Raw genomic sequence first — 72,089 nt, forward strand, 5'->3', positions numbered from 1 at the left:
TAAGTATCGGTGTCATGACCTATTGGTAGTGATGTTGGACTAAGAAGTTGGTGATGTGAAGTCACAAAGTTAGAAGTTAGAGTGAGGGTGACATTTGTGTAAATAAATATTTTAGTTGAATAACCAATGTTTGAGGATGATCTACCCCTTTATAGTGATAGACTAATGTGGTAGCTAGTAGCATGTGTGGATTGTATGGTAGTCTGTGGGGAGAGTGTTTGACTCAGATTTTTTATTCATATAGAGTAAGATATGTATTCTTAGATCATTGATTATTGTGTGTCAAGTTTCTATCTCTTGAAATCTTGTTATTATTATGTTGTTGAAACTCAAAGTCTAGTGAAGCCGTGTGGGGCTCTTTCAATTCACTAGCATAGTTGCCTTGTCATTTATCTCATTTTCTTGTTCAAAACACAAAAGGATCAAAGTCTAGTGAAGCCGTGTGAGGCCTTTAGCAATTCACTTAAAACTTGTTGTTCTTGTGTTGGTTGAATATATGTATAGCCAAATTTTTTTTGCATGATATTGAGTTGGTAATAAAGTAATAGTCCTTGTGTGTTAGTTTAGTAGAAGGTAGAGGAGGAGTTATTAGTTAAGGTGAATTGTTGTTTGCTTGAAGTATGAAAATGGCTAGATGAGCCAGTAAGTTATAATTATAGACTCATGGTTGTTGTGGAATCTGAAGGTAGTCTAAATGTACGCTTGGGTCAGTAAGTATAATGTGAGAAAGCCGTATAGGTAGATAATATTGTATGGGGTTATGATATGAGATTAAGGTTGACTATGTATATTACGTGACCCCCCTTGACCTTCTTTTCGTTGGTAGTTGTAAACTTGTACTACTTGTGAGAAGGTATGTAGTAGATTTTTTGAGGCATTCGAATAGAATGTCCCAATTTGATGGACTAAAATATTATGTTGCATTCTTCATTGGTGGTAAATGGTTGATATTAGACTATAGGCTTGAATTTAATGTAGAATGTGGACGTAAGAATAGTGGCTTAAGATTAATAATGAATGTTTATGAGTATTGCGTGTCAGGTTGGGTTGTAAATCATGTTTAGCACTAGACATTAAGTTTGAACAGTTGGTGTCCATGAAGGTAGATGTGATGATTTCTTGATTAATGATACTAGTTTTGTGGAAGTGATCTAATAGGCTTGAACGGTGTATACAATAGATTAAGTTTATTTGATTCATAATGAAGTATGATATTGTATGTATAAGGTAAAAAGTATGCCCAAGGTGATATGAGGTTTTGGTATTTTCTCTAAGGCTATTACATGTTGTATGTGGCTAGTGGTACCGTTGAGTTGCTAGGTGGAGAAAGACTAGTTAGATGGTACATGGTGTTCTAAATGGCCAAGTTAAGGAGTTTTGACTGATAGTGTGGAGCCTTTTAATATAATCTTGATCCTTATAGTAGAGAGATATAAGTTTGGGGTCGCGATATTGGTAGGCTATGACGGAATTAGCATGGTTCATCAAAGGCTTGGTGATGTCCATGTTAAGTGTTGGAATCTAAGTTTGAGTTTTGAGGATTGAACTAATGGAAATAAGAGTAGAAGCACTAGAGGATGCGCACTTCAACTATGGGGATATTTATGAAGATTCGAAGTTAGTAAGTGTTCAAGGACTATATGATGACTATTGATGGCTATAGAAAGATAGAGTGTACCTTAGAAGGTAGTATTAACAGTGGGTTTTCCACTTTTAGGTGTAGTCATTCGGGCTAAGTTCTATGATGTGTGTGTATGGTCATTTTCCAGACCCTAGATTGTAGTAAGTGTAGTTCAGTTTAAAGTCTAGAAAGAGATCTCTCAAACTTAAGATGATGACTTGAAGCTAAGGGGGAGATGATAGGGCGAATAACCAAGTCAGGCTCTCAGATTCTAGTAGTGATGCCAGTATGATATAGAACATAAAAAAATGAAGGTGAGGGTCAACCTATTCTCATCTCAGTATTTTTTAGTTATCCCAATACCTACCCATGCCTTACATTTCAGTTCCATAATCATGGTTCATGTTTATGCATATGATAGAAAATCATGTACTCTTTCAGTCCCAAAATGAGGAGTTCTAGTTCATTTAATAGTCAGAATCACATTCCATATGTTATGAACTCTAAATTGAGGTCATGCAGCTCATGACTCATGTACTTACGCTTTATAGTATGCTCAGTTCCCATAACACGCCAAATGATTGGCGAGATTCAGCTTATAGCCAGGTATGCCCTCAATTCAGATCACTCTGATGAATCCCTGATGTTGATTCGTTGTTTCTCAAGCCTCATTTAAGTGTCGAGTTTCATATAATATCCTTCCATACTTCAAAGTCTTATGTTCTAACCTTTTAGTGACTTCTCTTTATGTAATGATAGTGGTGATGAGAGAATTTTTTCTTGTTGATGGAAAATCATTGTATGCTTGTTTTAGATAAGGCCATAAGTGTGAAGTAAGGTCTGGGGCCAAGTCTTCAATACATGTGATGGTTAGCGGAAATTGGAGTGTGTATGTTCTTGGGGTAGCGCGTGGGAGTTATATTGATAGTAGTTTAGAGAATATGTGAAGTATGTCTTTATGGGTATTTATCTTGAAGTTCATATGTGGTTATAAAGATAGGCTTGAATGGCCTATTGGGATTTAAGTGGAGGAATACAATAAGCGCTAGTGAATCCATAGTAAGAGATCAGAGTTAGTCATTGAAGTGGTAAGGCATGATATGCGTTGAGTGAACTTTAAAAGGATATAGAAGGTTGAATCATATGGTTTGGGCTAGTATCGTAGGGTGGCATGTTGTAGTTTGTGAATTGGAGTTAGGGTTGATCACGGTGAGAGGATTTAAGCTACTATAGACATTAGTAGAAAGATTTATAAATGCCCATATGTCTTGTGTAAATCATGCCTATGATTCTTTGCTCCCTAATGCTACTGGAACTTCTTTAGAAAGAGTGTTGAACATATAATCTATTCCATCAATGTAAATTGCGAATCCAGTTTAGTCCAAGCATCATGTTGCAGATTCAGCTATTTAGTCATGACTCAGTTCATAAGAGTTCGGCGCATAATCTCAAATTTTTTCCAAGTATTTTAGCTCAAACAGTGTAATACCCTAGTACAGTCTAAGTTTTGTTGCCTCATGATTCGTACTTGCACAAGTTATCACTTCTCAATTCAATATATATGATTAGATTATGAACATTTCAAGGGAATCCTAAACTTTCAGCATGAATCAGCTCCTTAAAGCAAGTAAAGTCAAGTCAACTCAGAATTCAGTTTCATGATAGAAGTTTAAATATTTTGGTTCGGCTATATCCCTTCTTATAAGACATATCATGTCTACGTTATTCCATACCTTTAAGACTTCAACATTCCTACTAATTATTTGGGGATGAATGATCCCAAGGGGGAGATAATGTAACACCCCGCATTTCGGGCTAGAACAAAAACTATCATTTCTATGCGTAGATGATCCAAAAGCCATAAATCCTATGAAAATTTGGTATGTTAATCAATTATGTAGTGCGGGAACCTATTTGAGAATGAATTGAGATCATAGAGGTCCCCTAACTCAAGGACGAGTTCAAAGTTTTCCTATCATTCGAGTTTGAGTGAGTGCGAAACTTGGGTCAAATTCAATTGACCATAACTCTTTGTATATAATGAATTATGAGGCCTACTATATATCAAATGAAATTTCTTTGAGTCCTCTTTCCAACGCCATTGGTTTTGCTTTAATCCGATATCGGAGTAGAAAGTTATGCTCATTTTACTTTGAAGTATTTGTCTACCAAAACGTGACGACAAGGCTAGCGAATTATCATTTGTATGACGGTCCGTTAGACCTGGTCGTCAGCCTAAGGCCATGAATGGTGAAAACCATCCCAAAAGTGACGATCTGGGTGATGACTTATCACCTGAGTGACGACCCGTCAAGCTTGGTCATCAACTGATGCAATTATGCAATTTCTTTGGGTTCCTTGGGGGTATTTTGGTCTTTCCCTCACTTCAAAAACCTTTCACATGAATTAAATCACTCCTTAAATGTTATTAATCAATCATTATCAATTTTAGAACATCAAAACTTCCTCTTCACTCTCAAAATAAGATCAATTAGGGTTTTCTCCAAGAACAAGAAATTCAAGAAAATCAAGCCTTAAGTTCAAGATCTCCAAGAAACAAATCAAGATCCGGGTTTCATCTATCAAGATCTAGGTTTCATCTTTCAGATCTTATAATTTAAGGTACATGGGGTTTATCTTAAAAACTACATGGGCTTGGAAACACTAGAACATAATTTAAAGATTTTCAAGCATGATTTTAGAAAGGTATTTTGAAATACATGATTTTATTATGCAATATAAATGTTCAAATGCATTATTGATTTGGCCCTTAGGCCTTTCCCCTTAAATTGATTTACATGTATATGTATTTGTATGAAAAATTTAGATTTGAAGATTGTTTGAGAGAATAAATTATGAAATCTCTCTCTTATGATGACTTTAAATTTGTGATCTTATTGTGAATGATTTGATATGCATGATTTATGGCTTAAAAATAGTTTACTCAAATACTATAGTATTTTGAGCATGATTTAGAGATTTTGATAGGGAGTTTCTTGATATAAATGTGTTTTGTTAAAGAGAGAAAGATTTGCATAAGATTAAGAATTTTGACATGACCACCTTGTATCATTTGAAATGTTATCAAAGAGAGTTGCATACATGTGTTTACATGAGTATTTAAGGAAAGGGTGCTTCAAACTAATTTATTGATATGGTGGTCCCAAATTTATGTTTTGAAAATAGAGATTCTAATATGCTAATAATGGCTTAGAGATGTGACGTGCAAGTCAATGTTATGACGATACCATAAGTATGTATGCCATAACAGAGTATGTCTTTAGAGAATGTTTTCAGAATATGTTTTCAGAGAATGCATGTTTTAAAGAGTTAAAAATGGGCATAAAGAGGGTTAGGTGGTTACCCGAAGAAGGCTTGAGTTCAAGTAACTCTTAGCCTAAAGCTGTATTTGCCAATATGGGTAAATTATTATTGTACGCTGGCGACGGCCGTGTGGCATAGTAGATTCAGAGAATCCGACCCTTGCGGCATACTTGGGTTGGGGGCTAGGCTGCCTAGTTAATGACAGATTCTATATAGCCCATGGAATTATAGAATTGTAGGGTATACCACCTAGCACAGAAGTAAATAAAAGAGTGTCACAGAGTTTAGATGATTTTACAGAGTCTTTCGAAAATACCCATGAGATTTCTTACTATATGATATGTTTATGAACTGTTTTAAATTGCTCTCATATATGTTGAATACAAATTATTATTTTAGATTTGCTATGCATACCAGTATAGTTGTATTGATCCCCTACCTCCCAGGGTCTAAAGTTCAGTTTAGAGGTCCTGCTAAGCTATAGAGTTTTTAGACAGCAGTGATGCGTGCATTTGGTGAGCCTTTATTATTTTAGAAGGCCTATGTCTTTCAGATTATGTTACTTATTATGGTTTTGGTCTACTGGGAGCCTTGTCCTAGTTTTCAGATAGTTGTTATCTTAAGATGTAGTAGAGATTTAGCAGACTGGTTCAGATGTTGTTTTGCTGATATTGGGGTTTTATCCTTCAATGTTAAATTAAATTTAGAGTATGACCATGTTTCCGTATTCAATTATATTTTTGCATTTTCTTTTATTATATGAATGTTGTGCATGATTATCAGATAGAGAAGGGCGTTTCAAGCTTTTATGGTTCGGGATGTCTGTCACGGCCAGGCCCCAGTTCAGGTCGTGACAATTCTCTTGGATATTCTCTCAACTCCCTCTCTAGATAGGCCTTTTGTAAGTGGATCTGATACATTATCCTTTGACTTCACATAGTCAACAATGATAATTCCATTAGAGAGAAGTTCTCTAACGGTATTATGTCTTCATCTTATATGACGAGATTTACCGTTGTCTATCATGCTCCTTTCCTACCTATCACCGCTTGGCTATCACAGTGTATACATACTTGTGCCACTGGTTTGGGCCAATAAGGAATATCTTCCAAGAAATTCCAAAGGCATTTTGCTTTTTCACCGACTTTGTCTAATGCGTAAACTCAGATTCCATTATGGAGCGAGTAAAACATGTCTGTTTGGACAATTTCCAAGAGAATTCTTCTCCACCTATAGTAAATACATATTCACTCGTGGATTTTACTTCATTTGATACGGTGATCTAATTTGCATCACTATATCCTTCAATTACCGCAGATATTTATTATAATGCAAAGCATAGTCTTGAGTGTATTTAAGATACCCAAAAACTCTTTTCATTGTCATCCAATAAATTTTAATGGGATTACTTGTGTACCAACTCAACTTACAAATAGCACAACTATATCTACCTTGATACCTCAAGATACCAGCACTGCTGATATCAAAATCTATTACCTTCTACTGGCCCACGTCATCCTTAATCTGCATCAAGATAGGGTCCAAAACCTGCTTCTCTTTTACCTCAGCACCAAAAGATGACTTCACCACTTCTTGAACAACCACACCTCCATCATCAGAGTCCAAGAAATGAATTCCATGATTAGCCAACCTGTGAATGTCTTTTATTAATCCCCGTTTCTCCTTATCTACATAAGATAAGATTCCCACAGATAACCTACTAAGAGCCTAAACAACTACAATAGCTTTACCTGGTTGATAATTTATGTCATAGTCTTGAAGCAACTCAAGCCATCTCATTTGACTGAGATTTAACTCCTTCTGGGTAAACAAATATTGTAAGATCTTATGATCAGAAAAAATATCAACATAAAACCTATACAAATAATGATGCCAGGTCTTCAAAGCATAGACCATAGCCAATAATTCTAAGTCATGTGTCAAGTGATTCTTCTCATAAACTTTCAATTATATAGAAGCGTAGGCCACAACCTTGTCATGCTGTATCAACATACAACCCAGTCCTACACGAGATGCATCGCAATAACCAACAAAACTATCAGTGCCCTCAGGTAGTGTCAAGACCAGAGTAGAAGTCAACTTGCCTTTCAATTTCTCAAAACTACCCTCACAAGCATCAGACCATAGAAACTTCACCTTTTTCTGAGTCACCTTAGTCAATGGGGAAACAACAGAAGAGACCCAAAAACTTTCTATAATATCCAACAAAACCCAAGAAGCTCCGAAGATCGATTGGAGTCGTGGTTCAGGCCATTTCTTAAGCAACTCAACTTTCTGTGCATCCACCATGATCCCTGCACTAGTAACAACATAATATAGAAAAGTAATACCATTCAACCAAAAATCACACTTTAAGAATTTAGCATACAACCACTGATCTTTTAAAGTCTGTAACACTATATGGAGGTGTTCGACATGATCCTCCTTACTCTTGGAATATACCAGAATATCTTTAATAAACACAAACACAAATGAATCCAAGAACTGATGGAATATTCATTTCATAAGATCCATGAATGCCTCATGAGCATTAGTCAACCTGAAAGACATCACCAAAAACTCAAAATGACCATACCGGGTTCGAAAAGCAGTCTCAGGTATCCACTTCCTTAATGTTCAACTGGTGATAAACTAAATAGAAATCAATCTTAGAAAAGTAGTTAGAACCCTAAAACTTGTCAAAGAGGTCATCAATCCAAGGAAAAGGGTACTTATTCTTCATCGTCACCCTATTCAATTGGCAGTATTCTATACATATACGAAGGGATCCATTCTTCTTTCGTACAAATGGCACAAGAACACCCCATTGAGACATACTAGGGCAGATAAAACCCTTATCAAGAAGATTTTTTAACTGCTCCTTAAGTTCTTTCAACTCAGCCAAAGCTATTTTATAAGAAGGAATAGATATAGGATGGGTATCCAAGAGAAAATCAATCCTAAAGTCTATTTCCCTATCGGGATAAACACTAGAAAGGTCATCAAGAAGGACCTTAATAAATTCTTTAACCACGAGAATGGATTATAAAGAAGGACTTTCCGAGTTAAAATCTCTAACCCAGATCAAATGATAAAGAAACCCCTTGGAAATCAACTTTTGAGCTCTAAAATATAAAATAAACCTTTCCTTAGGCACTAGGAACTTCCTTCCCATTCTATAACTGGCTCATTGGAAAATTTTAAAATGACCTTACGGTCCGACAATCTAAGGAGGCATAACACGAATGGAGCAAGTACATTCCCAAGATAATGTCAAAATCAATCATATCCTACTCTATCAAGTCTACTAAAGTTTCCTTACAATAGATAGATACCACACAACCCCTATAGATTCTTCTAGTAACCATAGAATTACCGATCAGGATAGACACAAAAAAGGGATCTGAAATGTACTCAGGACTGAAACCAAAATAAATAGCCACATATGGGTCACATAAGAAAGAGAACACCCCAAATTAAGTAGGCAATATAGAAGACATCAGGAGATGCCTCAGATTCCTGGAGAATGGCTAGAGTTTATAGAAACGGCTTGGGCAATGGTCCATCGCATATTTGATGGTCCGTAAACCTATCCATCATACCTTATCTAGAAGTTTAATTCAATACCTTGGCTACGACGGTCTAGACGATGGTCCGTCACTAGATCGATGGTCCGTCAACCTGGCCGTCGTACCTGGGTGATTCTGACAGCTCTGAGTAAAACATCCATAACTTTTTACTCCGATATTGGATTTTTACGAAATTGGTATTATTAGAAAGATAATTTAATTTCCCACATGAAAAAGTGAAAATATTAAAAATTTCACATGTACAAAAATGGATTCATATTTCAAAGTAAGTTTCTAACATTCTTAGGACGATTTCAAGCTAGGTAGAAGTACAGGGTATTGCACTCGTCCTGCCCAGTGACTTGGATTCAAGGATACTTATTGTGGTAGACTAAAGTGTTGAGATTCCATACCCTGAAAGACACTATTTCATGCTATGGATAGATTTTCAAACTTTTATTTATTTCTTGGATTTTGGTTTTGGCTATGGTTTGGTGGATGTCCCGACTGGATGTTCTTTATTTTCAGATAGAGGCTTTGTGTGACTACTTTGGGCATGGGTATTAGTGTTAGCCTTGGCTTTTGTATTGGTATTGGGGATAACACCGGTTGGATATTTAGTTGGATGGTTGGTTGGTTATGGTTATGTACTTTATTATTGTCTTTAATTATTTATGGTTCTATTTTGTTATATATTTGGAATTCTTTTGATATAGGGTGTAGGTTAGTTATGGTTGGGCATGGGGGTGGTCTCTAGTTCAGGTTGGGCTTGAGGCACCCGACATGACTAGGCCCTAGTTTGGGTCATGTTAAATTGGTATCAGTTCCCTAGGTTCATGTTCACTTTGGAGTCTACAAAGCCATGTTGAGTAGATTTGCTCAAGTGTGTGTAGCACGCAACACTTATAAGAGAGAGGCTATGAGGCATTTGGGAATGTTTCTCTTTCTTATGTTCTGTTTTTAAGCCATAGGGTCTAAGCCCTGAATTCTCCTTTAATTCCCATTTGTTTGCTTTTCAGATTATTCCTCGATGATCTGAAGTTCATGGAAACTCCTCTATCCCAACTGAGGCTAATATTGATGGGACACGCTTTACTCATGAGATCTATAACCGGTCTAGGGGTCCAGTTTTGGATTGTTCTAAAGTTTCATCAGTTTTCTTTAGTCCTTCTCTATCTTCTCAGACTGATTGATGAATGCTGAGTTTATTAATCTATTCATATATTGGCATAGTTGGTGGCTTCTCATTTTGATTATGGTGTTCCTATTACTCCATCTTTTGAAGCCACAATAGTGTGCCAATTTATGAGGTTGAACCCTTCGATCTTTACTGGTGTTAAGGTAAAGGAGGATCCTTAAGGTTTTCTAGGTGAAATGGAAAATATCTTCCGTGTTATGCATACCACTAATGTGGAAGGCTTGGAGTCCGCCTCTTACCAACTGAAGGATGTGGATTACCAATAGTACGAGAAATGGGGTCAGTCAAGGGGCGACAGTGATAAGTTATCTCTATAGGAGGATTTCTCTAATTCTTTCTTAGACCTCATCTTTCTTTAGGAGTTGAGGGAAGCAAAGATGGAAGAGTTTGTTAATCTAAAGCAAGGAAAGATGTTAGTCAACGAGTATGCCTTGAAGTTCCACTAGCTATCTCGGTATGTTACAAAGAAAGTTTCTAGCATAAGGAAGTTTACTTTTGGGTTATCCAGAGATTTGATATTAGAGAGTAAGGCGACCTTATTGATCAAGGACATGGATATCTCCAGGTTGGTTGTGTACATACAACAGGTAGAGAATGAGAAAAAGAATTAGGCTGAGATAGAAAAGAGATGGCGTAAGAAGTTTAGGTCCTTTGAGAAGGGTGGTGGCTAACAGCAGAGTGGTAGAGATGGTGGTAAGTGGTCCAATAAAAAGTTGGAAAACTCTAGGTCTTACTTGATGAATAGTTCTCCCTACCTAAAGTCGTTGGGTGACAGGCATTTCTATTATGGTGACAACTTCAGGGCATAGGGTGCCCACTCTCTAGATAGTAGGGCCCAGTCAGCTCCATCATATCCTTCCTATAGGTTTAATGGTAGATTGCATTGGGGTTTCTTTGATGAGGAGAGGTACAGGTGCTTTGACTATGGTGATCAAGGGCATATACTTAGAAACTGTTTGGTTGGTAAGGTTGCTTCGGGAGTGAACAAGGTTCTAGTTGCTTCATCATCAACTCAGGAACCAAAGGGTGCACCATCTAGTTCCAACACTGGTCAGAACTATCTTTATGCTCTCGCTACCCGATAGGAGTCCATGGCATTATCTGATGTCGTGACTAGTATATTTAAACTCTTTTCCTGTGATGTGTATTGTTTTCATAATTTGGGGTCCTCTCTCTCTTATATGACCTCATTTGTGGATGTGTATTTTGGTTTTGGTTCAGAGTATATTTTAGACCCTTTTTCTATTTCTACCCTAGTAGGTGACTTTGTGATTGCTAAAAGAGTTTATAGGGTATGTGTGGTATTTATTGGTAGTAAATAAACTTAAATGGGTCTCTTTAAATTGGATATGGTGGATTTTGATGTCATATTGGGAATGGATTGTTTGCACTCATCCTATTCTTCTCTAGACTGTGGTCTTTAAATTCCTTAATGGGCTAGTTATTGAGTGAGAGGGTGGTTTCCTATATCCTAAGGGGAAGTTCATATCTTATCTTAAAGATTAGATATTAATCTCTAAGGAGTGTCTCTATCACCTAGTACGGGTTAAAGATTCTAACTTGGATGGTCCTTTTTTGCATTCTATTTTGGTGGTGAATGAATTTCCTAAGGTCTTTCCTGATGAACTTCCTGGTGCTCCTCATGGTAGGGATATTGATTTTAGGATTGATCTTGTTCCAGACACTCGTCCAATCTCTATTCCCCCCATATAGAATAGCTCCAGCTAAGTTGAAGGAGCTTAAGGAGAAATTCAAGGATCTTTTAAATAAGGGTTTCATCTGTCCTAGTGTGTCCCTATGGGGTGCACCGGTGTTATTCGTTCATAAGAAGGATGGTTCAGTTTGGATATGTATTGATTATTAGTAGTTGAACAAGGTAACAATAACGAATAAGTATCCTCTTCCGAAGATAGATTATTTGTTTCATAAGTTGCAAGGTGCTAAGTTTTTCTCCAAAATTGGTCTTTGATCAGGGTATCACTAGTTAAAGATTAGAGATGTGGACATCTCTAAGACTGCCTTCTATACCCAATATGGGCACTTTGAATTATTGGTTATGTCTTTTGGATTGACCAACGCCCTTATGACACTATGGATTTGATGAATAGGGTTTTCTATTAGTTTCTGGATCTATTTGTTATTGTGTTCATAAATGATATTCTACTGTACTCAAAGCGTAAGGTGGATCATGATAATCACCTTTGCATTGTGTTGTAGACATTGAAAGAGAAATAATTATATGCCAAATTTTTGAAATGTAAATTTTGGTTGAACGGTATAACTTTTATAGGTTATATTATTTCAAGTGAAGGGATCATGGTGGATCCATAGAAAGTTACAGTGGTGAAGAAGTGCCCTAGACCCACTACCCCAATCGATATTCAGAGCTTCTTGGGTTTAGTGGGTTACTATAGGAGATTTATAGAGAGTTTTTTTTACTATAGCTGCCCACTAACTAAGTTAACTCAGAAGAAGGTAAAGTTCTTGTAGTCTGATGCTTGTGAGAGGATTTTCAATAAGTTGAAGGATAAGCTAACTTTTGATCGAATTTTGACTTTGCTTGAAGGCATTAATGGGTTTGTGGTCTTTTATGATGCATCCCGTATGGGACTTGGTTGCATCTTGATGCAGTGTGATAAGGTGATAGCTTATGCCTCTAGGCAGTAGAAGGTGCATAAGAGGAATTATTGGACTCATGATTTGGAACTGTTAGTTGTGGTATTCCCGTTGAAAATCTAGCATCACTATTTGTATGAGGTTCATGGGATATCTTTTCTGATCATAAGAGCTTGCAGTATGTGTTTACTTGGAAAGAGCTTAACCTCAAGCAAATGAGATGGATTGAGCTGCTCAAGGATTATGACATGAGTCTTTACTACCATCTAGGTAAAGCTAATGTGGTCGTTGATTCTCTTAGCAGGTTATCCATGGTGAGTCTATCTCATGTGGATAAGAAGAAGAGGGAGTTGGTGAAAGCTATTCACTGTTTGGCTAACCTTAAAGTTCATCTCTTGGACTTTGAAAATAGTGCTGTGTTGGTATAGAAGATGGCACAGTGGTATCTCAGTGCTGAAATAAAGGAGAAACAGATGTTACATCCTGTCTTAATGAGGATCAAGGATGATGTAGGTAGGAAGAAAGTTATGGCCTTTGAGGTTAGCAGTGATTGTACTTTACGGTACTAAGTGAGGTTATGTGTTCCCAACGTTGATGGTTTGCGAGCGAGGATCTTGGGTTAGGTGCATAAGTCGCGCTATGTTTTTCATCCTGGCTCAATTAAGATGTATCCTTACCTTAATGAGATATATTAGTGGAATAATATGAAAAGAGGTATGGCTAATTTTATGGCTAAGTGCATAGTGTGTCAACAAATGAAAGTTGAGCGCATGAGGCCTGAAGAATTATATCAAGAAATTGAGTTGTCGGTGTGGAAGCGGGAAGTGATTAATATGGATTTCATTACCAGTCTTCCTCAATCTCGAAACTAATTTGATTTGGTTTGGATCATCGTGCATAGGATGACAAAGTCTTCTCATTTCTTACCAGTAAAGGTGAACTTCTCAACTGAGGATTATGTGAGGTTGTATCTTTAAGAGATTGTGAAGTTGCATGGTTAGCCAGTTTCTATCTTCTCAGACTGCGGTACATAATTGTCATCTCACTTTTGGTGGTCATTTCAGAAAGGTTTGGGGACAAGGTGAGTCATAAAACTACTTTTCACCCATAGTCGGATGGGCCAGAAGAAAGAACTATTCAGACATTCACCAGGTATTCCATATCTCTATGTTGAGGAAATGTATTGGTGATCCGTCGCAAATTGTGCCTTTCAAGGATATTGGTATTTTGGATTCCCTATGTTATGAAGATATCTCTATTGAGATCTTGGATCATTAAGTTCGTCGATTGTGGACCAAGGATTTGCCTCAGTATAGGTTCTATGGAGAAACCACAAGGTGGAAGAGGCTTTATGGGAAGATGAAGAGGACATGAAGTCCAAGTATCCATTTTTGTTTTCTGCTCCAGAAATTCGTATGAAAGGTATATGTTCTTAATAAAGCCTTTGTTTTCAAACTTTGTTAAAGGAAAGATAAATTCGATGGTGTTTTGTTTTTTGTCATAAAAGTTAGAGTAGAGACGTATGAGGGGTTTAATAGTGCTTGTACTACCTTGTCCCATTATTTGAGGATGAATGATACAAGTGGGTGAGAATTAAAACACCCTGAGTTCTGGTCCTTGTAAATTTCTTGAGTCTTGAGCTTTTTGGTCAACATATGACTCATCATACTAGTCGTATTGTGTGGTTACAAGTCAGGTGACCCAACTCGTAGGATGTATAGTATTTGGTGGTCAACTTTCTATTATGATTATGGTTTGGTGGTACGGGTCGTATGGTTTGGTGATGGGCTATTTGGTTGATACTTTACTTATTCTAAAACTTGTTGACTTAACTTGGCTTTGAGTATGAGTGGCTCACTATGGGTCGTGAGGATAGGGTACAAATGGTATAGTGATGTCACACGTTGTCCAGTATCCAACCCCTTTGATTCTGTCTTGGGTACGATTTATGGGTACTAATCATATATTATGGGTATAATGGAGGCAAGGATCATTGTATGGTGAATACTGTGTGGATGTCCAACCTTTTGTTCTGGGTACGACTGGATGGTACCACTCGTATGATATAGGTACGAGTGGAGGGGTCCAAACCATACCCATCTGCAGGAATTTAAACAGTTTAAGTTACGGGTATGCTGGACATTTCCCCTCATAACCTCTTTTGACCCCACGACTTAAAACACTCTTGGGACTTCATTAACCTACTATTCCCAAATCAAACACTCTAAAATCTTTCTCCAAGGTCTTAGTTCAAGAAAAGGCTAGGGTTTCTTAAAGGTGGTCAATTAAGGCTTTCAAGGGTGGTTTCTTTCTGTCTTCCTTGTTATCTAAGTCATGTTACTCCTCCCTTATTGTAAGTTCAAACTGAAAGCATGTTATACTTAATGGTTTTCATGGCGTTATTGTGGATTTGTGTTGGTTTGGAAATATGTGTTAGTTTTTTTTTTTTTTTTCTAATAGGTGGATGATAATTTCCCATGTTTTATTTATGGTTTTCGATGTTATAATGTTGGTTTGAACATGTGGTTGCATGGGAGTGGTTAATTGGTTTTTGGTTTTGGTTTTGGAAACTATATTCCCTAACATGTTTGTTAAAATGCCAATGAGAATGTTTTTGTCGCATGGTGTAACTTTTATTGAAAACCTTGCATTTTATAATATGATAATGGAACCGTAAATGGTTTGATAGAATTAAATGATTTGGATGGGACTTGGTGGCCATCGTTTTGATTGATTGGAAATCCTAAGAGGTACATGGGACCTCCCCAAGTATTGGATAATGACATTGCTTGCAAACTATAGTCGGTATGATGATACCATTTCATAATGCATTGGTAGCTAACTTTTGGAATTGGTGGTTTGGTTATATGCTAAAGGTTTTAATTGGGCAATAATGGCAGGTTATGATAGCTAACCCTGAGGTGTGAGTCCAATGGACGAATACGGGAAACTCATGTTTGCATACATGAGGGTTCGTCATGGTGACCATATAATTGTAGGGTACATAGGAATCCCCTAAGTTTATACTTATATATATGTATCATGGAGGGAGAAGGGTACAGAGAATCCATGGCCCCTATTAAATCTTTGATTTGTGCGGTTACACGCACTGAGGCCCATTTAGGGGTAACACTGGACCCATATATCTCGTGGGTAGTTTTAGTATGGCCAAGCTACACATCCTATGTTAAAGGTTTTAAATGCATGTTAAACCTGGTCCCCTTCTTTAACATGTTATATATATGTATGTATGTGTTGCACATGGTTATTTACTCTGGTTTTGAATAATGACATTATTTTATCCTTACTCCTGAGTATATGCTTGCATTTTCCTACTAACCATCTTTGGTCACTGTATCCCCACTCGATGCAGGAATAGACCATACTACTCCTCCTGCTCAGTGACTTAGATTCGGGGATAGCCATTGTGTCAAACTAAAGTGGTGAGCTTCCATACTCTGAATGACTCCATTTCATGCTATGGATATCTTTTCATACTTTTATTTATTTCTTGGACTTTGGTTTTTGCAATGTTTAGGGGCATTTCTCAACCGTATGTGCTTTGTTTTTGGATAGAGGCTTTGTCTGACTACTTTGGGTATGAGCGGTGTCGGTTGGTGTCATCCTTGGCATTGTTATTAATATTGGGGCTGACACTGGTTAGATATTTTGTTGGATGGTTGGTTGGTTATGGATTTTATTATTGTCTTTGATTTTTTATGGTTCTATCTTGTCATATGTTCAGAATTCATCTGAAATAGGGTGCAGGGAGGTTATGGTTGGGCATTAGGAGTAGTCTCTGGTCCAGGTTGGGCTTGAGCCACCCGTCACGACTAGGCCCTGATTTTGCTTGGGTCAAGGAAAGATAAAAACGACAGGGAAACCTCAGGAAAAAGAAACTCTTTCTAAATAATGAGCTTAAGATTTTTAAATATATTAGCACACAATTCGTACAATGAACTAATCAAGTAGTGATAAAAAATGAGCATTGTTTTATAACAAAGAAAAGTTTTTTCCACAAGTTTCTGGACAAATGAAACATAATCCACCTTTGCTAGAAAAATACAAAATCTATATATAAATTTCAAACTTTATTCGTAAGTAAATACTCCTAGAATCATGAATACTCAAAATTCTGGAACGTCACAAACCACCACTTGCTTCTCACACAACTAAGATTGTTAATACATAGCCAATAACTATATTAAACTTCGTACAATGACCAAAATATTATTCTGCTATGGAACTTAAAGGGAAATAAACATTCACTTGAGAAAGAACAACTAAATTGTCTCCCTAAACATACGATTCAAGAACCTTTCATGGCACTGTAAACCAGAAAGATTCCAGAATAATACTCGAGAAGCACAACTTGTTGAGCCAATCGACTGTTTTGATTATTTTGCCAGTCGACATATATAAAAACATGATCTTGGTTAAGATTATGACATGAGCAAGAATTATTGTAGTAAAAGTCTGGTAGACCTAATACTAAAAATGTATAATGACCATATTAAAACAACAAAAGAAAGATTCGTGCAATTTTGCATTAAGGAAATATTCAGACTATGACTTCCAAAAAACTTATGCGCAGATAGAGCATCCAGCCAAGAATCAACCAACAAAAATTATATCTAAATAAGATCAATAGAGCCTGTACGTGTTCTTCTTACTATCAAACATAACACAATAAACGAAAAACATAACCTATACATAGATTATACTCAAACAGATTAGACTGAATTTGAGCAGGAATCGAACACAATAATAAAACAACTAGGTGGGTAGAGAGAATATCACAATAATACAACTATTTCTATTTTATCATATCAAAACCTACAGCCTTTGAGGCGTTCTATAGTAAATAATCCCAGCATAAAATGCCAGCAAAAGAGTAAAACACTACTATAACTATAGAACAATGACCATAAGAAGAAAGAAAAAGAAAAAAAATACGAAAAATGAAAAGAGATGAAGTGTCACCTATTCAAAACAGAAAAATGGGAATTTGAGCCTTTGACGGAGTTTCCTCGCCATTACTATAACCTAGAAATAAAAAAAAACTAAGAGAAATCTCGATTAAAATTTTACTTGCTTGAAATTTCCTTTTTTAAGAGATTTCAAGACTTTTTGCTCAAGGACTTCTTGTCTCAATTAAGACTTGGCCAATTTAGATCAAGAATGAGCTTTATATAAAGGAATTTTGGGTTCAATTTTGAACTTCCATTAATGTGCAAAAAAGGGAAATTTGAGGGTAATTTTAGGAATTTTTGAAAGGGAAATTCAAATCCGAACTTGAGGATAAGGTTGATTTAGCTGAAATTATACTATTTGCTAAGTTGGATTGTTGAAATCTATTATTGTATTATCGTTATTGGAGCTGGTTTGGGTTGGTTTTGTCATTGTGGGGTTTTGTCAAGTTGAAATTAGACGTTATATGTCGGATATTGTTGTTCGCTGTTGATATGTTGCTGGTATGGCTGAAGCTGTTGCTGAGGTTAAAATTGTTATTACTGTTGGTGTTTATTGGGTTAAAGAAAGAAGAGAGTGGTGGGCTAGGTTAAGGGGTTATGGTTGCTGGGCTTGGGCAGAGAGTATGGGTAATAAGAAGGGTAGGCATGTTAGGGCGGTGATGGAGTTATGTTGGGCTGGTTGGATGAAATTTTGAAATTGGATAGAAATTAGGAGGATTTTGGAATTATTTAAAAAATAATCCTAATTCGATTAGGATTTAGCCATCTTATTTAATTTTTGGCCAAATTGAAAATCAATTGGACAATTACATTTCAAATGTGGCCAATTTAATTTCAATCATGACCTAAATTTTATAAGTTGGCTAAATTAAATTGTAATTTGACATGAATAAATACCCAATTTAATTTCAAATTTTTAGGTTAAATAAAATCAAACAAATATTTTCCAAATAAATCATTTTTTAGACAAATTATTTTTCAATCAGGATTTTACCCATTTGAATTAATTTTCAAGATAATCCTTAATTTAAATTCAATTTTTTTATAAAATAATTATTTAGGTAACAAAATTATACGATCTCGTATATACGTATAAAAAACATATAATCGCTACTAATAGTGACAAAATTACCTAGATAAATTTTTCTTTTCTGGATAGAATAAATCTTGTAGTTTTATTCAGCATAAAAGAAACTTATGATTCAATTTAGTTGTGGAGAATAAAAAATTAGCTGCCAACACTTGTTAGTGCATGTTGTTTGGTGTAGTCAGTCCAATAAACCTATCTTATTGTTTGTTTTGACCTACCTTATAGTGAAATTAGGAATGTTTTGGTATTTGAACATTTTCTTGGCTTATTAGTGGAATAAGGTTGGTAGACACTTGTGTCTGAGGTTTTGGTACATGAATGGAATTTGTCCCCTACAAGTCATGACTATATGCTGGTTATGATATCTATATAGTGTACGTGTAAGGTTCATGTTAGTTTGATGATTCAATGAGTGATTCGGGGAATATATTTTATATGTTTGTTAAATGCTTGACTTGTTTTGACTTGCTTTAATTGGTTCTAAATATCTTGACTTGTTGCTTGAAATCTTAATTTTCTTAATTTATACTTGTCATGCTAGGTGTAGGTTCGAATGAGCATAGATTAACTTCTTGTACAATGTTTTGATTGAATGTTCATGTTCTCATCTTTGTTTGGACAAATTACCCTACCAGTACATTATTTTTCTTGTGTGCTAATACTATTTCTACTCTTACTTTTATTGACTGTAGACATATTCCTGCAGCTTCTGCAAGACCTCACTTGTGACTTAGTGTGTCATCCAGATTTTAGGGGTAAGTAGCTTACTCAGGCTACCATGGAATCTTTTTTTTATGACATTGTCGTATGTTTTGACATTATGTACTTTTCTTTGGTTTGTGGTGTTGCATCCGCTTCTTGATATTCTTGTTATATTTTGGTACACTAACTTTTGGATTCTAGAGGTGTTTCTAGTTTGGTACTTATTTCCAAATTTTCTTAAGTTGTTTGAATGGATTATCCTTAAACTAGTAATGGGCTAGTTTTCTTAATTTTCTATGTGTTGGTTAATGCTTCTGGGGTTACTGGTTCTTCCACAAAAAAAATAGGATGAGCACCACTTATATCCAATTGGGTCATGAAAAAGTTATTATTAAAGCCTTGGTTTATCGATCTCGTTGTACCAGAACGAGTCCAATAAAGTCTTGCAAAATAGTACGGAGATATCTACACTCTTTGGGAGGTTATAGGACTTAAGAAAAATTGTCGTTCTTGCTTTCTTCATATTATAACATGATTCCAATTGGTATCTAATTCTATTCATTCATTTGTTCACATGTGGTGACTACTACGTCAAGCGGCACTCTAGAAGTAACCCTCATACCGACTGCTCATGCCACTTTAGCTGTGGAGCTAATCATAAGGAAAAGAGGATGAGTGAGAAAAAAATGTAGGGGAAGAAAGGGATGAGCCACACCCACCATAGTAAGAGATCAAATAGCTGTTGGCTCATGAATATTTAGTATTACCTTGAAACACCCCAAGTGTTGGTCTTCAAGAAATATATGAGCTTGGAGCTCATTGCCCAACTTGCGACTCTCTTTATGAGTTGTAAAGTCCTTATATGAGTTGTATAGACCCAAATCGTAGGCCATCTAATGTATGGTTCAAACTCTCTTCCTTGATCATCACTAGACTCAATGAGTTGTAGTGACTCCATAGGAGTCGTAATGTGCTTTCCATAAGGTAACAAATGTAGAGCCTTGGTGGTTCTGTCTTAACTGTGACTTGGACCCTACAAGTCGTAGGGTCATGATACGGGTCTTATGGTCCTTCTTATAACCAGATCAGTATGGATGCCAAAGGGGTACTGTCCAGACTATGATTGGACTAAATGAGTCGTACCCTACGAGTTGCAAGGTCACTTGTAGTGACTAGGCGATAATTTTATGCTTTTATTTGAGGGGCACTTTGGTCATTTTCCTTTTTCCCAAATTAAAACCCATGTCTATAAAACACATTTAGGACCCTATTTTCAGCCTTAAACACAATCAAAAAGCTCTTTCTTCTTTCTCAAGTCTCTCAAGAAAGAACACTAGGGTTTTCTCAAAATTGATTGTCTAAGGCTTTCAAGAGAAATTTCCCTCCATAATTGTGATCCTTTCAGGCATGCTACTCTTTCCCAAAGCTTATTTTATAGAAAGAATTTAAATAAATTCTTATTTATGTGATTTAATTATGGTTTATGAATATGGGTTGGAGGGTTTTGGAATAAAATGTTCTTAAGTTTGATTCCCATGGTTTTATGTGTAATGTTTATTTGTTATCAATGGTTTTTGAATAAATTAGGTGCATAGGTATAGGGATTGAAATGAGGTTCGTGCTATTCCCCAAAATTGATATTTTTAACTTGTAATTGGCATTGATAATTGTGTTCCCTCAACCCACTTTTGAAATTGGTTTTGAACTATGATTTGTCACTTAGTCTGACTTACTCACCTATACTACTGCGTGGTATAAAAGGTTAAACAATAAACCTGGGTTTTGAAGGCCTTGTTTGCTATTTTTTGATTTAATAAACAAACGGGGTCGAGGCATTCACCCAATTTGATTTGAAAAACTAAAGGAGGTCTAGGCATTCCTCTAATTTCATTTAATGAATAAAGGAGGTCTAGGCATTCCCCTAAGTTAATATGATTGTTTTGGCATAGAGATAAGCATACAAGTGTAAGGGTATAACGATACCCACGGCGTGCCTTAATGATAAATTATTTGGTTAAAGAATAGGTTATGTGAAACTATTTTAAATTGTGCTTAATGAGGGTTATGTAGCTAAGGAGGAAAGGTGTAGGTCTTAGGTGACTTATACTAGAGACTCATGTTTGACGACGTGAGGTTTGATCTTAATAACTGTGTGCATGGTTCACACTATTGATATATTTGTATCTTTGATTGACATGAGGTCGGGGTACTCCCTGGTCTTCCTTAGTACCTCTAGTTCGTGCGGCTAACACACACTGGGGCCTTTTTTAGTCGCGGGAGCTACACCCAAATAGCTTATGGGTTCCTATTTATGACTGTTGAGCTACATAGTCCAAGAAAATGCTTTACTTCATGCTAAGCCTAGTTCTCTATCCTGACATATTATTTATATATGCATATGAAAATGTGTGCATGGTATTGAATTAGATTTGATTTGACATTATTTTGTCCCCTATCCTATAGTTACATGCTAGTGTTTACTCCACAAACCGTCTTTAGATGTTGTATATCCATGTGATGTAGGGTCTAAAGGCAAGTCTACTTTTCCTGCACTGAGTTAGGTGGATCGGCTCGGTTCGTCAATTAATTATGGTAAAGTGGTGATCTTCCATTGTCTGAAAGACTTGATCATTCCACTAGTTTCTTTCCATTTAGTAGAATTAAAGGCTTCGTATATTATTTTTAACATTATCATTGTCATTGTCACTGTTAGAGTCAGGGGCACGTCCCGACTTAGTTTATTTTTGGATTAGTAGAGGCTTTGTGGATATTACTGTGGATTAGGTATGGATGTTGGCCATCTTAGATGTCTTTGAATTATTATTTTTCTATCTTGTTATATGTTTGAAATTCTACAACTGTTGGGTATTGTGTGGTGTTTGGCTAGGCAAAGTGAGTGTCTTTGGTCCTCGGTGGACATGAGATACCCGTCATGGCCAGGCCCTAGTTTGAGTTATGACAAAAATGGTATCAGAGCTAGGTTTGGTGTCACTGGATGTCCATAAAGCCATTTTAAGTAGAGTCTCTTTTATGGGTGTGTAGCGCACCATACTTATAAGGGATAGACTTTGAGACAATTAGGAATGTTTTCCATTCTTGTGATCTATTTTTGAGCTATAGAGTCTAACATCTTAAATCTCTTCTAATATCCATTTATTCGAATTTTAGATTATGCCTCCTCAAAGATCTGATGCTCAGGGAAATTCCTCTGTCCTACTTGAGGACAATATCGATGGAACCCACACTACTTATAGAGTTTAGACCTAGTCTAGGGCCTATGCTCCTGATGGGTCTCATGGGGTTCCCCCAAATTCTACTATTCCTTATCGAGATCCTCAGGGTGATGTGACTAATGATGAGCTTCTTCATTTGATCTATTTGCTTACTTAGTTAGTGGCCTCTTAGTCTCGCTTGTCTGAGTGTAAGAGTGATGTTGCTCCTTCTTCTGAGGCTACTAGAGTTAGCCAGTTCATGAGGCTCAAACCTCTGATTTTTACTTGTTCTAAGGTTGAGAAAGATTCTCAAAGGTTCATTGATGAGATGGAGAAGATTTTCTCTGTGATGCATGCTTCTAAATCTGAGGGTGTGGAATTTGTAGCATATCAGCTAAAAAATATGGCATATCAATGGTATGGTGAGTGGGATCAGTCGAGGGGTGATGATGTGAAGTTGGTATTATGGGAAGACTTCTCTTGTCCCTTTCTTTATCTTTTCTTTCCTCAAGAGTTGAGGAAGGCTAAAGATGAGGTATTTGTGAATTTTAAATAGGGTAAAATATCTGTGAAAGAGTATGCCCTGAAATTTCACCAGTTGTGCTATTATGCTTAAGAGTTAGTGTCCTCTATGAGGGCTCAGATGAGGGAATTTTCTTTTGGGTTGTCCCATGATTTGGTGTTGGAATGTAAGGATGCCTTGTTGAACAAACATATGGATATTTCTAGGTTAGTGGTGTATATGTAGCAGGTTGAGGATGAAAAGAAGAAACAAGTTTAAATAGGGGAGAGGTAAAGTAAGAGAATCAAGTATTTTAAGCAGGGTGGAGGTCAGCAAAGTGGTGGTAAAGATGGTAGGGAGTGGGGCAAGAAAAAGGCATGGGGAAATTTTGGTTCCTATTCAATGGCTAGTGCCCCATATCTAAAGCCGTCAAGTGATCGTAGCTTTCACAGCAACAGTGGGTTTAAGGCATAAGGTGCCCAATCTCAGGCCAGTGAGGCCGAGCCAGCTCCATCACATCCTTCTTGTAGATTTTATGGATAGTTGTATAAGGGGAGGAATATATAGTTTTAAGTGTGTCCAACCTGACCATATTCAGAAGAACTATCCTTCAGGCGATATTGCTACTGGGGGTAATAATGTTCCAGCTGGTTCTTCTTCAGATCCTACACCTAAGGGTGCTAATTCTGACTCCAGAACTGGTCGAAACTATCTATATGCTCTTGCCACCCATCGGGACTCTAAGGTGTCCCCTGATGTTGTTACTGGTATGCTCAGTTTTTTCTCTTATAATGTGTATCGTCTACATGATCCTGGGTCTACTTTTTCTTATGTGACCCCTTATATGGCTATTTATTTTGGTTTTGGTCCTGAATTCATTTTGGATCCTTTTTTGTGTCTACCTTGGTGGGTAATTCTATGGTTGCTAGAAGATTCTATAGGGGGTTGTGTGGTATTTTTCTTTGGTAGAAGGACTTTAGTGGATTTGATAGAATTGGATATGTTTGATTTTATCTTAGGGTGGATTGGTTGTCTTCATGCTATTCCTCTCTCGATTGTCAGACCCATAAGGTCATTTTAAAATTTCCTAATAAGCCAGTTATAGAATGGGAATGGAGTTCCCTATTTCCAAAGGGAAGGTTTATGTCTTATCTTAGAGCCCAGAAATTTATTTCCAAGGGATGTCTATACCATTTAGTACATGTTAATGATTTTAGTTCGACGGTCCTTCTTTCTAATTTGTTCTTGTGGTTTGTGAATTTACTAAATTATTTCCCGATGATTTTCCCAGTATTTCTCCTGATAGAAAAATAGATTTTGGGATTAATCTTCTATTGGATACCCGCTTTATCTCTTTCCCTTCTTATAGAATAGCTCCAGCTAAGCTGAAAGAACTTAAAGTGTAGTTGAAATATCTTTTTAATTTATTTGCCCTAGTGTTTCTCTGTGGTGCACTTTCGTACTCTTCGTGCGTAAGAAGGATGGGTCCCTTCAGATATGTATAAATTACCAACAATTGAATAAGGTGATCGTAAAGAATAAGTTTCCTCTTCCTAGAATTGATGACTTGTTTGACCAACTTCAGGGAGATAAGTACTTTTCCAAGATTGATCTTCGATCGGGTTACCATCAGTTGAAGATTAGGGAGGTGGATATCCCTAAGACTGTTGTCCACAGTTGGTATGGCCATTATGAGTTCTTGGTCATGTATTTTTGTTTGACTAATGCCCCGACTATAATTATAGATCTTATGAATCAAGTATTTTATCAGTTCTTAGATTTGTTCGTAATTGTGTTTATTGATGATATTTTGATGTATTCCAAGAGTGAGGTGGATCAGACCAATCACCTCCGTATTGTGTTGCACACCCTTAAGGAACAACGATTATATGCTAAATTTTATAAGTTTGTATACTAGTTGAATGCTGTGAGTTATTTAGGTCATGTTTAATCTAATAAGGGGATCATGGTAGATCCACAGAAAGTTGAGGTGGTTAAGAAGTAGTCTAGACCTACGACTCCAATCAATATTTGGAGCTTCTTCGGATTAGATAGGTTTTATAGGAGGTTGGTAGAGAGCTTCTAATCTATAGCTATTCCAGTTGACTAAAAAAAAGTAAAGTTCTTATATTTGGATGCTTGTAAGGGTAGTTTTGAGAAGAAAAAGGATAAGTTGAATTTGGCTCCGATTTTGACCCTACTTGAGGGTACTGATAGTTTTGTTGTCTATTGTGATGCATCCCATATGGGACTAGGTTGTCTGTTGATGCAACATAGAAAGGTGGTTGCATATGCTTCTAGGCAGTTAAAGGTGCATGAGAAGAGCTATCTAACTCATGATTTGGAGTTGTTAGCTGTGGTTTTCACTCTAATAATTTGGCATTATTACTTGTATGGGGTTCATGTTGACATCTTCTTAGACCATAAGAGTTTTCTGTATGTGTTTAACTAGAAGGAGTTAAATCTTAAGCAAAGAAGATGGCTTAAGTAGCTCAAGGATTATGACATGAGTCTCCATTATCATCTAGCTAAAGCTAACATGGTTGTTGGAGCTCTTAGTAGGTTTTCCATGGGAAACTTATCTCATGTTGATAAGGATAAGTAAGGTTTGATGAAGGATATTCACTAGTTGGCTAATCTTGGAGTTCGTCTCTTGGATTTTGAGGATGATGGTGTGAATGTTCAAGAGGTGGCAAAGTAATTTTTAAGTGCTAAGGAGAAAGAGAAATAGTTATTAGACCCTATTTTGATGCAGGTAAAGGATGATATGGGTCACTAGAAGGTGATGGATTTTGAGATTGGCGATGATGGTATCTTGCGATATCAAGGGAGATTGTGTGTTTTCAATATTGATGGACTGCAAGAAAGAATCTTGGCTGAAGCTCATGAGTCAAGGTATACTATTCATCTAAGTTGGATAAAGATGTACCATGACTTGAAGGAGATTTATTGGTGGAATAACATGAAGGGGATGTAGCTAATTTTGTAGCTAAGTGCATGGTTTGATAGGAAGTGAACATTAAGCACCTGAGGCTTGGTGGGTTGTTTCAAGAAATTAAGTTGCCTGTGTGGGATTGGGAGGTTATTTTATATGGATTTCGTTGCCTATCAACCAAGGTATTGTGGTTAGTTTGATTAAATCAAGGTTATCATGGATAGAATAACTAAGTCTACTCAACCCTTACCTATGAGGACTAATTTCTCTGCTGAGGATTACACAAAGTTGGTCATTGAAGAGATAGTTAAGTTGCATGGTGCTCTAGTTTCAACTATTTTTGATCAAGGTACGTAGTTCTCATCCTATTTTTGGCATTCATTTTAGTGAGGTTTGGGGACAACATTGATCCTTAGCACTTCTTTTTACCCTCAAGTAGAGGGACAAGAGAAAAGGACCATTCAGACATTAGAGGATATGCTAAGGTCCTATGTGATCGACTTTGGTAGTAGTTAGATTGATCATTTGCCTCTTTTAGAGCTTGCGTATAACAATAGTTATCACTATAGCATTGGGATGACTCTATTTGAGGTTATGTATGGTAAGAGGTATAGGTCTCCTATTGGGCTGTTTGAAGTTGGTGAGACTAGATTGTTTTGGTCAGACTTGGATCACCAGGCCATGTAAAAGGAGAAGGTGATTCAGTATAGGTTGAAGACCTCCCAAAGTCTCCATAAGTCCTATGCGGACATGAGGCAAAGAGAGTTAGAGTTTGATGTTAGTGATTAGGTGTTCTTGGAGATGTCTCACATGAAAGGCGTGACGTGGCTTGAAAAGAAGGAAAAGCTCAGTCCCCATTATATGGGCCCATAGTTGATCTCAAAAAGAGTGGCCAATGTGTCATATGAGTTGGAATTGCCATTAAGTTTGTGTTCTATTCATCCGTTCCTCCATGTTTCTACGTTGAGGAAGTGTGTGGATGATCTTTCTTTGATTGTTCTCTTGGAGAGTGTAGGCATTTTGAATTTCTTATCGTATGAGAAAGTTTTGGTTGAAATTTTAGATAGGCATGTCCGCCGATTAAGGACTAAGGATGTGGCTTCAGTGATGGTTCTTTGGAGGAACCGAAAGAGTGATGAAGCTACTTGGGAAGCCGAAGAGGAATTGAAGTCCAAGTATCCCTTCTTGTTCCTCATTCCATATAATCATACTTAAGGTATGTACTTTTCGCAACAACTTTGTTTTTTGACTTTGTAAAAGAAAAGCGTGCTTGTGGTCTATGTTAAATTATTCTAATGGATGCCATGACCCATCATTCGAGGATTAATGATCCTGGGGCGGGGGGAGAATAAAATACCCTAGGTGTTGGTCTTCGAGAAATCCATGATCTTTAAGCTTACGGCCCAGCTTGTGACTCTTCTTATGAGTTGTAAAATCAAAATATGAGTCGTACAGACCGAAATCATAGGCCAACCAGTTTATGGGTCGAACTCTCTACCTTGATCATGACTAGACTCAATGAGTCATAGTGACTCCATATGAGCCGTAATATGCTTTCCGTAAGGTAACCGGTGTAGAGCCTTGGTGGTTCTATCTTGACTTCGACTTAGACCCTACGAGTCGTAGGGTCACGATACAAGTCATATGATCCTTCTCGTAACTAGATCGATGTGGATACCCAAGGGGTACTATCCAGACTATGACTAGACTAAACGATTCGTAGGGTGACCTTACAAGTTGCAAGGTCACCCGTAGCAATTAGGCAATAATTTTTAGCTTTTATTTAAGGGGCACTTTGGTCATTTCCCTTCTTCCCAATTAAAACCCATGCCCATAAAAGACATTAAGGACTTGATAGTCAGTCTTAAACAAAATCAAAACACTCTTTCTTCTCTCTCAAGACTCTCAAGAAAGAGCACTAGGGTTTTGTCAAGATTGATTGTCTAGGGCTTTTAATGGCAAATTCCTTCCATAACTGTGATCCTTTCAGTCATGCTACCCTTCCTCAAAGCTTATTTTATTGAAATCATGTATTTAAATTTTTATTCATGAGATTTAATATTGGTTTATGAATATGAGTTTAAGGGTTTTGGAATAAATGTTCTTAAGTAGGATTCCCATGGTTTTATGTGCAATATTTATGCTTTATCAGTGGTTTTTGAATGAATTGGGTGCATGAGTATGATTGAAATGGGGGTCGAGGTATTCCCCCAAATTGATGTTTTTGACTTAAAATTGGTCTTGATAATTATGTTCCCTCAACCCACTTATGAAATTGGTTTTAACTTTGATTTGTCACTTGGTTTGACTTACTTACCTATACTACTGCATGGCATAAAAGGTTAAATAATAAACATTGGTTTTGAAGGACTTGTTGGCTATATTTTGATTTAATGAACAAGAGGGGTCGAGGTATTCCCCCAATTTGATTTAATAAACTAAAGGAGGTCGAGGCATTCCTCCAATTTGATTTAATGAACAAAGGGAGTCAAGGCATTTCCCTAAGTTAATGTGATTATTATTGCAAAGAAATAAGCTTTAAAGTGTAAGGGTATGATGATACCCATGGTGTACCTTAATGGTATATTCTTTGGTTATTGAATATGTTATGTGAAACTATTTTAAATTGGGCTTAATAGGGGGCTATGTAGCTAAGCTGTGAAGGTGTGGGTCTTGGATGAATTATACTAGAAACTCATGTTTGCCAATGTGGGGTTTGGTCTTAATGACAGGTGTGCATGGTTCACATTATTGATATATTTGTATCTTGGATTGACATGGTGTCGGGGCATTCGCTAGTTTCCCTTAATACCTCTGGTTCATGCAACTAATACACATTGGGTATCTTTCAATAGGGGCAGCTGAATCCATATAGTCCGCGGGTGCCTGTTTATGACAGTTGAGCTATATAGTTCAAGATAATAATGCTTTACTTCGTGCTAAGAATGGTTCCCTTTCCTGATATGTTATTTATATATATACATAATGATGTGTGCATGATATTGAATTGTATTTGATTTGACATTATTTTGTCCCCTATCCTTGAGTTATATGCTAGTGTTCACTCCACTAACTATTTTCAGACTCTATATCTCCATGCGATGCTGGGTCTGTAGGCAAGCCTACTTTTCCTGCAAAGAGTTAGGTGGATTTCTTGGTTCATTTGTCATTTATGGTGAAGTGGTGAGCTTTCATTCTCTAGAAGAGTTGACCATTCCACCAATTTCTTTCCCTTTAGTAGAATTAAAAACTTCACATTATTATTAACATTATCATCGTCATTTTCACTATTATAGTTGAGGGAATGTCTTGACTTAGGTTATTTTAAGATTAGTAGAGGCTTTATGGATATTACTGTGGATTGGTACTAGATGTTGGCACTCTTAGATGTCTTTGAATTATTATTTTTCTATCTTGTTATATGCTTGGAATTCAGCCGTTGTTGGGTATTGTGTGGTTTTTGGCTAGGCAAAGAGGGTGGTATTTGGTCCTTGGTATCTCAGGATTATTTAGAGGAGATGGAGGAAGTAAAAGAGCAGGTAGTGGAGCTTGATGTAGAGGTACCTACTGGTGTTTTAGCCTTACCTCCTATGTCTGTTGAGGTTGTTCAATAGGTGTTATCTTTTCTAAGTGGTTTGCCTAGTACTAGAGCCACTCCTACTGTTCTTTTTATTCAAGCTCTATGTGTTTATCCTATGGTTGCTATGGATCCTAGGATTGATGAAGCTTTTGGGACTGATGCTTTTCATCATCCTATTTTGGGTGTTATGATGACTAGTACTGAACATGATCTGTTGATTGAATTTATGAAGATGAAGCCTCCAACATTCTAGGGTATTGATTTTGAGGATGATTTTGAGTTTAACATTGACTTTTATGAGAGTTTACACAAGATGTGTATTGTGCAATAACATGGAGTTGAGTTCGTGATTTTTATATTGTAGCAGGATTTTATGTAATGATGGAAGGTATATGTTAAATGTCAGTCACTAGTTTTACCTTCATTGACTTAGGAGCAATTTTATGCTTGTTCTTAGAGAAGTGAATGCCTTGGGCCCTCTGTGATTGTAAGAAGCATGAGTTTTTGGCATTGGAATGGGTTGATATGTCAATTTCTTCTTTTGTGGCTAAGTTTCATGCATTGTCTTGCTATGCTACTCAAATATTATTTACTTAGAGGGAGAGGATTCGATGCTTTATCTAGAGTTTGAATTATAATCTTTAGGTTTTGGCTGTGAATATGAATTCTCTTAGGAAGGATTCAATAAGGTATAAAATTATGTGAAAAAGTTAGAGGGGGTAACAAAAAATGGTTAGGCTAATATTTTAACTAAGAAGTCCTACAATGTTGTGAATTTTCGTGGATTTTACTCCAAGGGACATGGTCTGCAGGTCTACATACCTCACCCTATTCAGTCAGAATTGCTAGCTTCTATTATGGGTTCACTAAGGTCTCTTCTCAATTATAGGTTATTATGAGCCAAGGGGCTTCTTAATCTTCTACTAGTTGGCTATCTCTTGAGAAGGGATGTTACAATTGTGGTGTTATTGGTCACTTTAAGAGTGAGTGTTCTTCGATATAGGTGAATGGCGAGGTGCAGCGCAGAATTAGGCTGTAGTTCTAGCAAGAAGAAGATGAGAAGATAATGGTAGGGATCATCTTGGATAGCAAAATTAGACAAATAGTTGGGGTGGTCAAGGAAAGTACGATTCAAGGGTAGGAGAGCAGCGAGGGAAAGAGTTAGCTAAAATTGATAACTGGTCTCACTATTATGTCTTTCCAGGAAAGACTGATGTCGAGGATTTTGATGTAATGATCATAGGTACCATTTCAATTTATGACTTAATGGCTTCAATTTTATTTGATCTAGGGTCAACTTATTCTTATGTTTCTATCTAATTTACGATGGGTCTGCATTTGGGTTGTGATGTTCTTGACTATCCTGTTTATATGTCTACTATGGTTGGTGAGTTTGTGGTATAACCCATGTTTACAATTCTTGTTTTGTTTTATTTATGGGTTTTTAAACTTGTGTAGATTTGGTCATTCTGTATATGTTTTCACTTTAATGAAATTTTGGGTATGACCTGGTTATGTTCATATCACATTGTCTAAAATTATAATGCTAAGATAGTGACTCTAGCTATGACTGGGATGGATAAACTGGACTGGGAAGGAGTGTACAAGGCCAAATTGGTCAAATTATATAATTTTTAGGGTAGAAAGGTAATGGGGAAGGGGGTTTACTATTTTTAGCTCACCTCCAAGATGTGATTGTGGGGTCCTCTTCTATAGAGTAAGTTTTAAGGTTTCCAAATTCCAAAATGTGTTTCTTTAAGATTTGTTAGGTATGCCTCTATATAGAGATATTTATTTATGTATTACTCAGAGCCGAGTACCCTTTTATCTATTCCTACCTATTTAATGGATCCAATAGAGTTGAGGAACCCAAAACTCAATTGCAAAAAATACTTGACAATGGATTTATTCATCCAGGTGCTTTATCTTGTGGTGCTTTGGTCTTATTTGTTAAGATAAAGGATGACTGTATGAGGATGTGTATTGGTTATACACAGCTAAATAAGGTTACCATCAGAAATAAATATCCCTTGCGTCGCATATATGATTTATTTGACCAATTATAGTGCATGATGGTATTTTCAAAAATTGACTTGAAAATTGGTTATCATCAGTTGAAAATTAGACCAGAGGATATACCAAATATAACTTTCAGAATTCTTATGGCCCTTAAGAGTTTCAGGTGATGTCCTTTGGGTAAACTAATGCGCCTGCAACCTTTATGAGCTGTAATCTTTAAGTCATTCTTAGATTGTTTTGTTATTGTATTTATTGATGACATTTTAGTTTACTCCATGAGTAAAAATAAATATGCAGGTCATCTTTGAATCATGTTGGAAATTCTAAGGGAGAAGCGGTTATTTGCCAAATTCTTGAAGTGTGAGTTTTGGCTGGCTTTAGTTGCCTTTTTGGAGTACCTTGTTTCCAAAATGGGGGTGGTGGTAGATCCCAAAAGATTGAGGTCATTATGAATTGGATACTACCTAGTTTACTGACTGAGGTAAGGAGCTTTTTGGGTCTCACTAGTTATTACTGGATGTTTGTCAAGAACTTTGCATCCATTACAATGTACTTGACAAGGCTGATTCAGAAGAAAGCACCATTTATTTGGTCAGATCAATGTGAGGATATCCTCAAAAAGCACAACACAATTCAAACTCAATGTAAGGACTTTAATGTGTTTTTTTATGTTTCACTTTTGGTCTGGGGTGTTGTGTCAATGTAGGATAGAAATTTCATTGCGTATGCTTCAAGGCAGTTGAAGACTCATGAGAAGGACTACCTAACCGATGACTTAGAATTGCCAGCGATGGTGTTTGCTTTAAAGATTTAGAGACACTATCTTTATGGTGTCAATTGAGTGGTCTTCACAGATCACCATAGCCCACAATATGTTTTTACTCAGAGGGACTTTGTAATATCCTGTACTTTTACCTAGCTTGAATTCGTCCCAAAAATGTTAAATACTTGTTGTAAAGATGAATTCACTTTTATATGTATGGTATTTTATAGATTTTCACTTTCCATCATGTGGAAAATTGAATTATCTTTCCAATGATACTAATTTTGTCCAAATATGGTATCAAAGTAAAAAAATATGGACGTTTTACAAACAACAGTAAAAACTGCCAAGGTGCAATGATGAGGGCCAATGGATTGTCGAGCTAGCAATGGACCATCGTCCAAACCGTCACAGCGGAGATAGTGAGACCACCTTCTTTTAAAGAGTGGTAGTTCAGCCTGACGGACCGTCGAGCTAGCGATGGACCATCGCCCAAGCCGTCTGTAATGCCCCAAAAAATGGGTCCTGGAGTGTCACACAGTGCTTGAGGCTACGAATATCCCCAAGCTAACACTTTGAGCCATTTTCATTCAGTTCAACACAAATCAACGGGGTTTCCATAAATAACCCTCAAATATCAACAGAGTAATCATTATCCAAGAATAGATGAATTTTAGAAAGATAACAAAATACGACTTATTAGTCAACTCCCAACATCTATACTAGTCTGACAAGCCTCTAAGAAAATCAATAAAACCAGCGAGCCATTGAGACATGCCCCAACTAACTCATACTCAGTTATCAAATGTAAACAATTGTGTGGAACCAACATCAGACATCACATCCTCGGAACATGAGGACTCACCACAACGGAGGATATAGAACGGCGTGCTCGAAGAATCACTGTCGAACCTGGAACTGAGCACCTGAACCTACATTCCGAGAAAATACAGCCCACATCCGAAGATGTGGGTCAGTACCATGGAAAAGAACTGAGTATATGGGGGTGTATGCAGTGGTATAAACATCATCATCATAAATATTTATAAGAAATATGCCGGATGTATGAAATACTCACACAGCCTGAAGAAAATCATCATAATCATGAGAGGATGAAATAAGTACAATAACACATGTGAGTCATCATATAATTTGTCAATCACTTTCAGTTCATCAAGAATATCAATTCTCATAATGTAAATATCATTTAAATCTTCCAAAAGAATAACTTTCACATTTCCACTTTCAAATCACTTCACCATTCACCATAGACACAAGGAAACACACACACACTGGGAGATCCTATAACCGACATAAACCATGTGAGCTTCATGAAGTCTAACGTACAACCCATGTTGGGGAGAGCAGTCCTATCCTTGCCATCAGAGTAGGACTATTGATATCAAATCCACATAAACTAGTGATCACTATATAAATAAGCCTCAGGCTCACTCCTACGGGGGTACGTAGTTCTAAGGAAGTAAAGTCGCTTTATACCTCCAACTCGGTGCTAAAGATTTCTTCCGGACTTAGCTCAGATCATTTCAAAGACAATCCACACCAAAACAATTTCAGTAATATATAAATATACATCGGGAGCCATCATGCTTCCCATCTATCAAAATCAACCACGTTCTGGATTTCTTTCAAACTCGAGTTCAAAACAACTCCATTAAGATCAAAAGGTCAAATCATTCAAAATATCTCAAATATTCAACATCAACGTTCTTATAACACACACTATCTCAAAAAAACACAATTTCCAATGGGGATTCACGACCCAACTATCAAAATCATGATAAATATTGATCAAGATTTATGCTTTATGTCTCCACACATGTATATTCATCTTTCAAAATCATAAACATCAAGATTTCATAATAATTATCATAAGATATGGGTTCATGCTTCAAATTTGTCAAAATAAAATAAAAATCATGCCTTTGTAAATAAAATTACTTTTGGGCACAAGAACGAAATAGAGTTCTTGTTAAAATATCCCACATACCTTGAATGATGAACTTTAGATTGATACTCATTTTTGAGATGTTAATCGTGTCTTTGAATGATGGTTCTTGGAGTTCTTGAACTAGGAACTTGGAATCTTGAATAAATTTGTAGAATTAATGGTGAACTTTGGAGGTTCTTGAAGTTCTTGAACTAGAAACTTGGAATCTTGAATAAATTTGCAGAATTAATGGTGAACTTTGGAGGTACTTGAAGTTGGATGTAGGAGCTTAGGGTTTTCTTTTTGAGGGATTTTGATGAAATATAACATATAATTCTTCTAATAGGCTTTAATATAGGGTTTGGACGGATTTTGGGTGAGGGGAAATGACCAAAACGACCCTAAAAGTTAAATAATTTTCGATTCTATCCTTTGGTGGACTATTTTGATAGTCTGAAGTAGATCAACCATAACATTTTACTCCGATATCCAAATTGGATGAAACTAATTTCATTAGAAAGAAAACTCTCATATATTTCCGTTGATATATAGTATCTCACCCAGATCATTGTGTACGAGGAGTTATGATCATTTGAAGTTGACCCAAAAATTCGCTTTGATAGGCTGAAGTAGATCTACCATAACTTTTTGGTCCGATATACAAATTGGATGAAACCAATTTCATTGGAAAGAGAACTCATAGATATTTTTGTTGATATATAGTAGATCACCTAGATCATTATTTACAAGGAGTTATGATTATTTAAATTTGGAGCAAAATACGCCAGGCCTCAGTACTTTTTCCTGCACGTTTTACTGTTCACTACTATTCACGGTTTGATCGGAATGTTCTTAACTCGTCGCTCGGGTGTCCGGTTTGGATGATGCACATATCGTTGGAAATATTATTTGATACTCTACGCAATGGTGGGTCATAATCTAAGTTATTCCACATGAAAAATTTATAATTCATTCTAGAAGATAGAACCTAACACGTTTAAGCACACATTTTTGACAAAAAATTTCTCGGGGTATTACACCATCGTAGGAGAGGCAGTGAACCCCTATTCTGCCCAGGAGCGACGATCAGAACCGACGGACCATCGACCCAATGATGGACCTTTGCATACTTTTTTCAGTTATTTTAAGTCATTTTTAAAAGGGGCTTTTTGGTCTTTTACCACCCTTTCTAATACCTAATAATATCAGACATACACTCATAAGTTCATTATCCATCTACAACATCGACTTAGGGTTTTCTCTCTAAGATCAATCCCCAAGAACAAGATCCATATCCTTTTTCAAGAAACTAAGAAATTCAAGTTCTTTAAGTCCAAGAACTTTAAGAAACTCACAACCCAGGTATGTTATGCGTTGATTCATTGGTACCTTTCACCCATGATGCTCAAGAGTCTCTTTTCAAAATCTACGATTAGTGTATTTATGAATGTTTATGATCTAAATTGAATTGAAATTCATTTTCATGATGTTGTGGGGTTTTGATTCATGTTTTAAATTACATATTCCAATGATTGCCCTAGTATATGATGATTTGCATAATAATCATGATAAACCCTTCAAATTTGCAAATTTATTCATGCAACCATGACAATTAGATACATTGATTATGGTATAACTGAAGTATGCTCCTCATGTGTTTGATTAAATGCCTATGTGATGGAAAAGTGCCATATTAGTATGATAATATGAAATCCCCATTTATGTACAAGTTCATGCATGTCAAGTGTTTGATGAAATGTCTTAGTCAATGAATTATGGATATATGTGTAGCCATTATGGTGCTTTAGAGTTTGTACTTTATGAAATCCCCAATTTATTATATTATAGATTGTTGATGTTGGTCATGTATTCAAGAATATCATGCCTTGTCAGTTTCCTTGTATCGAGTCCTGGGGGTACTTGTACCCAAAAATATAGTTGTGTGCCTAGAGCCAGTGTCATGTGTTCATGACATCCTTAGTCAAGCCATGATCTATAAAACTCAGTCAGTTATGTGACTCAGGAAAGCTCAGTAATTTAGTAATCTCAGTAGCATTCCGTTAGTCAGCGGAACTCTATGAATTCAGTTTAGTCCAGTTCGGGTAATCATGATCATTGTCTATTCAGATGGGAGTAGAAATTAGCACCGAGTGAACCCATGGATGGGAACACACACTGTCAGGTGAGGGTGTGATTCTTAGAAAAAATCCTTGCATTCCAGAACTATGTAGCCCGCATAGGTTGAGACATCAACACTGTTATATAAGGTTTGATGAGGTGGATAATCATTGCCAGATGAGCGCCCCACCGTTCTCTTTTGGGGATACTCTCAGATGAGGGTTACCCATAGCTTGTCCTTACGAGTGGCGTGGTATTGACACCCTTCCAATTGGGGTTACAGATTGGACCCCAACTCAGCTATAATGTATTATTTGGGGCATGTTAGTTAGATGACTACTTCCCACAGCTACAGTTTCAGTCTCAGTCTTAGTAATAGTACTCAGATAGTTCTATAGAATTCAGGACTGTCAGATACAATCAACTCAAAATAGTATGAAACTCAGCTAGTTCCATCAGAACCTAGATTACCAGATACGGTTACTCAGTATAATTTATCAATACTCATGTTATCAGTATTCAGACTCAGTAGTTATTATCATAAAAAATTCAGTTACAGTCGTTTATTCATACATGTATTTTCATGTTCATGTTATACAGTCGATTAACATAGTTCATGCATATAAACCCTTGCATTCAACCTACCTCACTTGCATACTAGTATATTTAATTGTACTGACACTTTTTTGCTATGGTGTTTTATACCATAGGTTCAGAAGCACAAGCTCCAGAGCATCAGTAACATTCCAGTCTCAGCTGTCAGAGTTAGCAGTGAGTCCTTATACTTTGAGGAAATGATCATTACTTTATTATATTATTACTTAGTTTATTTCAGTAGTTGGAGTTAGTTAGGGACATATCCCATCAACTTCTTATTCAGATAGTTCAACTTTAGAGGCTTTCAGACTATAGTATGTTCAGACAGTTTATTTAAGTTGTTTTGGGTATTTCATACCCCATCCAAATGTTCTGTTTTATCAGTTATGTTACAGTTTTGAACCTTATGGCTTTTTCGCCTTTATTTCTATATTTATACAGAATATTATGCAGTATACAGGTACAAATATCAATCATGGGTTAGCTTATGGTCCTTCGGGGTCATGAGCATTGTGTAGCCTTTCGGGTACTAGATTTGGGGTGTTACAGACTTGAATCTAAGGAAGTAGAGTTAGATGGAGTTATTGAAGGATTATGAAGTGACTATTCATTGCAGGTAATGCCTATATGGTAGCAGACGCATTGAGCCAAAAAGCAGTAAGCATGGGTAGTTTGTCATTCTTGAGGCTGTCCAGGCAGCCTTTAGCTAGAGAGTTTAAAACTCTAGAATCTTAGAACAAGCAGTTTGGGGGTTCAGAAAATATTTTGTGTTGGCTAGTATTGTGGTGAAGTCAATATTTCTTGATTAAATTAAGGACAAGCAATTAAGGATGAGACGTTGAATGCACTTTAGAATAAAATGGTGCATAGGGAGGTAGAGGATGCCACTTGTGATGCATGTGGAGTGTTGTGGTTTAAGGGAAGGCTATGTATTCCTTGAGTTGGTGATTTGATTCATGATGTACTTTTAGAAGCCCATAGTTTCCATTATTCTATTTATTTGGGTACAACCAAAATGTACCATGACTTGAGATAGGTTTATTGGTGGCATGGAATGAAGAGGCACATAGTGTATTATATGTTCAAGTATCATAATCATCAGTAGGTAAATGTCACGACCTAAATCGAGGCCCTGTCCATGACAGGAACCCCAGCCTACCAAGGAATGAGTGACCCCTTTTTGCCTTTCTTCATGAGCATAAAGAAATGAGAAACATGTGGATGACAACTGTAATATAAGGAGTTTGATAAACCATAAGATGATATTTGAAAATCAAAGCCAAATCTGGAAAACAACAACCCAATACTGTCTACAAAGCCTCTATCCTTAAACATCCACTAAGTTAGGACATGACCTTGACTATGACAAAAGAAAGGATATGATAAAGTTACTGGAAAGTAACAAGGCCTTTCAAATAATGGATGGATCACCACTTCTCACCAGTTATCCAATAGGATAGAAAACTATTTAATGCTACATGTTGTCACATGAAAAGGCCTCCGAACCTACATTATGAAATAATTTAGCATACGAGGATGATCAGTATAGTGAGTACAGTCATATAACCCAAGGAAAGGGATAAAATATATATGTACCAAAATCAGTCAAAAAACACATGATCATACTCTATAATAATGATAATAAATTAAGGGAAGGAGAATAAGAAATATAAAGATATGACTATTAAAAATTTAATCTTGACTATATAGCTTGTACCTATAACACCGCGAGACTACCCCCTGGACGTCATATGTTGCTTAGAACCATAAGTGATCCTAAGATAACCCATGATATTGGCATAATTTGTGAGAAACTAAATAAATACATAAAATGAAAATAATACGCGAAAGAGATGTCATTAGCTGAACTGGTTCAATACAATACTATTTAAAAAGATTTACAACACTGATTATGTAGAAGAAAATTGAAACTAAATGCATCAACTATGACTGACTATCTATGAATTCTCTACTAATAATGACTATAGGTAGCCGGGACATGATCCCCAACTATCCCTAATAAATACAATTGAATAAAACATATAATATTGTAACTATAGTTGACTCGAGTCCTCAAATAAAAAAAACTCATCACCTGCAGACTGGAAACTCCAAACTGTCTGACCCTGATTTGTGGACTACAAATGGTACCTACATTATGAAATAATGTAGCCATACATACATATGGTCAGTGCTGCTGGAATATATTGAGTAAGTGGGGGTGAATGTATAAGTAAGATTAAATCAATGTATAATCTTAAAACATGCATGCTAAGTGATAACACTCAACTAACACGTCAATTTAGTGCAAGGCGGTTGTCATCAACATATTTACCCAACTTTGGAGTCAGGTTAAAATCCACAGGGAAAAATGTGAGTGGCGATTAAACTAATTTGAAGTAATAGCTATAATTTGAATTCAAACAGATGGTACAGAAAGCTAAAATAGGGGTTTCAGAGATTAGCAAATAATTGTTGGTCACTTTCGTTTAAGTGTTTGTAATCAAGAGTTTATGGAAAACCAAAATTATGTTCACTATGGGTTTTGGTACTTGACAGATGCTAGTAGTGATTCAAGATTCTCACGGTAGGTAGGAACAACTAATTATCTTTATCGAAGTTATGCCTTAATGTCTCTCGACCTATTTAAGAATTTAATTACCTAATTCTCTCGGACTTAGGGAATTTATATTCGCTGACCAGATTCACCTCAGGTTAATTAACCTTGTTACAACATCAATTATTAAACGGAAGGTTAGTAGCTTCCAAGTCCCTGTCAATAATTCACTTCCTACTATAGTTGATTTCTTATCTCAAGCAAATCAAAGCAGGTGCTATCTACTGTTTCCAACCAATAGACAATAATTAAAACCTCAGAATTGTCAAGGAGTCCTATTACCCTTAGAATTTTTAACACTTAGCAACTTACCAAGACCTAACACATAGATTCCATAATTCAGGTTAAAGAGATTTAGCCAATCATAATGTAATAATTGATACAACAAGTTGAATTCATAATTTGAAAGATGAACTAATAGGAAGATGAATAGCAACGAGTGTTTGTCAGATTAGATCAAAGTAGAAATCCCAAAATATTGATGATAATCTCTTCTAAGTTAATTGTAAACTTATATAAAGAACTAAAGAGCAAACACGTGAAGTTCAAGTCCAGAATATCGAGTACCAGCCGATATGCTCAGCCTCCTGATATGTTCAGCTTCCTTATATAATTAGAAAACCCTAACATGTACTTTAAATACTTTATCCTCATTATGGAAACAAAATCACAGAGTTCAGTAATTTCTCAGATAGGTGGCAATATTTTGTGACACCTTATTAGGAGTATGACGACTTATCACAAATGTCGTCAACTTCTCTTCTTTTTTGACATTCGCTGCCTTAGGCTGACAATGAAGCATAATGGCTTATCAGATCTTTAATGACTTATCATAGATGTCATTGATGATTTACTTCAGCTCTCATGTTCTGCCTTAGGCTAACAGCGATCTTGACGGATTATCAAAACTGTGATGACATATTAGACAATGTCGTCACTTCTTCACCTTAGCTCCCATGTTCTGTCTAAGGATGATGGCGACTCTGATGGCTTATCACAAGGCTGACGGCTTATCACATGTCGTGTCACTTCTTCCAACTGAATCCCATTCTTTGTTTAAGGCTGACAATGAAGTTGATAACCTATCAGAGGGCGGACGACTTATCACAAAATGTCGTCAGCCATACTTCTCTTATATTTTCTTCAGATTTCAACTCTTTCACTTCTATCATTGTTGGTTCTCTTGACTCTTGACTTCAACTGCAAAATCAAAGAAAAAACAATAAAAAATGATAAAATTTCTTAAGACTTTGCAATTATTCTCAGTTAAAAGCCTCAAATGTGTTAGCATCTGCTCACACATCAACACACTCAACTTAAAACAATTCTTGTCCATAAGCAACTAAAACACAACCAAGAGGATACCAAGTACATTCGGTATTCAACCATCCATATTATCTCAAAATATCTTCACCATCTCCAAGGTCAATTAATTTAAAAACAACTATGTATTTTATTGAAAAACAACAATGAGACACACAGGAATGAAGATATGGCATCAATTAAGCAACAACAAACATTTATGTACCAAGATTACACTATCTAAAAAAGTTAACAACTAGCAACGTAACCAGTGTGCCCTCCCTACAAAGTAGTCCCACTTCACTTTTATCAAACATTACATATGTAACCATGGGGACAATCAAAAGACGCTCACTCTTAGAATGAAGTTCCAATTAATGTATGCCAAATACCATAGGCTTGCCCTTTTTTTTATTACCAAGATTTTCAGACAGGTCAGCTAGGATAACTATAGGTCTTCTCTTTGTCTTGTAATGTAGGCTAGGGGCTGGTATGATACTCGATGATATTTAAAGTGACTAAGCCTCCTTGACACTACACTAGCTTATGGGGTCTCACTTTAACCTTTTTCTATTATTCTATTTTCTTGATCACACATATTCAAGTGGGTGCGGTCTTTTTGACAATCATTTCTTTTTTTCCACAACTTTTCTTTTCTTATTCTTTTTCACCACACCCAACTTTTTATTTTTTTCTTTTATTCTACTTTTATTCATACTCATTTTACATCACGCACCCCTATGGTAGCCACCCTCAACTTAGGCTATTTACCTAAGTCAAAGTGCACAATGTCCAAGAAGGACCAGGGCCAAAACAGGTTCATTGTGATACAAATGGGAAGGTGATAGGTATAATAAAAAGAATAGGCATTCAAGATCAAATTAGGATCAAGGTATATTATTTACACATGGAAGGTCATTTAGGCTAAAAGTGGACTAATATCAACAACGACCTATGATCATTTCCTAACCACTATCTTACAACCAAGGCAAGACACTTCGGGCAAGTTCTGGATTTAACACACAATGGGAACTAGGTAGTTCTCACACATACATGGCACAAAAGTACATCACAAGCTACTACCCATTCGGTTCATCTAATTTCTTAACAATGGTTATCATGTCACTAGTACTAATGCCATAACAAGATGTACAGTGGCCACACATAAATGCATATAACATAGTTATAAAATAGACCATTGGAGAGGTGTTCAAAAATCAATAAAAATATGTTAACTGCCTAAGGTAATTGTATTTCTCCTAGTCAACTACAATATTTTACAACAGATCACACTACGCCTAAACATGCCGGCTCTACTAGGAACAAGACTCCGGGGAAAATAGGAACCGCAACAAAAACCCCAAGAGGACATCAACACCCACAAGTAGCCCCACCCTCAACTTAAAATCATGCAACGTTTCCAATGCATCAAACCAAAACAAGAGAGTTAGAAACATACCTGTCGCACCATAGGTGTGAAGATCTGATGTCAATTATATAATACGAATACAAAAAGCAAAATACCTTGGGTTGCCTCCCAAGCAACACCTGATTTAATATTGCGGCACAACCCAACTCAACTTTTTCCTCTACCTTGAGGATATGAATTTCACGTCCAACTTAGAGTCCATCTTCTTGCCTCGATCATAGAGGGTGGTACAAAAATAAAGAAGTTGAGTTATGATTGAGTGTGGTAAATCACTCGGCCTTAAAGTGAGGTGTGTTTTTATGTTGCTTATCAAGTGTAAAATAAAGAATATATAGCATTCTTGTACCTCATCTTCACACTCTTTTACTATTTTAGATGATTCCACAGACAAGATATCATCTAAACATAATGTGGAAAAATATTTCGAGTGAGGACCAACTAATTCTACCTCAAAATTTACACTATCTGCTACACACTCAGTTTTGTTCACCTTCTTAATGTCAGTCTCAAGATCAAGATGACAATCGAATGATTACGATTATTGAATTTTCTCCTAAAATTGGCTAATGTCCTCCTCATATTTTTCTTTGTTTAGCCATTGTAAACATGGTGGGAGTGGTAACTCATTTAGCTTTTCCCACAACTATTCTTGATTCTCTAAAATTCGTTTTGTCAATTTGATCGCTTGAATCGTGACAACACCCATATCTTCAGTATGATCACTTTGACCACAAGTCAAACACCAAGTTATAGTAAGTAGGACAATATCCGCATCATATTGTGAAGGTCCAGTCCATGCACTTCCATTTAAATCTAGACAGCAATCCTCAAAATATGGCCCCCCACAATAATAACAAGAATCATCACAAGAATCTTCATCACTCAAAATACCATCTATCCAGACTGTCATCTCAAGAAAGGTATGATAAAAATAAAAGAAAATAAAAAATAAACTAAATAAATATTTACAAGTTTGAATTCAAGAAAGTAAGCTAAAATTTCAAACCAACTCAATATGCCAAATTGTTCCCCAACAACGGCGCCATTTTTGATAGCGCTTAACTTACACGTCAATTTAGTGCAAAGCGGTCGTCGTCAATATATTTACCCAACTTTGGAGTTGGGGTTGAATCCACAGTGAATAATGTGAGTGGCGATTAAACTAATTTGAACCTATAGCTACAAGTTGAATTCAAACAGATGATACGAAATGATAAAATGGGGGGTTTTGGAGATTAGCAAATAACTGTTGGTCACTTTAGTTTTAGTGTATGTAATCAAGAGTTTATGGAAAACTAGAATTATGTTCACTATGGGTTTTGGTACTTGACAGATGCTAATAGTGATTCAAGATTCTCACGGTAGGTAGGAACAACCAATTGTCTTTATCGAAGTTATGCCTAAATGTCTCTCGACCTACTTAAGCATTTAATTACCTAATCCTCTCAGACTTAGGGAATTTATATTCACTGACCAGACTTTACCTCAGGTTAATTAACCTTGTTACAACATCAATTATTAAACAAAAGGTTGGTAGCTTCCAAGTCACTATAAATAATTCACTTTATACTATAGTTGATTTCTTATCTTAAGCAAATCAAAGCAGTTGCTATCTATCATTTGCAACTAATAGACAATAATTAAAACCTCAGAATTATCAAGGAGTCCTATTACCTTTAGAATCTTGAACATTTAGCAACTTACCAAGACCTAACCAATAGATCCCATAATTTGGGTTAAAGGGATTTAGCTACTCAAATATAATAATCGATACAACAAGTTGAATTCATAATTTGAAAGATAAACTTACAGTAAGATGAATAGCAATGAGTGTTTCGCAGATTAGATCAAAGTAGAAATCCCAAAATATTGATGATAATCTCTTCAAAGTTAATTGTAAATTTGTATCAAAAACTAGAGGGAAAACACGTGAAGTTCAAGTCAAGAATGTCGAGTACCAGCCAGTATGTTCTGTCTCCCAATTGTTCAGCCTCCAGATAAGTTCAGGCTTCTTTTATAATTAGAAAACTCTAACATTTGCTTTAAATACTTCATCCTAATTATGGAAACAAAATCACAGAGTTCAGTAATTTCTCGGACAGGTGACGACATTTGCTGATGCCTTATCAGGAGTCTGACGACTTATCATAGATGTCGTCAGCTCCTCTTCGCTTTTGACATTCACTGCCTTAGCTGAGGATGAAGCATGATGGTTTATCAGTTCTTTGATGACTTATCACAAATGTCGTCGATGATTTACTTCAGCGCTCATGTTCCACCTTAGGCTAACGACGATCTTGATGTTTTATCAAAATTATGATGACATATTAGATAATGTCATCAGTTCTTCACCTCAACTCCCATGTTCTATGTAAGGCTGACGTCGACTCTGACAGCTTATCACAAGGCTGACAGATTATCACATGTCGTCATCACTTCTTTCAATTGAATCCCATTCTCTGTTTAAGGTTGACGATGAAGCTGATAACCTATCAGAGTGTTGACGACTTATCACAAAATGTCGTCAACCATACTTCTCTTCCATTTCCTTTAGATTTCAACTCTTTTACTTCCATCATTGTTGTTTCTCTTGCCTTTTAACTTCCACTGCAAAATCAAAGATAAAACAATCAAAAATGACAAAAGTTTCTTAACAATTTGCAATTATTCTCTGTTAAAAGTCTCAAATGTGTTAGCATCTGCTCACACATCACTAAGTGCAAATAGATTCACCAAGAGACTGAAATAAATTGAAAGTTGAAATGTCATAAAACACGAGTAACAAACATAATATGATAAGTTGGGTGAGTCACTACACTTAGTTTCGAAAACTGTCTTCTCTATGTGATAAGTAAAACTAAAGTTGAATATACTTTCAAATCATGCATGCTAAGTGAATAAGCACTTACCTTGATCATACGTAATCAAAAAGTTGAAATCTCATGGATAATAACTCATGAAAAAAATACTTGAATAAAAATGTGAGTCTTTACACTTAGTGTCTAAAATACTATTTTCTTGTGGGAGGTTCTTATAACCGACATAAACCATGTGAGCCATCAAGGATTCAAACGTATTACCTACACTGAGAAGAGCTGTTCTACCCTTTCCATTAGAATATAACCTTAACATAGTGTGATCACTAAACTTCATAGATATTGACGTAGTTTATGGAGAATAGGATGCCCTAGACCTATACTCCCTTCTCGGTGCTAAATACTACTCCCAAAATATATACTAATATGCTCATACTTATGAAATCCACCTTAAAATAACATATGGATTTATAAACTAAAAACCAACGATGCTTAGTTTTAATAAATCATAATCATGAGGAAACTTTTGGATTTCATGCCTTATCTGAGATCATAAAATCAAAAGTGAACTTTAATCATGTTGTAAAACTTATAACTTGCATTTATAATCTTGAGCTTCTTGTAAATTTAGTAAATTATGCTTAAACTTGCAATCATTCATCATCTCATAGAAACTTCATATAAAAATATCAAACTCAATGCTTACGATCATTTTTAGGGATAAAAACATAAGTAAACATGAAATCATATGCAAAATAATGTTCAATTAATGAGAAAGCAACAAAATCTCAAAGCATTAAGAAAAGTGGGTATAAACTCTAGTAAATCACTTTATTCAAAATTAATTAAAAATCAAACTTTGGGCACAAAGATGGAAGAGTATCCTTTTTCGAACCCCATATACTTGAATTTAGTGATTTTCTAGAAGGAAGATTGAATTGGAGCCTTGGGAGTTGAACTTTGGAAAGAAACCCTAATTTCTATTCTCTTGAGGGTGGAGAGGAGAATGAGCATTGAAAAATTAATATTTGATGAATACATAACGTTATAGGGTTATTTAAGTCCTTGGGGGTAGGGTTTGAAGTGAGGAAATGATAAAAATACCACAAAGGAAACAAAAATAAGTCGCAGGAAATTTTCAGTTGACGACTTGGGTTGATGACTGTCAGTTTGGTGATGTATCATCACACTATCCATTACTTTCAAGATGGATTTTTCCATTTTGAGGTTACGGTTGACGACTTGAGGTGTTGGCTAGTCACCTAGTTGACGGCTCCTTAGTTTGATCGTCATCTTCAGGTAGACAGACACTTCCCAGTAAAATAAGTATAACTTTCTACTCAGATATTGAATTAAGGTTAAATTGGGATGAATTGGAAAGAAGACTCAATGATATTTTATTATATATATAGTATAACACCTAAATTATTATACTTTAGGAGTAATGGTCGTTGAAATTTGACCCAAGTTGAAGCATCCACTAAAACTCAATCTGTAGAAAAGTTCTCAACTCATCTTTGAGTTAGGAGATTTTTATGATATCAATTCATTTCTAAAGATGTTCCCACACTATCGAATTAATAAACACAATGATATTGACATAGAATTATTAGGTTCGGTTCTATACACATAGGATCGACGGTTTAAATTCTAATCCAAAAATGTGGGGTGTTATATTATCTCCTCCTTGTGATCATTCATCCTCCAATGAAGGATGATATTTGGATGAAAATAATGTAATTACTATCTTGAAATTGATTTTCTAAAATTGATCATGCCTTATAACTGGAATCACCTCTTGACAGGGTACCGACTTAGCTGATACATATGGAACATGAACACATACTTAGAAATCATATGGAATAATGTAGATATGACATGTCTGCTCATGAAGGATATAACTGAGCTTAAATGATAAAACTTCAATCATGAAGTTGATTTTTGAGCTAACTTGATTGATTATAAGGAACGGATTCATGCTTAGAGTTTAGAACTCAATTAAAACATTCATGACCCGATCATGCATATAGAATCGTGAAGTGATAGCTGATGCACTAATTTTCAAGAGTTACTAAGAATGGAATATGATTTTCCTCAAACTCTCATTATCATGACTTCTAAAAAGAATTTTGGGAATTATACGAGCATAGGATTTGAATAAGGAATCACAACATGGCTACAACTCTATAACATATGGTATAGGGATATAAAACCGAAGATAGAATAGGATTACTACACCTTAGGTGATGCAACTGCTAACTTTGTAGTTTATCCACACTCTTAAAATAATCTCTCAACTATACTTAGGCTCTTAAATATTACAATTCAATTCCTGCAACTTATAATTCTCACATGGATACATATAACTACCCTAGTGAAAGTCTAACTTAAACTACATACTCTCATCATGTTCTAGCCTAACTCAAAATCAAAAGGTACTACACATAACACCATAATACTAGTCTAAATGACATGATTCAATATTCTATGTACTTTCAAAGCTCTCATCTTAAGCATAACATGCCTTACCACTTCAATGAATAACTTTGAACCTTTACTATGAATTCATAAGCACATATTGCATTATTCTACTTATATACCAACATAGCATTCAAGCCTATTGTTATAACCACATATGAACTTCTAGGAAACAAACCCACCCAGAGATTTTACCATACTCCATAATACCTCTATCAATAACCACTTTCATGCACTATCCTTAAGAAGACACATGTAGAATTCTAAATTAACTATGACATATACCAATGCCTTGCCTCAATCTTCCTTCATATTTAGTCTTAGATCAAACTATTATACGACAATCTTCCCTAATGAGGTTCATTTACTCTCTCTCATCTAAACAATTTCTCCTTCATTTTTATCACCACTATATTAACATAAGAAGAGGGTCACTGAAGGGTTAGAACATGGGGATTTGAAGCATTAAAGGATATTATGCATTACTTTGACACTTAACTAAGGCCTGGGGAATAGAGTATTAAAAAAATAGATTCATTAAAGAGATCTAAATACAGAACATACATGATATAATGTGAATTACATTGTTCATTGAGGGTGTATCATAAGTTTTGAGAACTGATCATACTCTAAAACATGAGTTCATACTTATCATAATCTACTCAACATAAGACTAGAGTTCCTAGATTTATGAGGGATGAGCCGAATCCCAGAGTGAAGTAGTTACTTCCTTATTAAAAGCTAAGAATGAACTTCAATAAGCATGAAGTAAACAAGCATTAGCCACTAGCATGGATCTATCTCGAAAGACATAAATAGGGTGTGATAATGAATGAAATTCAAGGAATACACTAGAGTAAGAAGGGATTTCTATCTCATCACAACTCTTATTGACATGCATCACAATCTAATTCTCAAAACTTGACTTGGTTCTTCACCCTACTATCTTCTACTTAGATCAAAGCCGACACTCCAAGCCTATTTCCCTATTCTATTCCTTAAGACAAAGCCATAATTTTTTTACTCTAATAGTCTACACATGAATGGTCATCCTCACCCAAAGTAAGAACACCATATACTATATACTATATACTATATAGCTAGTAAGAACACCATATACTATATAGCTAGTAAGAACACCATATACTATATAACAAGCCTCATTGGCACTTAGCAACTCAAGGGTACTATCTAAACATACATGACACTCCCATATCACCTTGGGTATACCTCTACATCATACCTACGACATTATAATTAATTGTAAGGGAATGCACTTGAATTCTTGCATACATTATTTCAAGCCTACTAGCTCAACTTCCATACAACTAACATCAATATCCCAACAATAACTATTTCTACCCTGATGATCATCCACTTTTCAAGATTCGATTCTAGTACTAACGTTAACATAACTTCACATACTATTCTTGCTTGGACGCTATAAAATAACACATCAAGAAATAGTAGTCCTCTCAATCCTCATAATAATAATAATTAATCATAAGCTTACGGTCTATCTTAGTATAATCCATTAGCATATCCTCTTTCCACTCATCACTACTACTTACCCATCCATATATGTAAATTATACTCATAGCTCTACAAGCATCAACCAATCTCCTTTCCACTAGCATAAAGAGAACCCATATAAATAATCCTTAACCAACAGATACTTTTAATAACCTATACTCTTCAAGCACAATAAAATACCATCAAGAACTCCTTTCCTACTTTAAACATACTCTAAGTCACCTTAATAAATAACTCTTTCTCTACCTTATACCATGAAATCTACACCACACCCACTACCACTTTAGTTAATACCTAAAGTCGTATCACCTCAATCGTTACTTAATAGCATGCATAGATCCTTTAAAATACACTCAACTAATCGACATCTCTAACTTTCTTGTCACAATACTTACAAATCCATACTTCTAACTATAAGGTTGTTCTACTACTTATGGATCATAACACCCTATGTCACACTATCCCTCAAATTTAAACTCTATTTATCAATCTAGGTACATACTATCTCCTTTCATGAGCACTATCTGTATTGAAGGGTTGATAAAGAATCTGAATACATATTGTATTCTTTCTTAAGCATATGGTTCTATGGCTAAGGGCATATGGTGTTGAATTAAAGTACTTTAAACACACTAACGGGCTCTTTTCAATCCCTTTTGTGCAACTTCTAAAGATACTAATAGTTTATCTAACAGCATCACATTAAGAGGAATTTGAGATATACTACTCATGTTATCTCAAGAATAAGTCATAGATGGAGAATTATGGAGTAACATATGAATCAATAAATGTTTTTAAGAGAACAACTTTACTGCATGATCTAGAGTATGAAAGAAATGACATATTTCTTAAATTTCAAATAGCCTCTCAAAGAAAAGTACAAATGTCTCTATACCATTTCGCAAGACTCTACCAAACATAGTTTCACAAACATACTAGGACACTTAAGCCTTGTGCTTTGATACCAAGTTTGTAACACCCGAAGACTACACCTTGGACGTCAGATGATGCTTACAACCACAAGTGATCCGAAACTAACCCATGATACTGGAATAATTTATATGAAACTAAATAAATGCATAAACTGGAAACAATAAGAGGAAGAGATGTCATTAGCTAAACTGATTCAATATAATACTATTTTAAAACATTTACAACACTGATTGAAAATTAAAACTAAATACATCAACACTGACTGACTGTCTATGAAGCCTGTACTAATATTGACTATAGGTAGCTGGGACATAACCCCCAACTATCTCTAATTAATACAACTCAATAAAATATATAATATTGGTACTATAGTTGACATGAGTCCTCAAATCAAAAGAACTCATCACCTGCTAACTCAAAGCTCCAAACTATCTGACAATAATGTGTGGACTATAACTGTTAACTACATTATGAAATAATGTAGCCACACAAACATATATGTGGTTAGTATTTCTGGAATGTACTGAGTATGTTGGGGTAAATCAAATAAGTAAAAGTGAATCAATTCTTAATCTTAAAACAGCTTGCTAAGTGCAAGTAGACTTACCAAGAGTCTGAAATAAACTTAAAGCTGAAATATCATAAAACATGAGTAATAAACATAATCTAATAAGCTGGATGAGTTACTACACTTAGTTTTGGAAATTGTCTTTTTTGGGGATAAGTAAAACTGAAACTGAATATAATTTCAAATCATTCAGGGTAAGTGAAGAAGGATTCACCTAGATCATACGTAAACTAAAGGCTGAAATCTCATGGATAACAACTCATGAAAAACAATATCTAAATAAAACTGTGAGTCCTTACACTTAGTTTCTAAAATACTATTTTCTTATGGGAGGTTCTTATAATCGACATAAACCATGTGAGTTATCATCGAGTCCAATGTCTTACCCACATTAAGGAGAGATGTTCTACCCTTGCCATCATAATATAACCTTAACGTAGTGTGATCGCTAAACTTTATTGATATTGGGAAAAAGAGGGGACACTCTTTAGCAAGGTCCCTAAACCTACGGTGGTATGTAGTTTATGGAGAATAGGATGCGCTAGACCTATACTTACCTCTCAGTGCTAAATACTACTCTCAAAACGTGTACTTATGTGCTTATACTTATGAAATCCACCTTACAATAACACATGGGTTTATAAACTAAAAACCAACGATGGTTATTTTTATTAAATCATAATCATAAGGAAACTTGTGGATTTCATGTCTTATCTGAGATCATAAGATCAAAACTAAACTTTAATCATGTTGTAACACTTATAACTTGCACTTATAAGCTTGGGCTTCTTGTAAACTTGGTAACTTATGTTTAAACTTGAAATCACTCATCATCTTATAGAAACTTCATATGAAGATACCAAACTCAATGCTTATGATCATCTTTAGGGATTAAAACATAAGTAAACATGAAATCATATGCAAAATAATTTTCAATTCATGAGGAAGCATCAAAATCTCAAAGCATTAAGAAAGGTGGGTATAAACCCTAGTAAATAACTTTTTTCAAAATCAATTAAAAATCAAACATTGGGCTCAAAGATGGAAGAGTATCCTTTTTCGAAGCCCACATACTTGAATTTAGTGATTTTCTTGAAGGAAGCTTGAATTGAATCCTTGGGAGTTGAACTTTAGGAAGAAACCTTAATTTATTTTCTCTTGAGGGTGAAGAGGAGAGTGAGCATTGAAAAATTGATATCTAATGAATACATAACGTTTGTATGGTTAGTTGGTGGGGTAGGGTTTGAGGTGAGGAAAAGTCCAAAACACCCCTAAGGATAAAAAGTCATAGGAATTCTTCAATTGACGACTTGGGTTGACCGCTAGTCAGTGTAGTGACGTCTCATCTCCCTAGTTGTCACTTACAAGATGGATTTAGCCATTTTCTTATTAAGGTTGATGACTTGAGCCAAAGACTCATCACCTAGTTTACGGCTTGTAAGTTTGGTCGTCACTTTTAGGCAGACCTACACTTCCTAGTAAAATAAGCATAAATTTTTGCTCCGATACCAGATTAAGGTGAAATTGGATACGTTGGAAAGAAGACTTGAAGATATTTAATTCGATATTTAGTAGTATACCCAACTCATTATATTATACAAGAAATGATCGTTATAAATTAACCCAAGTTAAATTATCCACTGAAACTCAATCGGTAGAAAAGTTCTCAACTCATCTTTGAGTTAAAAGACTTTTATGATCTCGATTCATATCCAAAGACGTCCATATACTATAGAATAGATCAACAACAACAACAACAATCCCAGTATATTCCCATATCATGGGTTTTGGGAAGGGTAGAGTGTACGCAGTCCATACCACTACCTCTAAAAAAGTAGAGAGGCTATTTCTGATAAACCCCCGACTTAAGACAAAGGATAGTATATAAAGAAAAAACATCAAATGCATGGAACATGATAAAATAACATAGGTATGCCATCTACGCAAAATATTAAACACTACCAAACAAGTACACCAAATCGCTCCTACCTACTGCCCACAACTCAACCACACACCTTAGCCCTCTATCCTAATGTTTTTCCTCCATACCTTCCTATCCTGGGTTATGTCCTCAGTCAGCTGTAACTGCTCCATGTCATATTTAATCACTTCCCTCTAGTATTTCTTTGGTCTACCCCTACGTCGCTTAAAACCGTCGAAGGCCAACTTCTCATACCTACGACTGGGGCATCCATGCCCCTCCTTATCCCATGGCCAAACCATCTCAACCTAACTTCCCATATTTTATCCTCCCCCGACACCACTCCCACCTTCTCCCAAATAATCTCACTCCTAACCCTGTTAGCCCTTGTAAAATAATACATCTAATGCAACCTCTTCATTTCTGCCGCCTTCAACTTTTGGATATGAAAATTTTTAACCGGCCAACACTCCACTCCATATAACATAGCCGGCCGGACTGCAACTCTATAGAATCTACCTTTCAGCTTGAGGGGCACCTTCTTATCGCATAAAACTCCTGAAGCGAGCCTCCATTTTATCCAACCTATCCCAATACGGTGAGAGACATCCTAATCTTTCTCTCTATTCCCTGAATCGTAGACCCAAGATACTTAAAACTATCCCTCTTGTAAACCGACTGAGAATCCAACTTCACTATCACCTTCTCCTCTTGCCTCGAGTCACTAAACTTGTACTCCATGTACTCCGTCTTAGTCCTACTCAACTGAAAACCTTTAGACTCCAGGGTTTGTCGCTAAATCTCTAGGTTTTTATTAACACCTTATCGTGACACATCAATCAAAACTACAACATCCATAAAAAGCATACACCAAGGCACTTTGCCTTATATGCTCCTCGTCAACACATCCATCACCACGGCAAAAAGAAATGAACTAAGAGTTGATCCCTGGTGAAACCCAGTCAAGACTAGGAAATGCTAGGAATCTCCTCTTACTGTCCTTACCCGAGTCTTTGCCCCCTTATACATGTCCTTAATTGCTCTGATGTACTCCACGGGAACCCTTCTCGCCTCCAAGCATCTCCACAGAACCTCCTTAGTGACCTTTTCATACGCTTTTTCCAAGTCAATAACACCAAGTGAAGATCCCTCTTTCTCTCTCTATATTGCTCTACTAGTCTTTGCACTAGGTGAATTGCCTCAGTCGTGGAGCGAACAGGCATAAAACCAAATTAATTCTCCAAAATAGATACAATCTTCCTTAACCTCAATTCCACCAGCCTCTCCTAAATTTTCATGGTGTGACTCAACAACTTAATACCCCGATAATTGTTACAACTCTGGATGTCACCCTTATTCTTATATAAAGGGATAATCATGCTCTATATCCATGCCTTAGGCATCTTAGCGGACTTGAAAATGATGTTAAATAAATTGGTCAGCCACCCCAACCCTTCCCCGCAAGAAAACATCTAAAAATCTACCGAAATATCGTCGGGCCCCATCATCCTGCCCCTTTGCATCTTGTGAATAGGCTCGCTAACCTCCTCTACCTTAAAATACCGACAAAAGCCAAAATTGCGACACTCTCTGGAGTGCTCCAACTCCCCCAACACAATACCTCTGTCCCCCTTATCATTCAAGAGTCTTTGAAAATACGACTGCCATCTTTTCTTAATGAGAGCATCTTCCACTAAAACTCTGCCATCCTCTCTCTTAATGCACTTCACTTGGTCCAGATCCTGACCCTTCCACTCCCTAACTTTGGTAAGCCTAAAAAACCTCTTTCCCCACCTTTCTCCTCTAATCCCTTATACAGACTCACAAAAGCTACTATCTTAGCAGCCATAACAGCTAACTTATCCTCCTTCTTAGCTAACTTGTACTCCTCCCTGCTCACCCGCTTCTCCTCTACATCCTTACTCTTAAACAACTTAACGTACACTACCTTCTTCATCTTTAACATTTTCTTAACTTCATTCCACCGCCAGTATACTATAGAATAGATCAAAACAATTATATTTATAGAGAATTATTTGGTTTGAGTCTATACACATATGATCAATGATTTAAATTTTAGTCTAAACATATGGGGTGTTACATCATCGAACTCCAGTCACCCATGACATATATAGGTGTAGTTCTCCCCACTGAAGGGGCCTCAATCCATGTTAGCTACATGGACCAAGGAATAGGCTAAAGTGACGAACAGACAATAGCCTCCCTGAAACAACTATATTCTACTGCGTGAGGCAAGCACACAGTGGTCATCCATATTTTAGGACAAGACCTCTGAACGTCAACAATTATGGTTTCAAGTGTTGGTCACTATAACTATACGTTCTCGGTAAAGCTACACAATTCCCATTAAAGCCCAATTAAAACACTTTCACATACCATTATCATGGAGTTTTCGATTAAGGCATTCCGTAGGTATCATTATACCATGCCTTGAAAGCCATCCATTTAATGCCATATCATTTTCGATTAATGTCATACGATGTTTCAAAGGATGAGTTAAACACTAGAAAATCCTTATTAAAAACCTAATTTATGAAATGGTTTGAGGTTCATATCTTTATCATGAAAAATCCATAAAAATTATGAAACCATAAAACCAAATTCCACCTATATCAAAAGACACAATTTCATATTACAGTCCATCATTTCTTCACATAGAAAAGCATTAGAAAAAAAAGAAAACCAATAAGATTACTTTACAACCAGAATCCCTCAACACTAAGTTTAAACCACAATCATAATGTAAGAATATTAAGTAAATATCATAATTTAAAGATAATTGAAATAAGGGAGTGTCCAACAAGCCTTATTGATGAGTATTTATTCAAAGAAATGCAAGAAGTTAGCCCCCAAGCTTTAACCCTAGCCTTAAAGCTCTCAGGTTGAGTTTTGAAGAGATGAATAACCCTTTTCAAGTGATTACAAATGTTTTAAGGATTAGAAATGAGTTAAGTGAAGGTGGGATGATTTATAGGGCATGAATGAACCCAAATACCCTTAAAATATTTAAAAATATTAACTTGTCAATGAAAGGAAGGGGTTACCGATGTGGGGCTCATTATGAGGCTCTCCCTTTGCGGTGTGATGTTGGGTGTGAAGGCGAGGTAGTGAGCCCTCACAGTGCGAGGACCTCATGAATCGGCCCCCTCACGATGCCTAACCTATTTTCCATGTTCAAACTTCTCCTAATGTATTAGATCCCATCTTGGAGGTATTCTACACTTTATCTAGGAACCACATCAGCTTATTTTAGGCTCGATTTTGACTCTTCAAATATCGGGAGGGTTACATTATCCCCCTTGGGATCATTCATGTCCGAATCTTTATGAAAGATTTAGACACCCTTAGCATGATATATGAAACAACATAGACGAACTCAAGAATAAATTCAAAATGCATTAAGAGAGAGAATAAGGTTCATACCTCAAGTATTATTATCTAATGATGGAAACAACAACGTATACTTAGCTTGTATGTTCTCCTCTAATTCCCATGTAGCTTCCTCTACTTTTTGTTCCTCCATAGTACTTTCACCGAGGATATCTCATTAGTTCTCAATTTTTGAACTTGTCTATCTAAGCTTTCAATCAAAAGTTCTTCATAAGAAAAATAATACTTCATACAAATATTATCACGACCCAAACCAAGGCCTAGTCGTGATGAGTATCTCAAGCCCACCTTAGAACGAAGACCACCCCTATAGCCTGACCAACTGAGCATAATATAGATAAATGTAAGCAGCGGAAGAAAACCAAACCATAAGGATAAAATGATTAAGGTAGCTCAAAAATAAGCTCAAAGAGTCAACAACAACCATTCCCATAATCTGTCCACAAAAGCCTCTAAAACTAAATATCAACCTATGTTGGGGCATGCCTCCTACTCAAGCAACAAATAATTCCAAGTAATTATCTAATATATAAATGAAAAAAATACTTTAAGATAATGGACTTTCGAAGAATGGAAGATCATCACTTCAAGATAACTAATGAACAAACTAGAATCACCTAACACTACGCAAGGAAACATAAGTATCTTTGGAACCTACATTATAAAAGAAAGTGGCATCTGGGGACAGTTTGTAGGGTGAGTGCTAACATGTAACTCAAGGATAAGAGATAAGATAATACCATTTAAAACATATCCAAAATCTATCTCAAATGTACATGTTCACATACATGCATATACATATATGTAAGATGTCGGGATAGGGAATAAGGTTTAGCACAAGATTTAAAAAAATTAACTTAGACTGTGTAGCTTCAACCATCCTATAGGCACCCACAGGATATATGGCTTCAGATCCCCCTACTGAAAGGACTCCGATGCGTGTAGCTGCTGAACCAGAAAAATTTGAGGAGGGGCCAGGGAATCCTCGTACCCCAGCCATTCCAATATATATATATATATATATATAAAGTGTGAATTACGCACATGGATATAAAGACCCCTACATCGGCAAAGGTGGTTTACAGTATCGGTCCCCACGGGACCTCTACCTTCTACGGCGAGCTACACAATCCCCTTTAAGTCCAATTAAAATATTTACACATAAACCTATCCCATTAACCAAGGAGTTACCCATTTTGGCATTTATTGAATGGTATCGTCATACCAATTGAACTTGTAAGTCAACTCCATTATACAATTCCAATTATCCATCAACTTAGGGGAATCCATGATCCCAAGTTCCCATTTGAAACTAATCCACAGACACCAAGGCCTTTCAAAACCATTTAAAATCAAACCATGGCCACAAAGGCCTTTTATAAAACCATTTATATTCCATTAACCTTTTATGTAACGTATTAGTTTAGAAAAATGGGAAAAACTACATGATTATCCATATTTCAAATCCAATTATGCAAGTGAGTTGAGTTCATGTCAATTTCATACATAATTTCATAAAATTGGTGGAATCCATGACCCCCATCCCATCCACCATACCAATGCACCCTAATAGGTTTTAAAATCCATAATTGTAGCATAAAAAAATGCACGTAAACCATGAGAATACCATTTAAACAATAACCATCCAAAAGCAGCAACCCAAATTCCAAAACAAAACATTAAAGCTATATAAATATCAACCATTGCATACCATAAAGAAACCGCAAGTTTAGGGAAGAGATGTATGCCCTTCACACCAAGAAATTTAGAAGAGAAACCAAAAATTGATTCCAAGATAATCAAATCTTGTTCATGCTTGAGGAATTTGAGAGAGAAGAGTAGTGTATTTGATTAAGTAATAAAGAGTTATGGGGTCCCTTAGGGTTTTTTATCTGTGGGTTATAAATGGTGAAGGAAGGAAATGACCAATGTAAGGAAAACTGTCGCTAACGGATACAGGTCACATCACAACTCATGGTCACTGATCAAGAGTCATCTACAAGACTCGTATCCTGGGTAGAAACTCAGGGCCTCCTTACTGGTTTGATCATGAGTCCCACCCAATGATTTATGAAATGACCCTATAACTTGTAGTGATCCATCTTACTGGTGGGACTACGAGTCCCACCTTACAACTCATATTGATTGACCACAACTCGTGAGGGGCTACTCATTCTCAGGACAAGAACTTTGGGCAATCTAACTATTCAGATAATGATTGGCACTATACGACTCATGAGGAGTCTTCAGGACTCTTCACCTGAGTTGTACCTTAGACGGTGATAGAAAAAGTTAAGAATTTTTTAGAGTATGAAACCTGGGAGTATTACACATGCCCCAGAGGATTATTCATCCCTGAATAGGGATTCAAGTCACTTAATTAGAACAAACACAAGACAATACAAAACATAACAAAAAACTATGACAAATTCAAAAAATGATAAGGATAAGAGAAAGACATACCTTTTGCTTGATCATCAACCTCGGGGAACAAAAAGGGCATTTGGACCTTATATCATCCTCAACTTCCAAAGTAGCTTTCTCTACCTTTTGATTTCTCTAAAGAAACTTCACTGAAGCCACATCCTTGGTCCTCAACCTATGGAATTGCCTATCCAAAATCTCAACAGGGACTTTCTCATAAGACAATGAATTAGAGATACCAAAATCTTCTAAAGGAACAACCAAAGAAGGTTCACCCACATACTTCTTCAACATCAACATGTGGAACACCGGATGGATAGAATCCAAACTCACAAGCAACTTCAACTCATAAGCAACATTCCCAACTCTCCTTAAAACCCTCATCTAATTCCCAAACTATGATATTCATTACTAAGTTATTCTATCCATAATCAAACATAACATTTACATTCACACACAATATATATAACGCATCATCTATGGAGAAGAGTAGATAAAAGCCTACCTCAAATCTGAACCACAAAACCTCATATCATTCACCAACATAAATCTTCACTTAACAATCCTAAAATACCATCACATTATCAAAAACATAATCTACTTATCAATATGAGTCTACCAACATCCATATTGCACCATTGTGCTTCATGTCTAAAAATGACACATAAAACAAAAAGTGGGTCCCAATTATGGAAAACATGTTTACAAGGTCAACCCAATGTTCATACACAAACAAGGAATCAGAAGCCTCAAGAAATAGGTAAAAGCAAAGAAAACTTTGGGCTAAAATCAAGCCCTAAGTAATTTAGGGTTTGGGGTCAAAAACCAAGAAATTCATCAATTTAGTGATGAAATCTTACCTTAAATTCAAAGATATTCACTATAATAGATGATAAACAAGCACCCAAGTCACCCACAATGATCAATTTATGATGCACACAATAATAGGGTTTCTAAGACTTAATGGAAGTGGGGAAATGTCCAATTCTAGACCAAATGGCCTTTAAATACACATCCCAACTGTTCTGGTCTCGTGATCGTAAACATACAGGCCATGATCATGACATTCCAATCGCGAAACTCCCTCTATGATCATGGTATCCCCTGTATCACCAGAAGACAACTGAAATTTGAAATATTTTAAAAGTTTTGGACAACACCTCAAGATGCATCTGAAATATATTACGAGTAAATGAAATATGTAACTATAGAAATTTTGATGTTTTAAATGTGTTGTCGAAGTTGTATTTTCAATCTAAGGTCGTTTCGACCCGATATGGGTCCCATACCCATTTTTTTTTATTTTTAACTTTCTGATCAATAGGTCAAAATAAGCTCGGGCTCAGTGGGACCTAAACCAATGGTCTACATATCCTAAAATCTATATTCTAGAGCTACTGGCATAGTCAGAATTCACATCCGAGATCGTTGTTCTTAGGTTTTTGCTTGGTGGCCATTTGGAACTCGCAAAGACTTCTAAATAGAGAATTGGTGCTAAGAACTAAATAAACTGCCCAGTAACCAAACTGTCAGTCCCAGCAAGTCATAAATGACTTGGGGAAGCTATGGAGAAGCTTTAACGGCGAAGATAAGTAGAAATTTGAAAAATAATTAGAAGGGTTATTACAATATCCACTACTAATAAGTCTTTCATTTCCAAAAGTCAATGAACAAAAAATATCTCAAAAGCTTGAGGGGATGAGGTACTGGGCCTGCATACTATAAAAATGACTCCCTAGATGACCTCATGAAGAGAAAATGCTTCTAAGGGATTTTTCCACATGCATCCTTATTTCAACCAACACTCCCACTTTACTTCCAAACAACCAAAATTTAACTTCAACCACTAACTGAACAAAAAATGCTGATGCACACAAATTGAGCCACAACACACTGATAACATCTCAACACAAGTATATTCCAATAAAGGCCCATCCAAGTCAAAACCCAACCAAGACATGAGTCATGCCACCAACTCCAAATCCAAATATACCTTTTCTTTACTTTTCTGCACCTGCTATCTACTCCAAACTAGGAGAAAAATCACCTGAGTCTTGTCCACATAGTCTCATCAGAAGGAACTCAAAGTACTAATAATGATCCACTGAAAGTCCATAAGGAAAATGTGAGAATAAGCTTATAATGTGCTGTTTGGGCACACAAATAGAGATAATTAAGGAAAGCAATACACGCCAATGCCACAGCTAGTCCGAATGAAAATCAAACTAAATTTCAAAGTCCAAGGTATAGCTACTCATCACTGAATAATCCTTCTAGGATATCCCATCAACCAAGAATGAAACCTTACTGAATCCAACTCAATAGTATTACTCCCACTAAGTAAATCATCCAAAAGTCCTAAGAAAATCTAGAGACTCAAGGTCAAAGATGAAAGAACCAATATCGGATCCATGGGCTATCATCTGAATTCTTATCAGCCATAATACATCCAAAGTCGAAAAGACCTAGTAGAAAACCATGGAGTAAGCTCACCTAGACTATAAATAAAATCTTACCTGAGACAAGTCTAAAATGAAAGATGTATGCAAGCTCTACAACACTAAGCTAAAATCTCAATAACATGTCTGAATCGCTTGACCTCAGCTACCAAAACCAAACCTGAAGATGGGTATGCATTCATATTCCAAATTTATCATACTTCCAAATTGCCATTCCAAGGCATCAAATCAAAATCTAAGACAATAAGTCTACATCAATGTCAACTATCTCAAATTGACTTTAGTATCCAAATCTTACATATCCGAGATAAGTTATACCAAGCCATAGTCGAGACATATCTAAAGAACAAAAATTACCACAGGGATAGCAACTGACGGAGAACTCAAGCAACCAACTCTATATCATCTAAAGGGTACAAAATATAGCCACAAAACAAAAAGCATGCCAAAGGGTGAATCACTGGCTTAAAATGTAAATAACCTACTCCATATCTGTTGGAGGGCATGAACTATCAATACATACTCAAAAACTCTGAAAGGGTGAAAACTATACCAGTAAAGGGAAAAACTTTAGCAACTCAAAGAAATGTAACTTAAGACAGAAAGTAACACATCTAGCACTCTATCTAGGAAAAGAATAGCCATAGGCAAATATCATCAAGGAGAAACACTCCACCAAGCCTCACTAGGCCAAACGAACTCTAAAATGGGGATTTTATTAATCTACCTAAGAATCACATCATTGAAAAAGAAAAACCAATAACAAAACCAAGGTCAAAGTTCATATCGCTACTAAAATATCAACAACTCAAGCTAAAGAGTTTCAAATTTGCCAATTTAAGAAGCGATCACACAAAAGGCTTCCTAAATCTAACCTTCTAACTCCACTAGATGAAACTATATAAAATCAAGAAAGGAGCGTCCAATCTTCACACTAATAACAAGGGTAAACAATCAAAAAAGACTAAACCTAACAAATCTAAGAGATTAATCCACAATATCTCAATATAAAAACCACTATCGAGCGATAAAATATTCACAATCAAAGAACAAACCTCAAACCGGTCAATCTCATACACAAGCTATATAGAAAGTGATAGCCAAAAAATAAACTCCGCAACACAGAAGGCAAGTTTAAGAGTCTCAAACTCAAGAACGAGCGATACAATGAAATCACCGATCCTAGAATCATATCAACACCACAAATGGTTAACTTTTCTTTGATATCACCATACACCTCGAATCAATCTAATACAACTAACCAAGAGGGAACATAGTCAACCTCACCACGCTAGGGGAAAGAAATATTTGAAGTAGGATATATCTACTCAAGCCACCGAATAATATCACAATAAAATTAAAGACTAACTAGATAACACTAGTTTATACAACTACCCAGTGGGGATCAAATTCATCAAGTAACAATATCAAGTAATAATATCAAGTAATATCAATAACCTCACATAATGGTAGCAATAGCAACAATAATATCAATATCAACATACTGAATGGGCGGTACCAAAATAAACATCAATATCATGTACCACCAAAAGGGCCACAATAAGGCTAATGTTCAAAGATAAATAGACTAGAACCCAAAAACTACACGTATAAAGGAAATTATCAATACAGGTCTACTCCATCCACTGCTAAAAGAAATAAATCACAGAGTAGTAACATAATCATGAATTCAATAATAAGGCACAAAATATCCGATATCAATTCATCAAGGCATATAATTATTAATAGGTATGAAAACCTCAATACACATAAAAAGAGATAAATATGGGAAATAAAAGCACACCAATCATGGTGACATCCATAATCACATGCCTGACGGTCAGAGGGAAAATAAATCTAAATGAGTCCAACTTAGACTGGCCAACTGAATCATTAATTAAGGCATAAAGTGTACTATCTCTAACTGAAGATGCCACAATATCATGAGGTAATCTAAATAAGCAGAATAACTAAAAATCCCATGTAGGGGACACTATCTAGACTAATAGTCAGTCTCTCTATAGTCGTAGCAAACTCCTAAAAAACCAATATGGAAAAACACAAAATGAACCTAAATGGCTGGCCAACTAACAATGAGAGAAATCAATAGAATTATGTCTATTCTTCTACAATTATAGCCTATCTTAGCGACTCTAGACTGGTGGGGAAATATGTGCTAAATCTAGCTGATCATCTATCTTATACCTGGGGTACTCTTTGAACTAGTGCCTCATTATGACACAACCAAACCAAGATCCCAAAATATCTTGAGATACTTCCCCTCATAATATAGAATGGTTTCCATGGCCCAAAGAACCATACTACACTCTACAATACTAGTGGAACCTCTACTTACTATGATCATCATGACTAATCTGAGAACTACTCATAGTGTGGAATACTATTCGTATAGAGCTAATTGGCTACAGGTGAAGCTGAACTCTACCAGAAGGATCCTTACTCCGAGATAAAGTACCAATAACACTAAATTAATGGCATGCCTATGGGTACCATTTCTATAAGTCTTTATACATGCTCTCTATGGTTCTCTCAGAATAAACAACCTAAGATAGAAAGATTTGACTGCTATCAAGTACTCTGATGCCAAATAGAGTGACCATACTAATCCTCTAATATATACATATACTAATGTATGGTTGAGAAGGATATAACATAGGAATAAGTCTGGACCACTCGAGAAATCAAATCTCATACTAAAAAACTAGTAAAGAACCTTGATAAACACCAATAGACCCAGCTCTGGTCTGAGAACTTCTCAATGAATTAAACATTATCCATGGATGAGAGGGATCTACAATATGACTTGTATTCCCAATGCTGAACCTTAAAGGCTGAAGTAGTCATGAGTTTCACTAGAGCCTAAATTAGCCTAAATCTTTTGGATGATACTGAAGATCTTCGACATCTATCTCTGACTCTCTAGTTTGATGATATGATGAAAATCTAGAAAGACATATTGGTCTCATTCCTATATATTGACAATATCCCATCGTTCTTTAGGGATAAAATAGAGCCAAAAAATATATTTGAGGTTCTTAGAAATTTGGATACTAGAAAAGAAGTCAATAAGTGAATTTCCTACAATATTTCTATAGCCTCTCAAAGATAGGTTAAGAACGTCTTCGCACTAATCCGAAAGACTCTATTAAACACTTAGCTCTTATACTAATACACTGGTAAAACCTAGGCTCTGATACCAATTTATCATGACCTAATTTCTCCAGTCATGATGGCACCTACCATAACCCACCAGTAAAAAAGCTGACACATAGTCTAGAACAACTAGTAATAGACTACTCAATAATATAAGGAAAAGATTATGAAATAAATAAAATAAAAATCAATACATAATAAAATCACATAACCTACTGGTATCAATACAAGAGCTTTGAATTTAATAAGAGTACAAAAGTGAAATATCAAGGGAAATACACTGATACAACTTATCTCTGAATATAATATAGAGACTAGTCTAATGTAAGAGAGAGATAAGTAATAATCCAAACATCATGATCTCACTCTAAGTATCTGAAGTATGGCTTCTCCATACGACACATACATCAATGACGTTATCCCATACTATGATCCGCAGGTTGCAAAAATGTAGTATGAGTATAAAATAAATGGTACTTAGTGGGCAACTGCTAACTTAGCATATATATGTAATATATAAATAGATAAAACTATACCCAAGAGTCTAGAAGTCATATTACAAGCCAATGAGATATTAAAGATTGATGATGTTCGTGTTAAGTGTTAGAATCTAAGTTTGAATTCTTGAAGATTGAGAGAACATAAGTAAAAGTTGAAGCTCTAGGTGGTGTGAAATAAAGATCTGGTGATACCATGAAGATTCTAAGTTAGTGAGTGTTTAAGTTGTTAAATGATGTCTTTTGAGGCTATAGAAATCTAAGAGTGGAATCTTAGAAAGAGGTACTAGCATTGGGAGTTACACGTTAAGATACAGTCCTTTAAGGCAAGTTTATTTTATATGTATTGATTTTATGCCAGACTCTAGAGTTAAGTGATTGTAGTTTAGATTACAGTTTATATAGTTGTTCACAGACTTAGAGTTATAGCTTAAAGCCAAGAGGGAGATTATAGGGTAAGTAACTAAGTCAAACTTCCACATTCTAGTAGTGATGATGAATACTTGTATGGATGGGAGAAAGTAAATGTGTTATGGTTGGGAAGATTATTGTATATTTGTTTTATGCAGGTCTGTAAATGAAGGAATATTGAGGTGAAGCTTTTTGTGTATGACTTATTTAGTTGGGAATACTTTACGTGTGTCTTACTAAGAATTGAATAGTAAATGGAAGTTGTTATTGATAAAGGTATTGGAGAATATGAGAAAGATGCTTTCATGTGTGTGTGTTAGAAGTGCATACGTGGTTATGAAGATAGGCTTGAATGTCATGTTTGTATATATGTGGATGGATGTATTGTGGGTTAGTGAGATCCTAGTAGAAGGTTGAATGTAGTCGTTAAAGTAGAATGTATAGTATGAATTAACCCGTTTAGCCAATAATTCAGTCTAGCAGCCATACGGACAAGTGTCTATGGTTTTCAATCTTCCTATCTAGTCATATCATTCTAGGAGGAAATTTTCTCACTTTGCGGACCTTGAGAATTCAGCTCAGTTTATGCATTAGTTTTAGAATCTAGATATGCAATTATGATTTAACTCATAAGCTCCCCGTCTGTCATCTCAGTCTTTTTCTAGTATTTCAATAAAATAAGTATCATTCAAGGGCAAACGATCCCAAGGGGGAGATGTTGTAATACGCCAAGTTTTTCATGTCATAAACCTCTCATTTATTTTCTCATGAAATCAGATCCAGTCTAAAGTAATGGTTACTCATACGTTGACGCCCTTATTTCTATATCATCCATATAACTATTTTCATGAGAATTCATGCATTCACAGATCAGTTCAGTAACTCATTATGTTTAAGATTTAGTTATTCAGTTTATTTTAGTTGTGCATGATAGCTTATAACCTTAGATTCTTCAATATTTTTAGCTTATTTATCCGTAGTCGAAGATGAATATTCCCAAGGGGGAGATATTGTAACACCCCGTATTTTTCCTGGCTTTAAATTAGTTCCTAGAATATTAAGAGAGTACTTCAAAAAGAAATAACCTTTATTTCATAGATAATTTTCTAGATTTAGACCTTCCATTGTGTGGGAAATTGTATAAACTTTCCATCGATATCAAATTCGCCTAAATCCAACACGTGGTAAAGAAGCTTGAGCATTTTTAGTAATGCAGTATCCCACCTAGGCACTCAGTGGCAATCATCACATTCCAGTGAACCTCTGCGATATTGGCGCATCACAGAGAGGTCCAAATTCCTAATTGTCAATTTCCAGTGGTGCAACGCGATAGCACCGCATCGCGCCAGAGTGTAAATTCACACTTATCCTTTTTCAGTAGCTTAACACAATTTCAACGCATTGTGGTGAAGGTGTAATTGTCATATTCTTGATCCATAGTTCGACTTCTTGTGGCATGACTTTAATCATAAGTATGTGAAGTCCTTATTAGGTGAATAATATTTATAGAAGTCACTTAGGGCCAAGTGGAACTAGGAACATTAGATTCGACCAAAATTTGGCATTCAATCCTATAAGGGTCTACTTTAAATGTGTATAACATTTTATATACATGGAATTTTCCATCCCAAGACCAACCAAATTATAGATAATTTAATTATCTTTCCGACGATATCAATTTTGCAAAAATTCTATATCCGAGCAAAAAGTTATAGCCATTTTAGTGTGAGGCAGTGGGCTACCGCGATGGTAGCGCGTCGCGCTAAAGGAAAAAATCGAGATGCAGGTTACGAATTTCTACTTTAAATTAATAAGGGAAAGTAGGTTTTAACCTTTATTTAGGACAAATAGTGATAAGGTCGTATTTCCATTAATATCACATCAATACCAATTTAATAATCATGAATTCACCGAATATATATATGCCATCACCAATATTCAGTCAATGAAATCGTAAGCAATATAACCCTATATGTATCAATATTCTACAATCTATCCTTTACAAGGATAAATACTTCCCGAATATCCAACCAATATCATAACATGACTCTTGGACTAATAATATAACCAAAATAATCACAACAACATAATCACGGCCTTAGTACCATACATATTTGAAACTCATATCGATAATCATATTTTGTAACACCCCGTGTTTTTGATAGCTTTAAATTCATTTCTAGAAAGTTAAGAGTGTTCTTCAAAAAGGAATAACCTTTATTCCATATGGAATTTTCTAGATTTAGACCTTCCATTTTGTGGGAAATTGAATAAGCTTTCCATCGATATCAAATTTGCCCAAATCCGACACTCGGTGAAGAAGTTAGAGCATTTTTAGTAATACAGTGATGTTCTGGTATCTTACGGAACAGTTAGCATCATTTAATTAGGAAAATTGTATGTTTTCGAGCAAACAAAGTGTTATTTAATAAAGCTTTTTAGTGCTTTCAGTGAAAGGAGATAACCACAGAAGAAAACTGGAAAAAATAGCAGAAAAGAGAGTTTTGACGGTCAAAATGGTGGACCATCAGTCTTGCAACGGACCACCAGGTGGACTGTCAAAACAAACCAAAACATGGCATCCTAAAGGACTTAGTGACTATCAACATGGTGGATCTTCAGTCTTGCGATGGACCACCAGTGTCACCGTCAATCCTTATCCAAAAACCATCTCTCAGAAGGACTTAGTGACGATCAACATGGTGGACCGTCAATCTTGCGACAGACCACCAGTGTCACCATTAGGCCTTATTCAGAAGCTGTGATTTGGAAGAAATGCGTGACGGACCAGATGGTGGACCATCAACACTGCAACGAACCACCATATGGACCGTCAACTTGGACGCGACTTTTCTGTTTTTAAATTTTTAAATTCCTTTTTTATCTAGGAACATATAAATACCAAATTCTTGTGTTAAAATACTTGCCTTTTATCTTTTACAAGTTTTATCTTCTATTGAAACTCTCTGTAACCTAGTACTTTGGGGGGATTAATAGAGATCTTGGAGAAGTTTTATCATTGAATATTGTTTATTGAAGATTCCAGAACTAATTCTTGGGATTCTTTGTAAGTGAATTCTAAATCTATTTATGAATAATAAAAGAATTATTTCTCCTTCTTCTATGGAGTTTTGTGGCTAAGATCCCATAACTAGGGTTATGGGATCCTTAATGTGAAAAACATCTATGGGTTGTGAATCAAATTGAGTTCCATGACTGAATGATATTGCATAAACCTTTCTTCAATTTAACGACTTTTCCTGGTTACAAACTTGAAAAGTGAGCCCAAGAACATCACTTGTCTGAAAGGAAAGTGTTTGTTGGGAAAAGAAAGTGTTTACATGCATTCTAAGGGCCTTAACCTTTAAAGTAATGGCAAATGCCCTAACATGATTAGCTTACATGAGAAATTTGGTTGAAAGAACAATGCATCTTTTGAGTTTAAGAGAATTAGAGGATAATCTACCACTTAGGTTGAGAAACTAAGGGATAAAGAATAGGTCTCAACCATTCTTGCAATTGAATTTGCTAAATGGAACTCATAAGTGATTCACAACCCGAATTGTGCTAGCATTTTGGTGACCATAGCCCTAGTTTTTTTAATCTCATAAAGTTATGAATTACAAAGAGAATCATTTGTTTGAATACTTTTGTTACAATTAATTATTTTATAAGTTAAAAAAACAAAAAAAAAACCCCTTATTCAGGAACCTCTGATCAACAGTCCAGTAACGATTATAATACTTAGTGAGCACAGTATTTCCTATGGGATTTGACACCCAACCTAGTTGGGTTCTATATTTGAAAGTGACCACTTGCACTCTCTAACGAGAGTTGTAATTTGGGTGTATCATGCAGTATCCCACCTAGGCACTCACCGCGTCGCGGTGGATGCCAAAATGGTAATAGTTACATTCCAATGGACCTCCATAATATTGGTGCATCACAAAGAGGTCTAAATTCCCAATTTGCAATTTCCAGTAGTGCAACATGATAGCATCGTGTCACACAGAGTGCAAATTCACACTCATCCTTTTCCAGTAGCTTAACGCAATTTCAACACATCGCGGAGAAGGAGTAATTATCGTACTCTTGATCCATAATTTGACTTCTTGTGGAATAACTTTAATCCTAATTATGTGAATTAATTATTAGGTGAATAATGTTCATAGAAGTCACTTAGAGCCAAGTAGAGCTAAGAACATTAGATTCGACCAAAATTTGGCATTCAATCCTACAAGAGTCTACTTTAAATGTGTATAATATTTTATATACATGGAATTTTCCATCCCAAGACTCACAAATTTTATATTATTGAATTATATTTCTGACGATACCAATTTTATAAAAAATTAGTACCCGAGCATAAAGTTATAGCCATTTTACTGTGAGGTAGTGGGCTGTCGCAATGGTAGCGCGATGGTAGCGCGTTGCGCTAAAAGACAAAATCGGGATGCGGGTTACGAATTCTTTCTTTAAATTAATAAGGGACAATGGCGTCTTTTATCACCTCAACCCAGGTCATAAAAACACGATCTAAGGCTTCAATTAGGGCATTATATGCCCCCATTTTCCAATTTTCCCCTCAAGAACATCCCTAATCAATTTCCTCGAGAATCGTCAATTCCTTCTTCTTCTCTTCAACAAAAAGATCAAGAATTTAGGATTCTTAATCCAAGAACTTCAAGAATGTTTTCAAGATCATCTCCAAAGGGTTCAAAGTTCAAGCTTTAACATTCAATTCATCATAGGAGTCAAAGATTCAAACTTTCTTATCTAAGATCATCAATTAAGGTATGTGGGATATGAACTAGGACAATCTTTTCATGCTTGTGCCAAAAATTATATTTTCAGCAAGTATCTTATTATTTAAAAGTAGGGTTCATATCCAATTATAAGTATTTGATGATTATGAGTTTACAAGTGAATGAATGTTGAATTGCATGACTATTTTCATATATTTATGCGCATAATGCAATTTTTCAGATTTTCAAATTGAGTTTAAGCATGATATTGAGATTCTTGATCTTATTATTTTTATATAGTTGAAGTATGTTCAAGAAGCATATTGAGCCTTATGTTTTGCTATGATTTTGAATGTTTATACATGAGTTCTAAATTGGGGTTTCATACCCATTATCACTATTTACAAGATTATGATTTTTGAGAAATTTTGAAGATAAGTTTCATGTCTATTCTCATATTTTCATGCCTATGGCAGAAATTTTCAGATTTTGAGTTAAATTATTATTGAGTTCATTAACAAGCATGATTACTATGAATTTACATGAGTTGAATAATGGGTTATTAGGACATAATTTGAGTATTTATATTTCAAGAACTTGTGCTCTGAACACCCTGAGATTAATATATTTTTAGTTGAATAAAAGTGTTTGATTTTCGGATCCCAGTTAAGTTTTGGAATTCACTTTTTAGAGTTTATTTTAGATTACAAATATATATGAGTTTAGTTTTTATTATAAACCATGAGATTATTTTTTAAAAGTGTATTTCCAATGAGATGAGCGTAGCAAATTAAAGGGAGTAGTATGTAGCACCGAGTTGGGTATGTTAGTACGGTTTCATACCCCAAAACTACGTGCCACAGTAGGATTGAGATTAATGGACCTGAGGCCGAGATAGTGATCACTGAGTTGTGGTTATACTCCCTGGCAAGAGTATGACGCCTCTCCCTGACATAAGGTTTATTCCTTAGGAGGATAAAATATTAGACTCCATATAGCTCGCATGGTTAATGTCGGTTAACCGAACCTCCCTGCTAGTAAAAAGTAAATAAACAACTTTTGAGTATTTTTCCCTAATAATAAGATTTTTGGAGTAGTTCCTAAAGTATGTTCCTTTGAGATGTGTTATTTTTCCTAAAGCTTTGAAACATTTCCTTGTTTGTAAAGATATTTATATACTAAGTGTAAAGGCTCACAAACTTATTCAAATATACTTGTGATTTTAGTTTCAAAGTTACAGTCTTAGCTTTCAGATACAGAGGTGAGCACTTTACCACTTAGTCTATTTATTTTGAGAAGGGAGTAAAACTACAGATTTTATAACTAAGTGTAATGACTCATGAGATTTATACTACATGCATCATAGATTAGTATGATTGTAATGACTATTTTCTTATTCTTATGTATTGATTAGTGATAGTTGGAGTATCGTCCCATCTAATTATAGTTAGTATTAGTAGAGTCTTCATAGACAGTCAGTAAAGTTAATGTATTCAGTTTTAGTTTCTTTATAAAAACAGAGTTGTAATAGTGTGATTTTAGTTTTGTATTGATCAAATTTAGGAAAGCGTTATCTTCCGCTTATTTTGTTCAGATTTATGTATCTTATTCAGTTGCTTATGAGTTATACCAATATAAGGGTTAGCTTGGGATCACTTGTGGTCCTAAGCACCATGTAACATCTTAGGACCCATTTTTAGGGCGTTACAAACATGGTATCAAAGCATAGAATTCAAGTATCCTAGTGTGTCTGTGAAGCTACGTTGAGTAGAGTCTTGTGGAATGGTACAGAGATGTTTGTAATTTTATTCAAGAGGCTACAAGGTATTTAGGAAATGTCTTCATTCTTACAAGTATCAGATCGTTGTATAGAAGGGTTCTCCAAGAAACTTATACAGATTCTCATCTTGCTCTATTCAGCCCATCTTTGCCTTATTTTCCAGGTATATAAAGCAGTCAAGCTTAATTCTCCATAGATAGTTATGGGATTATAACAATGCTAGAAAGTATCCCATACGTGCTTTTGTAATACCCTGAAAATTTTTTTGTTGAAATTTTGTGCGTAAACGTATTGGGTTCTATCTTCTAGAATGAATTATAAATTTTCCATGTGGAATATCTTATATTATGACCCACCATTACGTATAGTATCGAATAAGATTTCCAATGATATATGGATCATCCAAAACGGATACCCGACCGAGGAGTTATGAACATTCCGATCGAACCATGAATAGTAGTAAATAGTAAAATGTGCAGGAAAAAGTACTGAGGCCTGGCGTATTTTTGGGTCAACTTCAAACAATCATAACTCCTCGTACACAATGATCTGGGTGAGATACTATATATCAATGGAAAGATATGAGAGTCCTCTTTCTAATGAGATTGGTTTCATCCAATTTGGATTCGGAGTAAAACGTTATGGTTAATCTACTCCAGACTATCAAAACAGTCCACCAAAGGATTGATTCAAGAATTTTTATGATTTTTAGGGGTGTTTTGGTCATTTCCCCACGCAAAATCCGTCCAAACCCTATATTAAAGCCTATTAAAAGCATTATATGTTATATTTCATCAAATTCCCTCAAAAAGAAAACCTTAAGC

This window comes from Capsicum annuum, chromosome 4 (assembly GCF_002878395.1).
Source record: "Capsicum annuum cultivar UCD-10X-F1 chromosome 4, UCD10Xv1.1, whole genome shotgun sequence".
Taxonomy (NCBI): Eukaryota; Viridiplantae; Streptophyta; class Magnoliopsida; order Solanales; family Solanaceae; genus Capsicum; species Capsicum annuum.